Genomic DNA, 51779 nt, shown 5'->3' on the forward strand with positions numbered 1-51779 from the left:
CCCCCCAGACACCTCAGCTCTGTGCAGCTGAAGAGCCGAGCTGCCCGAGTGCTACCAGCTTTACGGTTTGCTGGGCAGCCCCCAGACCTCCAGACCCTGCGCTCCCAGCCGGGCACTTCCCCAGCGCAGCCAAAGCCCGGGAGGGGAAGCACCCGGCCGGGGGCGCAGGGTCTGGAGGTCTGGGGGCTGCCTGGCAAACCGTAAAGCTGGTAGCACTCGGGCAGCTCCGCTCTTCAGCTGCACAGAGCTGAGGTGTCTGGGGGGAGCAGCAGCAGCCGCCGACATTGTCGCGGGGGAATCCGCCTGCAGCTTGCAGCCTGCCGGAGCTGCTCTAAGGTAAGCAGGGGACTGGGGCAGGGATGCCGGCAAAACAAAGCTGGGAGTATTTTCCCGGACATGTTCAGCTTTTTGGCAATTCCCCCCGGACGGGGATTTGAGGACCAAAAAGCCAGACATGTCCGGGAAAATCCGGACGTATGGTAACCCTACAATAAACTGGAGTTCTATAGTGGCGCAACAGACTGCAATTCAGGAACCCCATTGCTGCAAATCCAGCCACTATGTTCCTGCACACTGCTGAGAGTCACAGTCCTGTGCAGCAGGAGACGATTAATGGCCTTGCACACTTACATGATCACGGTCCCCACAGTGGATTTTCCAACTCCAAAATGATTTCCCACTGACTGGTAGCATCTGGCATTGCAAGTTTCCACAGTGCAGTCGCCACTTGTTTCTCTATTGTCAGTGCAGCTCTCAATTTGGTGTCCCTGCATGGGAGAGCTGGGGTGAGTTCATTCCTGTACATTCAGGAATGTGGCCTAATTAATAGCCACTGCTCATAATCCCAAACCTGGATTATGATGTGATACCACCAGTCAGTGCTAATTTCCTGGGCCCAGAAGCAGCACACCACCATCTGCAGCTACTCTGTGAACATCATGAACAACCTTGATTTGGTTCTTGCTATGTCCCACAGCAATCTATTCTCCAAGAAATCATCATGTTACCCTTTACTTCAGTTCTTCAAACAACTCTGCAAATAGCAGAGGATCATGTGTCCTGTGCTTGCAAGGCTTATGACAATAGTGCAGAGCTGTGCAGGCTCCATGCTTCTGTCAGAGATGGCAGACAACCAGGAGGGCTGTGCAGGTTAATGATTTTTTTTTTAAAAGGTACAAAAATTATGGGATATAGATGACATTATGGAATGGAGACAGTTTCACCCTGAGAAGTTGACCCCTTGCTCCCAGTCACCCATGCATGACTCATTTCTGCTCCACCATGCATTGCCAAAACTACCCAAAAGCCAGTGCACTGGATGGTGGTGGGTTACATACTGAGATATCTACCCATGGTGCACTGCACTATGCATCAACACAAGCACTCCAGGTGAGTATGTGTTGTGCCGATGCAAGGAGCCAAGTATCCACACGCATAAGCAATATACTAACTGCAGTGGCTTTATGCTGACGTAACTTGTGTTGACCAAAGTTTGTACTGTAGACCTGGCCTTAGACATACAAAACAGTAAGCACCACTAAACCATAAGAAGCATTCTCCATTATGCAGCACTCATTGCCATAGAAGAATTAGACTTAATCAGGTCTCTACGGACACCCCCACTAAGTGGAGTGAAAATACACTTGCAATTCTGTAATGAGCTTGAAGGCATACCAAAGAAACTATATAAATCAAGATATAAAATAAAATAGGGGTACATAGGAATGAAGACCCTCCCTCTGTTTCCTAGTTCTCATTAATTGAACAGGGAGCACGTGCTTTCTATTCTCCAGTGCATTCTACCCAGTTTATTGTATAATCAAAGATTGCTAATATGCTGTCGATAGGGAGTGTGCGTGACAGAATGCTGAAGCAAAGCTAGCATTATCTTCCATACATGTAAATAAACTTGTTTGTCTTAGCAATTGGCTGAACAAGAAGTAGGACTGAATGGAATTGTAAACTCTAAAGTTTTACGTTGTTTTGTTTTAGAGTGCAGTGATGTAACAAAAAAAATCTACATTTATAAATTGCACTTTCACAATAAAGAGATTGCACTACAGTACTTCTATGAAGTGAATTGCAAAATTCTATTTCTTTTGTTTATCATTTTTACAGTGCACATATTTATAATAAAACATAATATAAAGTGAGCACTGTACACTTTATATTCTGTGTTGTAACTGAAATCAATATATTTGAAAATGAAGAAAAACATCCAAAATATTTAATAAATTTCAATTGGTATTCTATTATTTAACAGCACGATAAAAACTGCGCTTAATAGCAATAAATTTTTTAAATTGTGATTAATTTTTTTTAGTTAATTGCATGAGTTAACAGCGATTAATCAACAGCCCTAGTATAAATCTTTGCAGGGATTTTCTTTGTATTGTTTTGTCTGTTCTTTGTGGGTGTTATCAGAGGTAAGAGGAGGGGCAATGAAAAGAGATGACATGTCACACGTATTGCAATCCTTCTGGTCTCCTTTCTCCGAAGCATCAGGGATGGACATGGCGGGAGATGGGATATTGAATGGGGTGGACCAGGGTTCTGAGGTGGTACCAAGCATGGGTGGCAGGTATAATAGGCCAGGGAAGGCTCTGCCTTCCCTGGCTGAAGCAGCTGCTGCAGGACACTGGGTTGGGATTGCTCAGGCCAGCCTGGGGCTCGGGTCAGTTGGCCAGCTGGGACCAGCCCAGGACTGGGGCCAGCCCAGGGTTCCTCCGGCCGTGGGAGAGGGGCTTGAGGGAGATCAGGGCTCCTGCTGCAGTGGGCGGTGCCTCGTACAGAAGGGGTGGGACTGCAAGGCTAGCCTCCCCAAAAGGGGGGTCCACCCGCCGCCCATGGTACCAAGCATTCTGTCTCTCAGATGCTTGGCAGGCTGGTTGTGACTCACATGTTCAGGGCCTAACTGATCGCCATTTGTGGGGTTGGGAAGAAATTTTCCCCCAGGTCAGATTGACAGGGACTTGGGGGGTTGGGGGTGGGGTTTCACCTTCCTCTATAGCATGTGGGTTCAGGTTACTTGCCAGGATTATCTGGATATACCTCACAATCATTTCCCTGCCATTGTGGGGGCCTCAGCCACTAGTGCACCTTGTTCTCTCCTAATCTCTGTCTATGGGCACAATATTCTACTCTCCTGTGGGCTATATATTTAGGTCTAATTTCAGTTGTTGGGTTTAGTATGCAAGTGCTGGGTGATTTTGATGGTCTGTGATATACAGGAGGTCAGACTAGATGGTCTGGTGGTCCTTTGTGGCCTTAAACTCTATGACTCTGTAAATTTCATTCTTTTCAGCGTAGTAAAAGAGACCCAGTTGTCTTGCCTTTCTAGTTCCAGTCTGTAAGACAGATCTGAATTACATAAAACAAATAGGCTTTTGTTAGGTTTTCCCCCTGTTTTCAGTGGACTTTGGGGGTGATAGCCCTCACACTAGCTGCTGGGTCACGTTCATGCCATACAGAATCTTCCTGCTCTATTTCACTCAGTTGCACAGAAATTGGATCAAGTTGGATGAAGAAACTGCATTTCTCTTCTTTAGCCACAGAGTGTCACTCTCATGTCACCACTCAGATGTATGGTCAGCCAGGGAGTTCTTGGAGGTGTTGTTTCTAGTGAAGAAGAATTTTGAAAGGAAGAAAAACTCACAAGTGAACACTTTTGGGATCTCTGGAGTCTGATTAATTCATTGCAAGATTTTATATGCGGAGAAAAAAGCATTTGATGGAAGACTGAAGAAACAAGTCCAATGGGAAACTAGTTGGAGTCCAATCCTATTTTCACTGAAGCCAATGGCCAAACATCTGTTGACGTCTATAGAAGCAGGATAGGACCCTAAAGCTGATCATCCAATCAAGTAAAGCCTCAGAAGGACCACAGTCTGAATATGGATCCATAGAAACCCTTTAGTCTTTGTCACCCACTTTGTGATAGTATGACTATTGCCACATACCTTTTCTCCTTACCGTATAATACACGAATCCTCATCTTTCATCAGTTTACTTTTGATTTTTTAATTAAAACTTGATTTTTAATGTGACAGAACACACAATAACACAGTATCTGACAGACAGCTATGGTTCAAGAGTCAAGCCCCATGATATAAGGGCTATACACAGAAGTATACATAAAACGGGACATCTCTCACTAGGGGATTCTGACAGGCGGTGGGAGATCAGAGTATTGGAGTTGAAGGTAGATTTGTAGATTTTTGTAGATTTGCTAGGCTTTTTATTAATTTACCTGGATAAACTCAATGGAGCTCACTGATTAGTAAAATGCAACCCATTTATACCGAACATACTCTTTGCTCACATGGGGCAAAGAGTCTTTTCCCTAATCCAGTTGCATTGAACAGCAGTAAATCTAGTGAGCAGAAAATTAGTCTATTAGATATTTGTATTACCAGTAGAGATGGATTACCTTTTGGATATCTGCCATATGCAGCCTATATCAATGTTCTTTTACTGATGCTTTGTCTTATATTTAAATGGCACCTTTCATGTCACAGCACTTCACAAATATTATATACTGTAGAAGGAATCACTTTGCCTACCCCTGAAATACAGGCAAGGCTAGAAAAGAACATGACAGTCATGAAAAAGTGACATATAAAAAGGTAATACAAGAATTTGGTGCCCTCCTGTTATGTATAAATACAGCCTGATGTGTTTTTCCCGGATTACTTCTTAACATTGGAAATTCACTTCTTGCCTACCCTTCTTTTTCATGGGAGACTTTATAAACAACTGAAGAACTAGTAGGACTACGACATCACAAGTAACAAGGAAGTAAATCTGAATAATTGGGAATTATTTGGAGTCCAACTAAAGCTTTGATGGGGATTTTTGTTAAAATTTATTTAGCCCAATGTAACCCTTCTGCCAGGTGGAGCCAGCAGCAACCAGGGCCGAGTTCAATATCTAGGGATTCCTTTCCAATGATACAACACAGAACCGGCTCAAGATGCCACCCAGTAACCTGGGAAAATTACACACCATCCCTGGGCACCTCTGAGAGGCAATACTTCCCCACTCGCAAGCACAGAGTCTGAGTGTAGAAACTAAACTTTTAATAAAGGGAGGGAAGTAACTCAGCATTAATTTGGGAAAACACCGCTAACAGGGTTTATAAACATAAACCATGAGCAAAAGATCCACCCCCAAGTAAGTTGGGCAGTGTCCTCTTTCCCTCAGGTTCTTAAGTTAGCAACCCAAAAGTCTCTTTCATGTGCCCAACTAGGGTGACCAGATGTCCCGATTTTATAGGGACAGTCCCGATATTTGGGGCTTTTTCCTATATAGGCTCCTATTACCCCCCACCCCCTGTCCCGATTTTTCACACTTGCTATCTGGTCACCATATGCCCAACCCTTCTCTGCACCCCACTCACAGTTGCTGTCCTTGGTCAGTGCAGACCCAGAGTTCAGAGGTGCATCTGCAGAGCTCACCTCCCACACTGGGTGGAGGGGCTGGGTAAAGAGGCACCTTACTCGCTCCGCTGCTTGGGCACTCACTCGCTGCCCCTCTCTGCCAACTGCCCTGCTGGCCGCACGCTGCACCTCTCCACCAGCCACCCCTGCTGGCCGCACGCTGCACCTCTCCACCAGCTGCCCTGCTAGCCACTCACCACCAGCCAACTGTCTGCTGCCACCTGCCTCTCTGCTGTGATCTCTGCACATTAGTCTCTTAGTAATTTTCAACTCTTTACAGGCTGGCCAGAAACACTGCCCCATCTCAAGTGATCTTAGCTCTCAGTGATTTTTAGCTCTCAGCAGGCAGGGCAGAAACACAGTTCTACCACAACTGATTTCAGCTCTGATTGAGCATTTAAAATAACAAAGGGCTTGTCTACATCTCCCAGGTTTGTCTATCAGGCGTGGCAAAAATTTTATCTTTTTGGGGGGGTGGGGGCACTTTTTAAGTGCCTGCAAAAGACAAAAGTTTTGTCAACAACTTGATAGTGTAGACAAGCCCAAAGAGGCTCCTACCAAAGTCTATTTAGCTCTGTGTGTGTGTGTCGCGCACAGGGGAGAAAACAGGTTAAACCAGTCCAAAGAGGACTCTTGGGGAGGGTCTATACTTCCCAGCTGGGACACCTATCCCCACTCCTCTTACTTTCACAGGGCTCTGGCATTCGAGCCCTTGGATTAAGTAGGTCCTTTCAGCTGAGGGTCACCTCTCATTTGGGACAGGTTAAGCACAGTCCTGCATCCCTGTATTCCTACAATAATGAAAACAACATTGGTAACAGCATTTCACTACTCCTGCATTCAGTATACTATACTAAAGTGATTTGTAACCCAACGCCAGACAAGGTTGATCATTTTGAGCAACACTGTTGTATCTGCTAGATATCTAAGCAGAGTAGGTGTGTTCATGTAAATACAGTTTGCTCCTAAAGCTTCTCCCCCTCCCAGCTAGCTGTAAGGGGAATTCATTCAGACCCTGATTACACCAAAAATTAGTTGAAAGAAAAGATCTTTGTTAAAGATTCAGCAATGCACCTATGCCTTTGTTTAAGGGCTGAGAAAGCTCTCATACCAGTTCCCTGGGGCCTCTAAGAAGACTTCTAGCAAAAAAAGAGAAGACAAGATTTGATATTCCTGAGAGTTGTAAGAATAGGGATGGGGGAGGAGAAAGAAAAAGAAAAAAAGAAAATAAAAGGCATGTTTCAGGCCTTTATTCATGATAAAGAAACAAAGAAAAGAAGCCTATACCCAATTATTGTCCTTCTTAGGTCACAGAGCAACACAAAAGAACAATTTAGGACAAAAAGGGAAGAATACTGTATCCAAATGAAACACAGAGGAAATCAGGGAGCTAATGTCAAATTTAATTTTCCAAATTGGAAATTCCCAAGTCAGAAATATTAACACTTCTACTCTTACAAAAACGGTTTAGTGTCTGATGACCACAACTGTTCAGAACCTGTGCTGCATGGCTATTTCTAATATGAGAAGGTAATTTTTTTAAAATCCCACCAATTTTAGTGTGCCATCTGAGTAAAGAACAGTGCCTGACCTTCCTCTACAAACAGCATGTTTGGTATGAAGAGCTTTGTAGTGGTTTCACTAGCAGTAAGCTGTTGTGCACACTTAATGCAGTGAGAGAGGGAGGGTGAAAAGCACAGGGTTACCAGCCTAGAACCAAAAGAAAAAAATAACTGTTAAGACAGCAATTTCTCTGAAATTACCAGACATTTTTAAGAAGCATATAAATGGACAATTTTTCAGAGACAAAATTAAGACAATACTTCATTCAGATGCTATTTTTAAGCCATTTTTAATTTCACACCATCATTGTGGTATTTAATTTTTCAGCAAAACAACATAAGCGTGTTGTTGTTTTTTTAAAGAAAAAGGATAACCAGGAAAATATTATGAACAATTTTGTATTCCTTTAACCTAGCACTCTTTCTTTGCTGTTTTCCAATGGAATGTTTAAAACAGGGTGTCATTTGCAATAAATGAAATAAACAAAATAAATCAGTTAATTTCTATGGATTATTTGCAAGGGGCAGGGTAGCTGGAACCGTAGTCCTTTTGCAGTTTTGCTGGGGTTAAAGGTCAGATGACATCTTGGACAAATTTTTACTTTATCCTTTAATCCTCCCAGTCCCACCAACTTGAATAAAATCCTGCTCACCACCAATAGCTGCATCTATTATGACACTATGACTAGCTAAATACAAATGAAGACTAGTAGGAATGGGTATATAAAAGTAAAAGGATCTCTTTACTGTTTCCCCACTTTCCCATGAGACCACTGTTAGTGGCAGTAGCAGTCGTCCTGGTTCAGGCTGTACAATACTTTCCTTTTCCCCAGCATCAAAAGAAAAACTGCAGATTCAGATGAGCACTAGAGTTTGCAAAGGTGTCAAATTTTATGCAGTTCCATGTATGCTATTTCTAGTTAATATATTTCTCCTATCCCCACCACAGCACAAGGAGTGGGTGTGGCTGGAAAAGAAAGGCCAGGGAAGAGCCCCCAGGGTTGCAGATGGGAGGGGGAATCAGGAACCTGTCCTGCTAGTACCATCCCACAACAAGTGGAGTCAGCTTTGAGTTAGGAGTAAAGTCCCCTCCAAAGTTCCTATCCCACCAACAGCTGCCCAGGCCCAAGCTCCAGCAGAACAGTGGGAGCAGGTGTGTGTGAACGTTGGGTATGGAGCAGGGAGCTGTAGCAACTAAGAGGATTAAGGTAGTTGAGGATTGTGAGGGGGCAAGAGCCAGTCAGGGAGATGGAAAAAGAGGGGACTGGAGAGAGAATGGCTTTGGGGAGTGGGTGGGTGTGGCGTGGGTTGTACAAAGAGGGAGCTGGAGGGAAAAGAGCGGGAAATAGATTGGGAGGCAGAAAGGAACTGGGGTTTGGGGAATGCCTGTGATGAGGGAGGGGTGATTGAAAAAGCCAGTAGAGACCAGGGTGGGGTGAAAGACGCCTAAGGAGGAGGTTATGGGGGGAGAAAGGGCAGCCTGGGTCCAGGAGTGTTAGAGGGAGTGGGCAGCCTGTGGGAACATCTGCAGGATCCTGGGGCCAGAGTTGTTTCTGTCACACTTCCCTTGTGCCCTAGCCAGCACCAGCCCTTCTGTTGCTGCCTCCAACCTCCACTCACTCACTCACCCTCCCCCCATCTCGTCCAAGCTGCTAGTACTTCCTGCCTGGGGCACCGCTGGAGAAGGCATGCCAGAGACAGAGGAGGAAGAGATTTGAGTTACAGGCATTAGGAGAGGGAACCCTGCTACTAGCCCACACCTACACCAGATGGGTAAGTAATTGCTGGGAATGTGGGCAAGCAAGAGGAAGCTGCCACGTGTGTGGCATCAGCCGAGATGCTGGATGGTTGGCCAGCCCTGAAGCAGCTGATGAAGGCTGGTGCTATGACATACCCCTCCATTGGAAGCTGATACTGCAAATAGTAAAATTGCCTCATCGTCCTCATCTTCCCCGTCTGCGAACCTCTCTGAGGAAGCGGCCGTCGACAATACCCCATCGTCAGAGTCCACGGACGGTGGTGGGGTAGTGGTGGTGGCTGCACCTAGAATGGAATTCAGTGCCTCGTAGAAACGGCATGTCTGGGGCTGGGATCCGGAGCGTCCGTTTGACTCTTTGGTCTTCTGGTACCCTTGTCTCAACTACTTGATTTTCACGCGGCACTGCGTTGCATCCCGGCTGTATCCTCTCTCCGTCATGGCTTTTGAGATCTTCTCATAGATCTTCGCATTCCTTTTTTCAATCGCAGCTCCGAAAGCACGGATTCATCGCCCCACACAGCGATCAGATCCAAGACTTCCCGATCAGTCCATGCTGGGGCCCTCTTTCTATTCTGAGATTGCATGGTCACCTCTGCTGAAGAGCTCTGCATCGTTGCCAATGCTGCTGAGCTCCCCACGATGTCCAAACAGGAAATGAGATTCAAACTGGCCAGACAGGAAAAGGAATTCAAATTTTCCCGGGGCTTTTCCTGTGTGGCTGGTCAGAGCATCCGAGCTCGGACTGCTGTCCAGAGTGTGAACAGAGTGGTGCACTGTGGGATAGCTCCCGGAGCTATTAGCGTCGATTTCCATCCCCACCTACCCTAATTCAACATGGCCATGTCGAATTTAGCGCTACTCCCCTCGTCAGGGAGGAGTACAGAAATTGATTTAAAGAGACCTCTATGTCGAAATAAATGGCTTCATTGTGTGGACGGGTGCAGGGTTAATTCGAGTTAATTAAGCTGCTAAATTCGACATAACCTCCTAGTGTAGACCAGGCCTTAGTAACACCAGTGTAAATGAGCATGATTTAGGCATGTAGCAGAAGAAGTTAGTGAGAAACCAGCAGCATCTGAACTAAATTTTTCTCCCAGAAAACTTTTGATTTATTAAAATGCTCATCAGATATTCACTTTATTTACTCTATTTGTTACTGTATCTCCACCTTGAAAGGGCAACAATAAATGCTTTAAAATACCAGAGGAAAGGTCATTATTTCACTGACGTGCCAATCAGCCTCTGCCAATTGTATTTCTACTGAAGCATTATTTTATAACTTCCTGACCACAAGGTGCATTAGCCTGTGGGAATAGACTCTCAAAGATAAGTGGTGGAATCATTTACAAAGCACTAGAAAATGTAGTACAGGGAATAATCTTGTAGCAGGTTGGGGCAGTAGACAAGATGACCCAGTGGTCTCTTCCATCTCTAATTTCTATCAACTGAACAAGTTATCCCTCAGTACACTAAAAGGAGCCATTTCCCTTTCTTTCAATAGCTGCACTCTGTGACTAATAGCCATGCTAAACCAGAGCAACTGATCCTTCTACACTGCAGTGGTTCTCAAACTTTTGTACTGGTGACCCCTTTCAAATAGCAAGCATATGAGTGTGACCCCCCCCCTTATAAATTAAAAACTTAATATATTTAACACCATTATAAATGCTGGATGCAAAGCAGGGTTTGGGGTGGAGGCTGACAGCTCGCGACCCCCCATGTAATAAACTCACGACCCCCTGAGGGGTCCCAACCCCCAGTTTGAGAACCCCTGTTCTACAGCAGGGGTCCTCAAACTTCATTGAGCCATGACCCCCTTCTGACAATAAAAATTACTATACGACTCCAGGAGGGAGGACAGAAGTCCAAGCCCCACCAAGCCTTGTGGGGGGACCAAAGCCCAAGGGCTTCAACCCCAGGTGGGTGGCCTGTAACCTGAGCCCCAGCACCCAGCAGTGGGGCTCAGGCTTTGGCTTCTGCCCCAGCAAGTCTAATGCCAGCCCTGGCAACCCCATTAAAATGGTGTCACACCCACTCTGGAGGCCTGACCCACAGTTTGAGAACCGCTGTCTACAGCAATGTTCTGCACTTAGCAAGCTGGCTAAAAATGTTCACACTCTGATTAGACTTGTTATTTTCTGCTTCTCTAACAGCAAGTGGTCAGCATGGGGGAACTGCCACAGAGAGAATTTCTGGTGGAAGATTAGGGATAACTAAAGCGATGTTTGCATCTGAAGTCTATAAAGAAGATCATAAATATTGCAACAGTAAAATGAATAGTTCTTTGAAAATTTAAGTAGTCTTTCTTCTCAAATACTTGAAGTAGTAAATACCCTTTCATAAGGATATCTAACATATGCACTTCAAGCCATTTCACCAAAAATCTTGTCTTCTAAGGGGATGGCTTTTCCTTTTCATTCTTTCCCTCTGGAAGTGTCCTCCATCTGGTTCTGATGGGAGCTCCTCAGTCTTTTCTTTCCCAGTGATGTAAAAAGAGGAAGGTATAATAATGAAAATAGCCCTTCTGTTCACTTAGGTTGGGTTCTGACTGTTTAAAAAATTGCAGACCTAATACAGAAAGGGGATTCTTGGTTCTGAACTCCTGAAGTTAGCTCAGACATTTATCCTAGACCTTTTAACTTATCCTGTAGGAATCTGAGATACCACCAGCTTAATCTAGCCACAAATAACACCCACGCATAGGGTTAGTTTTCTGAAGTTTACTAAATGAACCAAGTGTGTGACTCAGATTGCCACCAACTCTGCTGACCCACATGGTTGATGCACTTATCCCACCCCCCTTTTTGGCACACACCCACATCCTGAATTAATTTTGTTTAGTGTTGGGGCTGGCTCTGACATGTCGCAAGTTGCCTCCTGCCCTGTATGTTGGAACTTTCCCACCTCTTGGAGGAAGGCTCGTTCAAGGGTTAGGGCACTGGCCTAAAGACATGGGAGACCGAGTTTCAATTTCCTGCCTGCTGCGGACTTCCTGTGAGACTTTAGGCAAGTCACTTCTGAACCTCTCTGCTCCAGTTCACCATCTGTCAAATTAGGGTAATAATGCTTCCCTACATCACAGGGCTGTTGGAGGATAACTACATTAAGAGATTGTGAAGCACTGTGAGACCTATTACTGAGACGTGCTATATGAGAAATAGGCATTATTTATTTGTATTATTTGGGGGAAGGCGTGAACTAGGACACTTTACCTAACGGTAGTCAATCTGTATTCTGGCTCACAGTGTAAAAAGACTTTCTGATATGGATTGTTCCAAAAGAACGTTCACTCTTATGATCTAGTGTAAGTTGAATTATTCCAGGCTGAGTCTCTCATTCTACTCTGCAAGCAGGAGTGCTGGTCTGACCATTTTATAACCGTAGGTACTAGGCCCCTGGCAGAACAGGGAGCAACAGAACCATGATGTTAGTCCTCCCTCTGTCATGGCTATTAAACTGATTGAAGGAGACTCTATCCCTTTGGTAATGGGTACTCAGTTTTGATGGGGCCAGGAACTAGAGCAATATCCATTCAGCCCATAATAGGCAATTACCATCCTTCCTCTAAATCTGCACTCTGTAATGGTATACAGCCCTCTGGCAGAAAGTGCCTTTTTTCCCTGTGAAAGGGCAAGGGCCATGAGGAGCCACTAAAGGGTGCAGAGGGGAAAGGAAACAGAAGAAAGAGAGAAACATCTGTAACTTAAGACAAAGATCAGAAGTTAGAGCTGTGCTAAGAGTTAGGTAAAATGTTTCCCAGCCTGGCTGCAGGCACAAAGGCCCTGCAGCTACAGCTGTAGGTTTCTCCATCCCATGCCTCCTACCACCTCTGATCCAGCCTTTCCCAAACCTCTCACTATGGAATAGTCCTGCATTCCTCTGCAGACTGAGGACAAATAGGATCTTGTGACACGAACAGGTCATTAACTCCTGGAATGTTCACTGATTACATAAGACCACCTACCAAAAGTTTAAGGAAATTTGGAAAAAAAAAATCCAAGAATGGTATTCGGGATCGAGGAAGAAAAGGAAAGACTAGGTCAATATTATTGGTTTTCTTCGAGATTCTCGCTGAGGAGAGTGCAAGTGAAGAAAACTGACAATGGAAACCAACGGAGGGCTGCGCTGCTAGTAGATATAGATGGTTTGGGGTTCATGGAGCATTGATATGCTCTCCATGACAAGGAAACTGGATGAGGCTACTGCCATTTAGGCATAAGGGGTGCACACCTCCCAAGCTGTGAACTGGCAATGATTGCTAAGCAGGCTTGAAAACACAGATAAGCAAAAGCTCCTCCCTTTCCTATCTTAAGTAGTTTTTCATGTCCTTCAACATACAGAAGTCAGACAGGCGATAGAATCATCGCAAAACGTAATCAGGAATAAAAAGCGTATTTCATGTACACAAAAAAAAGAGTATTTCGTGAGGAAGAAGAGTTGAAGAGTTACTTAAACGTCAGCAATTATGATCTAGTGTGAATAGCTGAAAGGCAATGGGGGGTGATTGACTCTCACATTAAATGTCATTATTGATGGGTACAAATTACATAGGAGAGATGAAGAGGGAAGAAAGGATAGCACTTTGTCAAGAGTATTTACAACAGCAGCAAGATACAATTCAGCCATGAAGAGAGCAGCGTGAAAAATGAAAACACCTGAAGTGGGCATCTGCTACAGCCTACCCAACTGGAAGAGAGCGAGAATGAAAAAATTATGGAGCAACTCTCAAGGTACTCGAAACCACAGGGGACTGTACTCATGGGGAATTTTAACTGCTCAGACATCCATTAACAAATACAGCCAAACATCTGTCAAAGATCTTCCTACATTGCACAGAAGGCAAGTCTAATCTCTAACAAAGGGGCAGTGATGGGAGGAAGAGAGAATCCTCTGGGAATAAGGTTAGAGTCTAAAAAAATTCCTGGAAACAAATTTCTGATTTCAACACCAGGTTTGTGCTGACAGTAACACACGACAGGGTACATGCTCACAGTGGATTCTCACTTGCCTTAGGCAGAACACCACATGGGAAGCTGCGTGGCTATTCCAGATACCTGCACACCTTGGAGGCACTAATGCACAATTCATATACGTAGTTATAATGGCTACCTGTACAACTTATGTACAAGAATACACTACAGTATAGTTTTATCAGATACTCACACAGCTGCTCTTTCTCCTGCAGTGCAGAGTTTGGAGGATGTTGTGGGGTTTGTATAAAATGTGATCCAAGAAAGTAGCTGTGACCGGGGGGAAGGAGGTGGGGACAAAAACCAAACAAACTAAAAAACAACCCAGCTTTGATCAACTTATGCATATAAAGGAAGTTATTGAAATTGTGAGAATAAATAAAGCAACACCAAAGAACACAAACTACCTGAATGGAACATGTTAGGAATTTGTTTATTTGACTCATAAAATGCATCTTTCATGATTCCTTGGCACATGTACACATTAAAGACACAAATAAGTACAATAAATTGGCACAATGTCAACCAAAGGACTCAGTCTCTCCCAGAAAAGAGAGAGAGCCCCAACTTTGTTATCCCATAGCAAAAGTCTGTGGATAAAGATAGGCTTCATGATGTGCCAGGAAGATCAGTGAACTCTGGCTCTGCTGGACCAAAGGGGAAGCAAGTTCCAAAGTTGAGGCACTCTCACTGGATTGACCGGGGCCAAAAAGTGCTAGAGTTGCTTCCTCACAATCTTCTCAAGTAATCTTCCCAAAAAGGAAGGTTAGACACATGGTTCTAATTGGCAATATCAGCATCAAAAGATGGCTTGTCCAGCAAGAGCCCAACCTAGGTTCATTGAGAACTGCTGCCATCTTGCCCTCCCTTAACGAGGTGCTGACTATCTTTGCACATGTCCCCGTCCCACCTCCCAACTACATTTTATCCATCAGAGGGGCAAGGGTCCATTTCACAAGTTGCAGGCCCTGAATTCCCCAAGCACTTTGAGAACCACAGTGAATACGGCTGGTCAGAATAAATCATGATTATCTCACCCATGCACAGACCTATTGCTATGGGAACAACCAGACTTATCTGCAGTGTAGAAGTAAGGAACCTGGCGTGCTGAAACATTCAGCTCTGCATTTGAGAGAAGATCGCCTGGATCTGCTGGGCTGTCTGCATCCCAGAAATGTTCCACTGACATTGTTAAGGAATGGGTTCAGAAGATGTGGCATTAGAGTGCAAGACAGCAAGTTTAGTGTAAATTAAGAAATCTAATAAATATTATTAAAATCTAGTTTTGTATAATAAGGCTGAAGAGTCCTATCAGACTCCAGAGATAAGGCATAAAACTAATTCCTGAGGCTACTAAAAATTGGAAGAAAAACAGATCAAAAAATTGTATGTGGCAGCTGGGTGTGACAAAACAAAAATGGACACTCAGACAAGATCTGCAGGGAAAAATAAGTACAGTAAAACAAGATGATCAAGTTTATGTTAGCCAGTGAGATTAACGGAAATAAGGGTTTTTATATCAAGTAATACCAAAGAGAAATTCCGTCCATTAATAACCGAGGCAGGAATGACATTAACAGCAAAAGAATGGCTGAGGTATTGATTTCCTTTTAAGTCTCTCTTAATTAGAAAAATAAGAAAAAGATATGTGGATAGTAATGAAGACCTTTAAAATATATTGATCAAAACCCGATACAAGACTATTTAAATCATCTTGTTGTTTGGTGAATTAGCTAGTGTATTTATTAAACCACATTTTAAAAAACAATACTTGGTCACAGAGAATAGGGAAGCACCAGAGGCTTGAAATCAGACAACCGTCTGACCAATTAGAAAGTGTATGAAAAGCAATCCTGGCCATGGTTAACTTAATTACTTTATCAGAGATTGAAGTTAAACAAATACAAGTAAAAAGAGAAAAATCTCCGAACAAAGAAGAAGATAATAGAACCAAGACAAACTAAGCCACCTCAGTTTAGAAGGAGCAAGCCATGTTAAATACTGGAAATACTCACATATGTGAGTAGCCCTGCTTAATTGAGTGGCACTACTCATGTATGAAGTTATTCATGTGTTTAAGTGATGGTGTAAACTGCTACCTGTGCTGTGTTACTGGGGAGGGGAAGCTTTATAAAGAGCTGCTGTTAGGTTAGAGTTGGTTGAACCAGTTGTAGGGGTACCGTCTGTTCCCAGGCTGGCTATACTGACTGGCAATCACTTTGTCAACTTACATTGGGGTGAGCATACCTAGTAGAATGAAGGAAAGATACCATGGCCAGCTTAAGGTCAAGTGAGGTTCTTGTGAGCATGTTCAGCAGTAGAAGCAGTTCACTTGTCATTGATATTAAATATACTGCACATGCCTAGTGTAGCAGCTCATGACTGTTTGCTGTCCCTATAAATAAAAGTAGGGAGAGACAGAGAATTCCGTTCATGTTCTTATACCAAATCCACCATCATGGTATTTGAGAACCAGACCTGGTGATAGGAAGAAATCTGCTACAATGAGCAACTTCCAGGCAGGGCATTGGTTGTGGACAGGACGCAATGAGGGGTATGGAATGGCTTCCATATGAAGAGAGATTAATAAGACCGGGACTTTTCAGCTTGGAAAAGAGACGACTGGGGGGGAGGGGGGGTATGATTGAGGTCTATAAAATCATGACTGGTATGGAGAAAGTAAATAAGGAAGTGTTATTTACTCCTTCTCATAACACAAGAACTAGGGGTCACCAAATGGAGTTAATAGGCAGCAGGTTTAAAACAAACAAAAGGAAGTATTTCTTCACACAACGCACAGTCAACCTGTGGAACTCCTTGCCAGAGGATGTTATGAAGGCCAAGACCATAATAGGGTTCAAAAAGAACTAGATAAATTCATGGAGGATAGGTCCATCAATGGCTATTAGCCAGGATGGGCTGGGATGGTGTCCCTAGCCTCTGTTTACCAAAAGCTGGGAATGGGCGACAGGGAATGGATCACTTGATTATTACCTGCTCTGTTCATTCCCTCTGGAGCACCTGGCATTGGCCACTCTTGGAAGACAGGATACTGGTCTAGATGGACAATTGGTCTGACCCAATATGGCCATTCTTATGTTCAACTGACCAGATTTTATCAATTGCAGGAAACTCCCTCATCATACAATCACAGTGATCAAGACCCAGCAGAATATTTGGGATAGTTTATTTCTGGGTGGGTGTTCTTTGCTACAAATTCCAAGTACAACCGGAATGTGTGCTGAACTTTGTTCATTTTCATTAAAGAAATCATATTTCCTTTGCTGTGTTCAATAACATGTTAGTACAAATATATTATTTGTATTTAGGTGGTTATTTACCATTATGATGTATTTTTCTTACAAATCACTGAGGGTTTGTTGAAGGCAGCATATTGTGGTAATCTGCCTGCAAAAATTCACTCAAACACGTCAGGACAAAAAGATAGTCCAAATATTGAATTAATCCAATGGGGATGTGCACAATAACTGGTGTCTCCATATATTTATGGGATGGGAACCTCTATTTGGAAGGGGGAGGTTAACTAAAAATGGAAAGTAAGCCAGACGTTTAAAACTTTCACCCATCTCTCCTTGTCTTTTCAGCCTTCAAGACGTGTCCCTTTACCTACTCACTTTCCATTAAGATCAAGATGGCACGGAATTAATGATTAAACTGATTTTATGATTCATCTCCTGTGGCCCTGTATAATCTTGCAGCACTCCTTGCTATCCCAGGTCTGGGACCCCACACGCACCTTGATCTTGGTCTGAAGCATTCCCTTATATTCCAAACCTTGTCTTCTCCTTAGGGGAAATTATTACCAAATCAGTCAGCTCAGTTGACATGAAGTGAAGAGCTAGCATACTAACCCCCTGGTCTCTTCCAGCCAGATCCACGTTCTTCATCCACTGAATCTTCTAGCGGTCCCTGCTGATAACAGAAATCTATAGAAATCCATGGAAAAGGAAAATCCACATGATCTGCAGATTTCACAATTTTCTCCCAAATGATGCAATGCTGTCCTTTTGAGTCTGTAGCTAGATAGATTGAAATAGCTGCATTAAGAAGTGGAAAGCTCCCCTGCATTCATCTCAATGAGGCTTAGCTCCGAGTTTCAATTATCACAGTTAAATATTGATATTAACACTTTCACCGCTAATCCTTATATAGGAAGCACCCACATTTTTATGCTTTGTGCAACACGTGTGCTTTCACTGGAGGTGCAAGCTGCATCCCCGACATTACAATGGTTTGAAAGACCATTTGTGTGAGAACAAGTCTTGCAGGTTTTAAATGGGTAAGAAGTCATACGTTCCATCAAATGCTCTTTTGGGGTCTTCAATTCTCCTGACATTCCTTCCAGATCAAGACATCACACAGGCTGACTGTTTGGTTTTATCCCCTGTTGGAGAGTTTGGGTTCATTTTACCTGTAATAAAAATAAATAAATAAATAAAGATTTTTATAAAAACTTTCAGCACACAACTTTCAACTCTCCCTCATTATATTGCTTGTTTTAGACCCACATTCACCCCTCTTGTGGGGGGGAAGGAGAAGGGGGAAACCATCTCACTTTCTAACTGTGAAATCAGGAGACACCCAAAAAAAAGGCAGACTCCAGAAATAAAAGGTGATAAAGCTTTATAATGACTAGAGAAATGAGCTCTATTTCCTGGTCTGTAAGCATGACAGCCTGAAATATGGACTCCTCAGCTCACAGAAGGCAAGAAAGGCCAGACCTGGTCACTGCTTGCTTGGGACCCTTCCAAAGAGTTAGAGATGAAAAAAGGCTACTCCGTCAGCTTGTCCACCTGAGCAGAATAGCCTTAGTCCCTACAATACGTTCTGCAGTGCTTTACTCACTCTAGTTTCAAATGTCCAGAGTGATGGGCCTTCCAAAACTTTTCTTGAGACACAAATCTGGGGTGTAATAATCCCACAGTTAAGTGTGATATCTAGCCTAAATAGTCATGTTCTGTGTTTCATCCCATTACTCCTAATCATCCCTTGGCCACCACCCTCAACAGTTTCCTTCTTTCCCACTCCTCCCTGATGTGTGTACCCTTTAATACATACTTGTAAAGTTATCCCATCTCCCTTAGGCAGCGGATAGCTACACTAGATGTACTTCGTTCAACATAGAAGATGCTGGTGGGGGAGGCTGCTCAAGATCCAGGGGTAACACATTTATTAAAAATGGAGTTCTCAAGCACAATAAATTGGAACATCGCCCTAGCCGAAATCCCAGTAAGTGGCGGCCAGGCTTCTGATCAGGGCATTACCCCCAGTCTTCACTGGTGAGACCTCAATAACCCACACGCTTTGTATCTAACTCTGGCTGTATCTAATTCTGGTATAGTCTTCTGGAATGTAAACAGCCAGTAAGATTTTTCAAGCCCTACCACAAAGCTTACTTCTGTCCCTTCTTCACTGTCTTCTCTTACTATTGATTGAGCCTGAGTCACATAGACTGCTAGAGGCCAGGACAGTTTCTCTCAGATAGTGATCAGCACAAGCAATGGGAATCTGGTCTTTCCATGTATTTATATGATGTCATGTGTCTCTACAGTTAAATATAATTAATAGTGACTTTAGAGCAGTGGTTCTCAAACTTTTGTACGGGTGACCCCTTTCACATAGCTAGCCACTGAATGCGACCTCCCCCCCCTTATAAATTAAAAACACTTTTCTATATATTTAACACCATTATAAATGCTGGAGGCAAAGCGGGGTTTAGGATGGAGGCTGACAGCTCCCGACCCCCACCCCCATGTAATAACCTTGCGACCCCCAGAGGGGTCCCGACCCCCAGTTTGAGATCCTTGCTTTAGAGGATGTGTGCACAGGTAAGCCCAAAGGGTTAATACATGCTTGCATGAATCTTTAAACAAAATATACACATCTAATTCAAAGTATGAAGCTTTGGATAACTGCATTCAAAGCACCTCTGTTGTATTCCAACCTTCCCCTGCTGCCTCAAACATAGCACTGCAGCATTCCTCACTTAGGCCTACATTGAGCCAAGCTTGGAGTTTTAAAATGAAGCCAGTCCCAAAATTATCTGAGTAGTAAGAAGTGCCTCACATTTTCTTGAAGCACAAATGCCACTCCACATCCATGCCTAAGAAGTTTTATTAAACCCTCAAGCAGCATGTTACTAACAAAGAAACCACATGATCTTATTAATGTAAACCTTGTTCTCCTCTTTCCCCCTAGTCCCCACTTCTCAAGTGTTACCTTGGGGCCTGAACCTTACTCTTGGAGTAGCTACATTGATTAGAGAAGGTTGCAAGATCAAGCTCTTGGACTATAAGCATCTTGGGACAGAGACTGTGATCCAAATTCTAAGGCAATGCTTAAGTTATATCCCTCCTCCACCCTTATATTCAGACTCGCTTATATTCAGACTCGCTTATATCCACTTGCACCCATTGTTGTGGTGTCAGGTCACCTACACTTTTGAACCAGCACCTCTTTAGTATTTGTATAAACCTAAATAAGAGACTCACATGCAGAAGTGACCCTAGCTATTTTGCCACCCACTCCCTGCCTGCCCAAAAAAGGCCAGCCAATCATAGCAGAGGTAAAAAAAGCCCAGCAGCACAATGCTACTTGGAAGTTTGTACCCAGGGTGACTGCCCTACTCATCTCCCCCCGCAAACTCAAAATGTAGGCCGCTCACATGATCACCAAGTTCACTGTTGACTTGAGATTTCTAAGATTTTTGCTGCATTTACTTTATAAATTGATACTAAGTACAAACTTCGAGTGAGTTTTCTTTTTACCATCTCATCATTCATATACTACCCCAAATTGTGGTAGGTGACTTACAGCAGTGGTTCTCAACCTTTCCAGACTACTGTACCCCTTTCAGGAGTCAGATTCGTCTTGCGTACCCCTAAGTTTCAATTCACTTAAAAATTACTTGCTTACAAAATCAGACATAAAAATACGAAAGTGTCACAGCCACACTATTACTGAAAAATTGCTTATGTTCTAATTTTTACCATATAATTATAAAATAAATGAATTGGAATATAAATCTTGTACTTACATTTCAGTGTATAGTCTATACAGCAGTATAAACAAGTCATTGTCTATATGAAATTTTAGTTTGCACTGACTTTTTATGTAGCCTATCGTAAAACTAGGCAAATATCTTGATAAGTTGATGTACCCCCTGAAAACTTCTGAGTACCCCCAGGGTACACGTGCCCGTGGTTGGAACCACTGGCTTACAGTACTGATAGGAAGACACAGCTCATGCCCTAGAAAGGCAACAGCCTCATTTTGACATAACATGTGGGAGTGACAGGGTGGTGGGAGAAGTATTTTACAACAGCTAGAGTCAGGGGTTAGAAATATGGGGTCTCTATCACTTTGAATTGCCTCTTTAGAGAGACAGGTGGGAAAACAGACTCAACAGTTCTCTAGTTTTGTCACTAGAGGGTACTGCAAGCCCTTAGGTCAACCCATCTGATTCCAATAAATCTACAGATTTCCTTCCTCCGTGGAAGGGGACCAGCAGAGTACCTAACATACACTAGCTGTGCAGAGAATATGCAGTCACTTGAGATGGGAGAGGGGAGAGGAGGGCTCACTCCCAACTTCCCAAATTCTAAGGGTGCCCTCCAAAATGAATCTATTGTGGTCCAGACTAGACTATTCACATCTTGTTTCAATCTGTTTTAAGTAGCTTTGGGATTTAAATCTCTCTCTTGAGGCAGAAATATTTCTAAGAATCCAACTGATGACTATTTTTTAATCTCATCTTTCTCCCCAATACCCTCCTCATTTTCTTGAGTCTCTTTCCATTTTTCAAAAATGGCAGTTTCAGGCTTATCAAATCTCCCCACTTCCCCCATGCCAAATGTCCCATTTCACATTCTTTTGGGCATAGAATGATCCCTGATTAAGATGGGTCAGGAAGAAATTACTCCCCTAAAGCAGGGATCCCCAAAGCGTAGGGTGCAACCCTTGGGGGGGCAAAGAGGAATGTTCAGGGGGTGCGGCAGTGCCTGGGACTCTGCCCTCAACTGCAGCCCCTGACCCGTGGCTCCAGCCCCGCTCCCGGCCCCAGCCCCAACCATGGGGGAGGGCGGGTGGGCAGACTGGGTAACAGGGGGTGGGGGTGACCGAAAAAGTTTGGGGACCACTGCCCTAACGTAATTTATTCCCCTGCTATATGAGGTGTTCTGGTTTTGCAACTCTCTCCACAGCATCCAGCATGGGTCACTGTCAAAGAGGGAGACTAGCCTGGAAAGTCTATAGGTTTGTTCCAGTATGTCAACATCTAAACCTTTCAGGAAGTAGTGTGTGAAGGGGATTTGCCAGTTCTGAATTCACCTGAGTCACTGAAACCTAACCTGGACAAAGCCACTAAAGGACATGTCGCAAGCACTGATCATGGCCATGTTGTGATAAGTCCCTAGGTTCTAATTCCATGATGATCTCCCCAGTGTTTGATTGGGGGGGATGGAGAAGGAATAGATTATGTAGGATTCTCCCACTCTGTATTCCCTCCCACCATGACCTTGTCATAGTAACTCTATATCCAGTCAAGTAAAGCTGAGTAGGTTAGCTGGTAGGAGACATCTAAAACCTATCTGTGCAACTGTGCGCTGCCAATAGCGTCCCTGAAGTACAACAGGGTTCTCTGCTAGCATCTAGGAGGGCTGTGAACTACTAATGCTGCTTCAGCCGGGAAGCAAAGTACCTGTGCCTGGAACCTTTTTACATGGGGAGGTGGGGAATGAGAAAGAGATTCACCCTCCCCACCTCGAGACCATTAGAGGAAGCCACATGAGAAGTGTGAGTCTCACAAAATTTCCCTTTAAAAATGCCTGCAAGATGATTTTGTTTCATTGGCCTCATTTGCTCTCCTTGTCATTTTAAGGCAGAGAGGAAAAGAAATGGTTGGAGCTGCCCTTACATTCCTGGACTGGGGGAGCCCAGGGGAACCGTGGTGGAGGAGGTTTACCTGAGGTGCCCGCACTACTCCGAATGCTGACAGGGCTGAAGCTGATCAGGTCCTCACCTGTCGTCTTCACAATCTCAAACTCTTCGCCTGAGATTCCCCCACTGGCAAAAGAATTGGCCTCAGTGTTCATGACTGGGGGCCGTTTAGCTTTCCTGCTGAAAAACTCGCTGCCAAACCTCTTACCCTGCTTGGAGTTGGCTTCCCCGTTGGCAACAGAACTGCCAGTCTCCTCATCCTTCTTGGTGTCACGAATGGACTCCCTGGATTTGGATTTACGTTTCGGATCCCGATGGAAGAAGGAGAACAATCTCTGGGGACTCCGGTTCACTCTCCCCAAGTTCTCGAGAGGTGGCAGAATTTCTGGTAGCACCTGCTCCACCGTGATCAAGTCATTCAGAAACTGATTCAGCCGCTTCTTTGACTCACTTTCCTCCTCATTCTTTTCCAGTTTCTCCTGTGCCTCCTGCCTCTGGCGCGAAGCCCAGAACATTTCACCAGGGGCAGCCCCTGTCACCAGACCATACTTGGGGTTGATCACCTTACGAGACACAGTGGAGGAGCGAAACTCCGATATCCCAGCTCCTGAATGAAAAGGGCTAGCAATGTTCAGCTCCTTGTAGAGATTGACCTCCTCGGAGATGGCGTAGAGCTCACGAAACTCTATGTCAAACATCTCCACATTCTGTCCCGTCAACAACAGGAGGATGTTTCTGTCGATGTGGGATGAGCTCCAAGTGAAACTGGCAGAGAGAAGCCACTGTTAGATTTTTGCATGGAGATAGGGAGACCTGACACCTCTCCAACCCCCAAATGACCACCTCTGAACTCTCAGCATTCAGAAACACATGGCACTGCAACGATGTGACGAGTATCTGACTTGATACTGGAGTGGCATGGTATATAATTTTTAAGTCTGTTCTTTATTGTACAGATGGAAAAATCTGGTAGAGAAAGCTGTGTGACCTTAAAGTACAGTTCCCCCATCTGGACAAGGACAATGGTAACCACACAACCTGCTGTTGCTGAATTGGCAGGAGGGCTCTCAATACTGCCCAGATAACCTCTTCTAGATAGCAAACTGGCCAAAGTGGATGCTGGGGAATCCCATTTGGCCTTTGGTTGGTGAGGAGGAGGAATTCTCTCATTCAGTGGAACGTTCTGTTGACATAGAGATACTCTATCCTCCAAAAGTCAGTTCTGTGTTCTCTCTCGCACATCAGACTTCTACAAAGAGCTCAACTGGACACAGCAGCCTATCTAGGAAATGGACTGGACAACTGTTAGGGAATAAAAAAAGAAGGAGACTGCTCCCTACCTCTCCTAGGTAAAGCATGGGGTAGACCTTATACAAAGAACAGGGGTATGTCCTGGGTGAGTGACCCACCTGTAGGACCCAGTGGCCACTTGTTCACCATCCACCATCAGGAACCGGGAGGCCAAGATGCCTTTGATCTTCCCTGATGGCATATAGAACCCAACTCCCGTCACAAAACGTACACGAATGTTCTAACAGGAAGGTGAAAAAACAAATCACAACAAATCGTGCATATAGATAATCAGATAATCCCCCATCTCCAGGCACCACCACCCCAGTCATCTCATCTCACCTCATCCCATGCTAGAGCTTATTTCACATTGGCCAACAGAATTCAGAAAGGTTGCAGGAGGGATAATCCAAGACAGAATGTACTTCTGCTGTCTGTCCCAGCTGGTCACTTATTTTCTATACAGGTATCTCTCCTCCATCAATCTGTAGGCCTGTCCAATAGGTTAAAATGTGCTTGCAACTCTGCCTGTCCCACTCACCTATTCGTCCCAGCACTCAGAAGTCTAAAATGCAGGTGGGACAAAGCTTCCAAAATCTAAGGGAAGAAAATGATCCTCAGTCCCCAATGCTGAGCTGCAGCCTCAGGAGACCCAACCCAGGTGGGGGAGTGAATCAACAGTGGCATTTTTGCACTCTCTGAATCCTGGGTCCACCCCAGTCACCCATAAGCCACTCTGCCAGCCGAGACTAGCTAGAGCACAGAGCATTGTGGCCACATAAATTCCTAACCCCGGCATATTCCTAAGTAGACTAGAAAAATGCTGACTTAAGGCTATATGCCTTTCAGTGTCAGACGTCTGTCTGCACATAACATACAAGAACAGAGATTTGAGTACACAAACAAGTGCTCTGCTGATTAGACCTATGTCATATGTTTAAAGAACCACGCGGCCCTGGCTGTACCCAGACTGGATTTCCAGCCATAGGTGAACTTACTGTGACCAAAGGAATCCAGAATTCTTGTAAAATCCTAGTTTTCTGAATATAATATGTAATTTTTAATCTGTTCATCATATCTGTTGTATTTAATCTGTTCAATAGAAATGCTGAAGTGTCAGTACAAATTCTGACTAATAATCAATCATATACTACTTGGTATGTTTAAAGTGCTGTGCAGACATTAGCTAACTAACCATCACAATACCCCTATAAGTATTATTACTCTATGTCACGGATGGGGAACCTGAAAAAGTCAAAGTGACTTGCTCAAGGCCTCATAGTGAGTCATGTGTGTGGGATGCTGAATGCAGGTCAGGGAGAGCACATCAGAAGCAGGGTGTCCTGTTTGGTGTTTATTATAACATTTTTATCCATCTGGTTTTTCACTGAAGACCTTTTTCTATTTAACCAACCTGGATTTTGCTGTATGCCAGTCAGTAGCCCATGATCTGCAAACAGAATTACCTCATTTTTTCAAATCAGTCAAAAAAGGTACAAGAAGTTATGTGACTTCTTTACCAGGAAGCAATCTGTCTATTGAGAGCAGTCTGTGTGAGCACAAAGCCAGACGTGTTACAACAGTATTTAGAAAGTGGAGGTTTCACTGGATTTGCACATTGCAATTCCTGCTTTTGGTAAACAGAAGTCAAATTTGATTTTCTTTTAATTACTGTGATCTAAAAATGACTCTTTACATGGGCACAGAGGGAGTAGAAAGATACAACAAAATAATCACAAATATCCTTTAACAGTGCAGAGACAAAGATATATCTATATGGCTTCATGTGCAGAAAACACAAATAGCATGCAATTTAGTGAATATACCACATCAACTACCTCCAAAAACTTATATTTCTAGAATGTCTCTTACTTTGAAAGATCTCAGGGTATTTAAAGATGGATAAATAAACTAGACAGAGGGAACAGGATCCCTCCACTGAAATGCACTCACCTCTAGAATGGAGTACTACCATGCTATTAAATAGCTTAAGGGTATGTCTACATTTGAGCTGGGAGGTGTGATTCCCAGTTTGTGCAGACGTACCCATGATAGCTCTGATCAAGTTAGCACTTAAAAATAGCAGTGTGTTGGCAGCAGCCTAGGTGGCCTCTCAAGTTAGCTGCCCCAAGTACAATCTCGCCCAACTCCCTGGGTAGGTACTTAGGCGACTAGCCTGAGCTGCTGGGGACACATTGCTATTTTTAGGTGCTAACCCCTAAGCTAGGAATCACACCTCCCAGTTTAAATGTAAATGTACCCTAAGAGAAAGAATACGATATCCAGTTGAAGCAGAGTGCAATTACCTAAATTAAAATATGGCCAGAACAGTTAAAGAGTTTTTAAAAAAATCAGAGTGCTATGGGGTCATTTAATGATTGCAACTAATCAACGTCTTGGTGTTACAGCTCACTTGGAAGATGGCACTTCCAGCAGCAGACCACCCCCTCTTACCAGGCCAGGACCTTAGTTCAATGTGAACACAGGGGAAAGTGCCATCTATTCAGTCATTAGCACCACAACTTCTTGCAGAATGCTGGTGTTCCTTGAAGGACTCCCATTCAAGTACTGATCTAGCTTGATCCTGCTTAACCTGTAACATCTGAGGGAAACCCAGCAAAAGGTGATATGGCTACCTGCTATTTAGCTGGGTGAAAGTAAAAACTACTATCCCTGAGAAGGAGATCAACAGAGGTCTGACTGCATTGCGAGGCTGGCAGTGAAGCCCACTCATGGGGGAATAAGGCTGAACTCAAGTATTGAAGTCTCCCCCAATGGCAGCAGGAAGTTAAGTATAAAAGGGGAGTGTAGCCGTTAAACACTTTTTGGGGGAAAAAAAAGCAGAGAACAAGTCTAGACCTCAGCTAGAAGCAGCCCTCCACTTTGTATCCATTTAGAAACCTCTGGTTGCAGAAGCCTTGTTTTTATCCACCACACTCAGGCTTCAGAAAATCATATTCTTTGTATTTGAATTCGCTTTGCAATTACTTCAACCAAAGGAAATCTGGTTTTCACCCTGAGCAATGACCAATGATTTCCTGCTAGGAATCAAAGCAGGCTGGTCATGGCCTCACAGCGGGTTATGGTATATACATGGAGGGGATCTTTCTGTGTCTCTCTCTTTAATGTGAAAAATTTCCTACTGCTTACCCACTAATCCTCAGCAGGTAGACTAGACTCAGACCCTTATTCCAGTTCTGTGACACCGGTACATGAACATACTGTAACTGACATCGTCTTGGTGCATATAGGCCTGAGCAGTGATGCACAAAAATTAGTGACCTCTACGCACAAACCCTGGAGGCAAGCTCTGTAGGCACTCCCATTAGGAGAGCCTCTGGGGTACCTCCCATGCAATGCCTTCACCCAGGAAAAACACTCACACACATATTGGGGTCACAAAATTAGCAGGGAGCTTTAGTCCCAGTCTGACTGAGATAATAGAAGTGAGTTCAGTAAAGTAACGAGACAGAATTAGATGACAGTCAGACAAACAAAATTGACAGGCCCAAATAAGAGTCAGAGAATGACTGAGACCTTTCGGTTCTAGATCAGCTGGAATCCCTGCTCCAGAGGCACATGATTCTCCATGACAAAGTTCTCTCCAATCAGGGATGCTTAGGTCAGTCAGGCACAAACCCTCCTCAGGCCCCTTCCTACTCAGAGCTCCCCCTCGAAGGTCATTCCTCTGTCTTCTCCTGCTCCACTCAGCCCCCAGAAAACATTTTCTTACTCTCCTGCTTTCCAATACGGCTCCAGTCCACAGCTCCCCTCTGCCAATCAGAGCACATTGCAGCTAGAAGGGACTCAGTTGTCCATCCAAACAATCTCTGATCCACCCCAGAACTGCAGCAGCTCAGCCCCCTTCTGGATACACAAAGGCCTTCTAAGCTCTGGCCTGATCTATACTGAAAAGTTAAATCGACCAGGCTACATCATTCAGAGCCGTGAAAAATTTTACACCCTTAACACCATAGTTAGGTTGGCCTAATCTCCAGTGTAAACATGGCTAAGTGGAAGAAAGAATTCTTCAGTCAACCTAGCTACTGCTTCTTGAAAAAATGAACTATATTGACAAAAAAATCCCCTTTTGTCGACGTAGGAAGTGTCTACACTTGGGCATTACAGCGGAACATCTGTAGCGTAGACATGGCCTCCATTGTACCACAATATCTTACCTGGATCTGGAAGCTATTGAGATTCATACACTTGCACATCTCCAGGAAGAACTTCACACCCTCCTCATCTAGGATTATATAGACTGGGATCCGGCGCTTGTATGCTGCGTCCACAATATCCTGGAAGATGTCCCGGTCTGTAAACAGATCCATTACCACGGCAATGATCTGGAAGTAAGGATCAGGCAGAAAGAGAGGCAAGTAAAATACAGTATTAGAGATAGGGTTGAGATGGGGACATGCAAACACACTAATATAAAACAAAAGAGTATGGGTGCCAGGCCAGCTGGGTAGAGAGTATACTCAAGGCAGACTAAAGCGTGAGAGAAACACATGCCTGAACACAATTTAGTAACCTCATTACTTCATGGCATGGCTCCCAATGCCTGCACATGTACATGGAAAGAGTTTGTTAGTTCTTGTTGGGACCTCTCTTGTCATTTCCAGGGAATGCTGCATATTAATCAGAGGCTTGAAGAACAACACAGCCAACTGCCCAGTTTTCATCTCCACTGTGAGACCTCTCCACCATGTGTGTCTCACAGTGATTTATCTATATGTGAAGAGACCCTGGAAAACCAAGGTTCACCTGCTCAGCACAAGGGACCCAAGAAATTGTAGGCAGAGGAGACAGAATACTAAGGGTGTGGGGAGAAGGGGGATTTTGTTTTTCAGTTCCACAGATTCCCCTGAGAACTCTCCTACCTGGGCTGGGTTCACAAGGAACGCATATCTATATCTGACCTATGGGGTTCAAACATACCTGCTCATATTTATAACAACAGAGATGGTTTGGCATTCAGTTCTGCATTTGTTGGTGCTACAAGTATCCTCCCCACCCCCTTTCACTTTAAATGCCCAACAGGATACATTTTTCCAACACAGACTTTATAAAAAACAATGGAAAAAGCTACATTAACATGCTGTTAAACTCACAAAAGTCTGAACAGTCAGTGGTTACAGGTAATTACAAAGCAAGAAGATTGTTGGCACCCTTTACAATATAGGAAGGTGATCTCAAAGGGCTTTTCTTTGTGGTCCACACCCTACTCTGTTCTCCCTTTTTAAAACACTAGAAATATCAAGTCCCAACTTGCCTCTTCTTCCTGAAAGACTTTACCCAGCCTTTGGAAGGCTGTGAATGAATCACCACAGGAAGCTGCTGCTTTCCTAGTCTCATTCATTTACAGTGGGCATGTAAACTTGGGCAGTCAGAGGCCCCCTGCCTACACTAGGCTGGGAACAGAGTTGTCTGTATAAAGTTTAAATTCCATGGGCGCCATTCACAATGGCCAGCCGCATTATGTTAAACAGAGGTAGCATGAAACTATTTTAAACTCTTTTAAAAACCAATCAGGCAGTATGGGTCCCAGCTCAGTGCAGAGAAGAGCCCCTTTCCTTCAGCTGAAGGTTGGAAGGGGCCCAACTCAGGTTTCAAGGGGTAGTAACTACAGCAGGGTAAATAATCCTCACTGGAGAGGCAAACTGAATCTGGGAAAGAGATTGTCCTTGTATGCGCCAAACCATGCCACAGCATAAGAACGGCCATAATGGGCAGACCAAAGGTTCATCCAGCCCAGTACCCTGTCTACCAACAATGGCCAATGCCAGGTGCCCCAGAGGGAGTGAACCTAACAGGTAAAGATCAAGTGATCTCTCTCCTGCCATCCATCTCCACCCTCTGACAAACAGAGGCTAGGGACACCATTCCTTACCCATCCTGGCTAATAGCCAATAACGGACTTAAAGTCCATGAATTTATCTAGTTCTCTTTTAAACCCTGTTATAGTCCTAGCCTTCACTACCTCCTCAGGTAAGGAGTTCCACAGGTTGACTGTGCGCTGTGTGAAGAAGAACTTCCTTTTATTTGTTTTAAACCTGCTGCCCATTAATTTCATTGGTGGCCCCTAGTTTTTATAATATGGGAAAAAGTAAATAATTTTTCCTTATTCACTTTCTCCACACCACTCATGATTTTATATACCTCTACCATATCCCCCATTAGTATCCTCTTTTCCAAGCAGAAAAGTCCTAGCCTCTTTAATCTCTCCGCATATGGGACCCACTCCAACCCCCTAATCATTTTAGTTGCCCTTTTCTGAACTTTTTCTAATGCCAGTATATCTTTTTTGAGATGAGGAGACCACATCTGTACGCAGTATTCAAGATGTGGGCGTACCATCGATTTATATAAGGGCAATAAGGTATTCTCCATCTTATTCTCTATCCCTTTTTTAATGATTCCTAACATCCTGTTTGCTTTTTTGACTGCCACCGCACACTGCGTGGACATCTTCAGAGAACTATCTATGATGACTCCAAGATCTCCTTCCTGATTAGTTGTAGCTAAATTAACCCCCATCATATTGTATGTGTAGTTGGGGTTATTTTTTCCAATGTGCATTACTTTACATTTATCCACATTAAATTTAATTTGCCATTTTGTTGCCCAATCACTTAGTTTTGTGAGATCTTTTTGAAGTTCTTCACAATCTGCTTTGGTCTTAACTATCTTGCGCAGTTTAGTATCGTCTGCAAACTTTGCCACCTCAATGTTTACCCCTTTCTCCAGATCATTTATGAATAAGTTGAATAGGATTGGTCCTAGGACTGACCCTTGGGGAACACCACTAGTTACCCCTCTCCATTCTGAAAATTTACCATTTATTCCTACCCTTTGTTCCCTGTCCTTTAACCAGTTCTCAATCCATGAAAGGATCTTCCCTCTTATCCCATGACAACTTAATTTACGTAAAAGCCTTTGGTGAGGGACCTTATCAAAGGCTTTCTGGAAATCTAAGTACACTGTGTCCACTAGATCCCTCTTGTCCACATGTTTGTTGACCCCTTCAAAGAACCATAGTTAATAGTTCCACAATTTCACATTTGAGTTCTTTCAGAACTCTTGGGTGAATGCCATCTGGTCCCGGTGACTTGTTACTGTTAAGTTTATCAATTAATTCCAAAACCTCCTCTAGTGACACTTCAATCTGTGACAATTCCTCAGATTCGTCACCTACAAAGGACAGCTCAGGTTTGGGAATCTCCCCAACATCCTCAGCCATGAAGACTGAAGCAAAGAATTGGCAGACTCTTTTTCCTCACCATACAGACAGGGACTTACCACTGCCAAAGACCATTGCTCCACCAGACCCGTTCTGTTAGCAGAGGATTACACAGCATTTTCTTAAAAGAGAGACAGCTTCCAGTATACTTAGCTACATATATTTGCCACAGGTGATCAGTGATTAGAGAGTGAATAAGCTATACACACAACCACCTCTGTGACATGGGGCCAAACATGGCCAGCTAGTGGCAGAACACTGCCCTGTCATCAGATAGGATCTGGGCTGGAGTTCCTGGTGCAAAGGTGAAGCCAAAGTTCACCTGTTGGGGGGGAGGGAAGGAGGAGGGTTAGTGCTATGTGCCATCATGCAGAGGACCTAGATCTCATTCCTAGTCTCTCAATGCTTGGCCATTGTCAGTCCTGCTAATAATAGGGAAACATTTTACAGATTTCTCACAGTTGTGGACACTGATTTAGCTCCAGTATTAACAACACTGTGAGCCCTAGGTTAGATAGCCTGCCAATTGCTGCTTCAGTTTTAACCAAACTTGTCAATTACACCTGTTCTGAGTAAGACTACATGCTGTGGTTAATAGTACACCTCTACCCCGATATAATGCGGTCTGATATAACGTGAATTCGGATATAACGCGGTAAAGCAGTGCTCTGGGGGATGGGGCTGCTTTACCGCGTTATATCCGAATTCGTGTTACCGCAAGCAGTTCATCTGCGCCCCCCGTTACTTGCTGCGGCCCTCCCCGGGGCCCCCCCGCCCCAGCTCACCTCCGCTCTGCCTTCTCCCGCAAGCGCGCCACAGCTCCGCTTTTCCCCAGTCTCTACATAAAAGAATAAATAAATGCTCAGCTCCGCTTCTCCTCCCTCCCAGGCTTGCTGATTGGCGCGGCAAGCCTGGGAGGGAGGGGGGAGAAGTGGAGCTGCGGCGCGCTCGTGGGAGGAGATGGAGCGGAGGTGAGCTGGGGCGGGGGGGCCCAGGGAGGGCTGCAGCAAGTAATGGGTGGGCGCAGAGGAACCGCTCCCTGCTCCAACCCATCTCCGCTTCCTCCCCTGAGTGCGCCACCACCGCTCCGCTCCCCCCCCCATATGCGGAATGAATTTTGTTATGTGCACTAATATGAAGGTGATGTGTGACATCACCTTCATATTGATGCACATAACAAAATTAATGTGGTGGGGCTGAGGAGTTTGGAGTGTGCGAGGGGGCTCAGGGCTGGGGCAGAAGGTTGGGGTGCAGGGGTGTGAGGGCTCCGGCTGGGGGTGCGGGTTCCGGGGTGGGGCCAGGGATAAGGGGTTTGGGGTGCCCAATCACCCCAGGACTGAAGCCCGAGTCCCCGAGCCTTGCCACTCCCCACAGGTGGGTCGAGAACTCACCTTGCTTCTGCAGCATTGTGCCCCACCTGTCACCAGAAGTGCTGCAGGGCAGCGCATGCAGGAGCAACAGGGGAGGGAGGAAGGGAGGGGAAGAGACTGATATTCCCCCCCACCCTCCATCAACGCCCAGGAGGCTGTCATGGCCAGGGCCGGCTCCAGGCACCAGCTTCTCAAGCAGGTGCTTACGGTGGCCGCTCCGGACAGGGGCGGCATGTCCAGGTATTCGGCGGCAATTCGGCGGACGGTCCCTCACTCCGCCTGGGAGCGAAGGACCTCCTGCCGAACTGCCGCCGCAGATCGCGATCGCGGCTTTTTTTTGTTTGTTTGTTTGTTTTGTTTTGGCTGCTTGGGGCAGCCAAAACCCTGGAGAGCCGGCCCTGGTCATGGCCGCACTTGAGAAACATTGGACTAGACTCTAATGATTACTTCTATGCAGAAAAGCAGGGCCCACGTTCCAGCTTGGTTCTCTGACTTCCCAGCAGAAATGGAGTGTTGCAGGTACAAGCCTGTAGCCAGAGGGCAAGTACTCTATGCTGCCACACACACTTCTTGTTTTGGCAGCTCATTCCCCTGGGGCCTGGGAGTGCTGCTGAGTCCAAACACCATTTGTTAATAGTACGACTGTCGATTAATCGCAGTTAACTCATGCGATTAACTCAAAAAAAATTAATCGTGATTAAAAAAATGAATCACAATTAATCACAGTTTTAATTGCGCTCTTAAACAACAGAATACCAATTGAAATGTATTAAATATTTTTGGATGTTTTTCTACATTTTCAAATATATTGATTTCAATTACAACACAGAATATAAAGTGTACAGTGCTCACTTTATATAATTTTTTATTAAATATGTGCACTGTAAAAATGATAAACAAAAGAAATAGTATTTTGCAATTCACCTCCTGGAAGTACTGTAGTGCAATCTCTTTCTTGTGAAAGTGCAATTTATAAAGGTAGATTTCTTCTGTTTTTTTACATAACTGCACTCAAAAACAAAACAATGTAAAACTTTAGAGCCTACAATTCCACTCAATCCTACTTCTTGTTCAGCCAATTGCTAAGACAAACAAGTTTGTTTACATTTACAGGAGATAATGCTACCTGTTTCTTATTTACGTCACCTGAAAGTGAGAACAAGCGTTTGCATGGCACTTTTGTAACCAGCATTGCAAGGTATTTACGTGCCAGATATGCTAAACAGTCATATGCCTCTTCATGCTTTGCCACCATTCCAGAGGACAGGCTTCTATGTTGATGATGCTCGTTATAACAAATAATGCATTTATTAAATTAGTGACTGAACTCCTTGGGGGAGAATTGTACGTCTCTGGCTCTCTGTTTTACCTGCATTCTGCCATATATTTCATGTTATAGCTGGTGTTGAAGGTGTTTTGCAGGTTTCCTTTGAGGACAAGGACTGAGGGGTCAGATATGGAGTGATAATTTTGTGAAAAGTGTTCACCCATGGGTAATTGGTATTTTAATCTTTTATCATTTTTCTGTGCAAAAAGTTCATTTGAGAGCATAGTGATTATCTGGTTTCATCCACATAGTTGTTTTGGGGGCATTTAGTGCACTGCATGAGGTACACCACGTTATAATAGACACATGTAGGACCCACGGATCTTGAAAGGTGTGATGTGGGGGGTACTGGTCATTGTAGTGGTGGAGATATAACAGATGCAAAACCTGCAGATGTTCTGGCAAGGTCTGGTGGTGCTTTGGGTCCTGGTCTGTGGTGAGCTTGCTTCTGAGAAGCTTGGTAAGTTGTTAGAAGGCCAGAAAAGGGGGGGGGGGGGGGGGGGGGGAAAAATTTTTTTCTGGAGGTGGTTCCCATTGAGTATGGATTGTAATTGTTTAATGATACCCGATATGGGTTCCAGTGTGGGGTGGAGGGTGACAAATAGGGGTGATAGAGGGTTTTTTCCCCCTGTATTGAAGTAGGTTCTCTCAGAGTATCTAAGCAAGCTGTTCCACCATGTATTTAGCTGTGACACTCTGAGTACCTTTCCCAGACCTGAAGAGGAGCTCTGTGTAGCTCGAAAGTGTGTCTCTCTCACCAACAGAAAGTGGTCCAATAAAAAAATATTACTTCACCTGCTGTCTCTAATATTCAGGACCAACATGGCTACAACAATGCTCTCTAGGTCAGCTCACATGAGTATAACAGGCAGGTTTATCTAAATAGGGTCAGTAAATGTTCAATGGGTGTTTAACATGCAATCACCTTCCAACTGGGAGTGGCACAGGGTTTTCAGTTTCTCCAAGTCAGCAAAACCAAAAAACCTCCCAGCAACTTTTGGCCTTCAGGCACAGATGCTGAAACAGCCCAATTCCTCACCACCCTGTCCTTTGTCTAGACATTTACCCCAGTGCAAAGTGGATGCAAAATAGATGTAAAATGCTACCAATTCAGAATAAAAACATTTCACAGCCACTTTGCATTGGTGTGTGACTACATAAGGTGCAGGTGAACAATTAATTAGGCCTTCATTATTCAAAGTGAGTGAAAAGGGTCAGGGGAGAAGGGGAATATGTAGTTTGAAGAGGGAATCTTTTCAGAAAACTGCTTCCTATCCTATCTCACCTAGCAGATTCATAGTGAAAATCTTTGCAAGAGGTGTGTGTATATGGGGAGACACAAATAGCTTCCATTACCCACAGAAAACAGCAGGAAGGGGAGGGATCAAGTAGCCTTCCCATTTGCCACATTTGAAAGTGCCAACACCAATGGAAACCTGTGCAAGAAGAGAAGCCATTTTAAGTGGAATCTCTTTCTTGGAAGTCTCAGCTCAGCTGACATGAGAAATACTCTTGATACATCCGTGTTCCATGCAAACTTTTGGAATCTTCCTATTGGTTTGTCTTCGTGGCAGAGAAGAACGTCATTAACAACAGTTCTCTGCCCCCAAAAGATAAATACAACTATGTATTGGCTCAAATCCAACTGTTTAGCAATCAAGACTGGATTAAGAGAGCATTCAACCACTAAACTATAGATTTAGAAATCCATCAACAAACAAATCTATCTAAATTTACAGAGTTTAAATAGTTTTACCTATATATGAGAGAAAGACAATTGAAACAGACTCAAAATATATGATCGTCTGAGCCACTGATTCAAACTGACAGTACAAAATGGGGTTTTATATCAACTGCCCATTAACAATGGGGTATCCAGTCCTGGATATAGATTCTTGATGGAGTCACTTCGGCAAAACTTATATTTTGATTAGCAGTAAAGTATCATGAGACGCTGGATAGGACATTAGTAGGTTATAAATCCTGGGGGCCCATAGTTAACTGTCTCCTATTTGCCTTGCATGGTGTCAAGTATCAAGGGGTAGCCGTGTTAGTCTGTATCCACAAAAACAACAAGGAGTCTGGTGGCACCTTAAAGACTAACAGATATATTTGGGCATAAGCTTGTGTTGGTAAAAATCCACTTCTTCAGATGCATTAGTCTTTAAGGTGCCACCGGACTCCTTGTTGTTTTTGTCTCCTATTTGACACAGCAAGGAAAGAAAATCGATTTGTTGTTGGGGTGGGGATGGTGGGGTGTTTTCCCCTCTCCTTTTTCCATCCATGATAACCCTCAAGTTCAAGCTCCTTCTCAGAATCCTTTACAGTGAGGCTCTGTCTGCCTATGGGACAGCGCCTGTTCCTGCAGTATTCACGCTCTTCACAGGAGGTGCGAGAAAATTGTCTCAGTGGATGGCGAAGTTAAGTGCTGCTGCCCTCTGAGAAGAGGAACTCAATGGAAACAAGCCACTGAGCAGATCCGCTTCCGCAGGAGACGGAGCACCAGGAGGCGGTGGGAGCGCGTGATGCCGCAGCCCGCAGGGGGGAAGGACCCACTCCCAGTGCTTTGGGGTGATGAAGTGAGCGGGGGGAGGGGACACACCTACCCTCTGTGCCTGCTGGATCAGCTCCCGAATGACCTGTTTGAGGTGCGGCGCGTTCTCCTCCTTCCTGGGGTGGGTGAAGAGACTCACCCGGCTGATGCCCCGGTAAAAGTTCTTGTCCGTCCAGCCCAAGTCCAGCGGCGGCACCTCCGTGTCCGAGCACTCCGGCCAGTAGGCCAGCGAGACGCCTTCGCCGCCGGCCCCACCGCCCTCCAGGTGCGCATCGTAGCGGCGCCAGTCGTCCGGCAGGGCTCGCAGCTCGCGGCTGGAGAGGAAGTCCCGCAGCTGCCCCTTCTGCAGCTGCTCCCGGTAGCCCGGCTCGCCTTTGGCGACCAGCTCCTGCAGCGCCCGGCGCTGCCCCTCGCTGTAGTAGAACCTGGCCTGGGCCTCGGTCACCTTCTCGTTCACGTGCGTGTCGTCCAGGCAGATCAGCTGGGAGTCCGCCATACTCGCCGCTCACCTGCTGCCACCCGGGCCAGGAGACGGGGCGGGGCCGCCTCACCTGGCCGCGGCCGGCGCCCGCCCAGCTGGTGGAGCGGTGGCTGGGGGCGGGCTTGTCCCGGCGCCTCTGTCCCCGCGCCGCGCAGTTACCTAGCTCTGTTGCAACCCAGCTCTGTTGCAACCCCTGCCCTTCGGGGCAGCGCGGGGCCTGCTCCCGGGATGGGCTGGCCTGGCCAGGCCAGCCCCTGCCAAAACCTGGGGCACCACCCAGCCTGCACGCAGGGGTGTCCGTGGAGGGATCAGTGCCCGTGGAGCTGGGGGACAGGGCAATGCTTTGTGATTGGCCTGCAAAGACCCCTTGAAGCCACACGTCTTTAGATAAGGGCATGGACTCACTGGCCACCCCTCAGCAGGGCCGGCTCCAGGCACCAGCTAGTCAAGCAGGTGCTTGGGGTGGCCACTGCGGAGAGGGGCGGCACGTCCAGCTATTCAGCGGCAATTCGGTGTACGGTCCCTCACTCTGGCTCAGAGTGAAGGACCTTCCGCCGCAGATCGCAATCACGGCTTTTTTTTTTTTTGGCTGCTTGGGGCGGCCAATACCCTGGAGCCGGCTCTGCCCCTCAGCTCCCGTCACTGTCTGTCCAGTGGTGCCTCAGCCATTGGGGCTCTTCAGCCACTCTGTGCTCCATGGCTATGTACCATTCACTCTGCCTCAGCCACTGCTGGGAAGGGGAGGGCTGCTGGGCTCCAGGCCTGGAAGTGATTCTCCTGTACAACTGGGTTAGAAGCATTCCCAGTTTTCTGATATAGAGCTCTGATGGGTAGCAAGAGGTCAGACCTTATACCTGGCAGTGGGCCTAAGAACATAAGAATGGTGATACTAAGTCACACCAAAGGTCCATCTAGCCTAGTATCCTGTCTTCCGACAGTGGCCAATGCCGGATGCTTCAAAGAGAATGAATAGGGCAATCATCAAGAAATCCATTCCCTGTGGTCCAGTCCCAGCATCTCTCAGTCAGATTCCTAGGGCCACCTAGCACATGGAGTTGCACCCCTGACCATCTTGGCTAATAGCCACTGATGGACCTATCCTCCATAAACTGGTCTAATTTTTTTAATTCATTTATACTTTTGGCTTTCACAGCATCCCATGGCAATGAGTTCCACAGGTTGACTCTGCATTGTGTGAAGTAGTACTTCCTTTTTTAAAAAAACCCTGTTGATTATTAATTTCATTGTGTGACCCCCTGGTTCTTGTGTTATGTGAAGGAGTAAAGTATTCACTTTCTCCGCACCATTCATGATTTTATAGACCTAATATAAGAATGGCCATACTGGGTCAGACCAAAGGTCCCTCTAGCTTTGCATCCTGTCTTCCAACAGTGGCCAATGCCAGGTGCCCCAGAGGGAACGAACAGAACAGGTAATCATCAGGTGATCCATTCCCTGTCGCCCCTTCCCAGCTCTATCATATCTCCCCGGAGTGGTCTCTTTTCCAAGCTGAATAGTCCCAGTCTTTTTAATCTCTCCTCATATGAAAGCTGTTCCAGACCCCTAATAATTTTTGTTGCCCTTCTCTGTACCTTTTCCAATTCTAATATATCTTTTTTGAGATGAGGTGACTAGAACTGCACACAATATTCAAGGTGTGGGCATGTCATGGATTTCTATGCATGATATTTTCTGAATTATTATTTATTCTTTTCCTAATGGTTGCTAACATTCTGTTAGCTTTTTTGACTGCAGCTTCACACTGAGCAAATGTTTTCAGAGAATATCCACAATGACTCCCAAGATCTCTTTCTTAAGTGGTAACAACTATGTAGACCCCATTGTTTTGTGCGTATAGTTGGATTGTGTTTTCCAACATGCCGTACTTTGCATTTATCAATATTGAATTTCGTCTGTCAGTTTGTTGCCCAGTCATTCAGTTTTATGAGATCCCTTTGTAACTCTTTGCGGTCTGCTTTGGACTTATTTAGACTGAGTAATTTTGTATCATCTGTAAACTTTACTACCTCACTGTTTACCCCTTTTTCCAGATCACTGATGAATACGTTGAATCACAGTGGTCCCCGTACAGATGCCTGGGAGACCCCGCTATACCTCTCTTCACTGTGAAAACTGACCTTTTATTCCTACCCTTTGTTTTCTGCCTTATAACCAGTTATTGATCCACGAGAGACCCTTCCCTCTTATCCCATGGCTGCTTACTTTGCTTAAGAGCCTTTGGTGTTGGACCTTGTACTTGGACTTTCTGAAAGTCTTTGACACTATATCCACTGGATCAACATAGTTATTGACCACCTCAAAGAATTCTAATAACTTGATGAGGCATTATTTCCCTTTACAAAAGCTGTGTTGACTCTTCCACAGCATATTGTGTTCATCTATCTGTCTAATAACTCTGTTCCTTATTATAGTTTCAACCAATTAGCCTGCTACTGAAGTTAGTCCTGGACTGAAAATTGCCCATCCTGGGCCATAGACCAGTTTAATTTTGGGAGAGAAATTCCACCCTTGAGAAAGTCAATAAATATTTATCTGGCAGGTTTTATTAATTTTTTCTTCAAAAATATAATGGCTGTTTGAAAGCTGCTCAGAGAAGTTGAATATTAAAGGTCTGATAGATTGGGGCAGAGTGCAGCTGAGGCAATCAAAGCTCCTAATAAATGCAATTCATCTATAGCTCTGTCATGTATTAAATGCTTATTACTACTACTTAAGTGGGATGTGTATTTTTAGCTAAACTGTGCATTCGCTTCTGTTAGCTTTATTTAAATTAATACCTAGCTCTTATAATAGCACTTTTCATCAGTAGATCTCAAAATGCTTTATAAAGGAAGTGGGTCTTATTGCCCCCAGTTTGGAGATGGGGAAATGGAGGCACAGCAAGGGACAGTGACATGCTCAAGGTCACTCAGTGGGCTGGTGGCAGGAAACCTGGGTTTTATTCCCAGCTCAGTGCTCTGCCCCTAGGCCATACTGCCTCCCATTAAATCAAGTTTGAAAACCATCATCTGCATTGTGCATTTTACTAGTAGTATCAGAAGAGATAGTAAGGACTGGACTGACAGTGATAATATTAAATTTGTTCAGATTTTTTTCCTTATTTGATATGTGGCAGCATCTAGGGGCCCTAATCAGGATCAGGGCCCTATTGTGCTGTACACTGTACACATATACGCTAAAGAGTCTCTTTCTCCAACGACCTGACAGCCCAGTTGGGAAACAAACAGATGGAGATGGACAAACAAATAAGGGTGAGGACAAGATAACAGTGAAACAATCATGGGCTCCTTATGCAGACAGTTAACACAGATGATTAGTCCCATTAAAGTCCATGGGATGGCTTGTATGCCAGAAGTTCAGCATCTGCATGACTGGGGCAAGGGAGGCTGAACTCCCTCTCCTGTCCCCCCAGAAATGGTCCATTATGATGGAGGTGAGACAACTTGAAAATCCCAGGTTGGGGAGGGGCTGCTTGCTCTGCCCCGCCTGTGCTGTGTCTTCGCTGTAGATAAATAGAGGAGTTTATTATTCCAGGCTGGAAATTGGTACCTTTTGCTAGTATGAAATCACTTAACATTTTGAATTAGCACTGTAGAGAAGCACTCTTCTGCTGCTCACATTCCTTTTTTTAGAGTTAATTTCACTGCAGGTTTTTATTTTCTTTTTCTCTACCAGTCTGCCACCAAATCTACCATTTTTCATGTGGCTAAATAAAAATTTCTATTCATTTGTTACTGCACAAGCTAATCCTCTATATTTAGTTAAGGTTCCCACATGAAAGCAACAGTAGAATCACAATTTAATCTTATAATAGTTTATAAATCCTGCTTTACTTGGTTTTTAAAGCCACTTTTTCTACTACCCAGTTCTTAAATATTAGAAGTGCTAAAGATTTCCACTTCACTGTGATAAAAACTTTAGCCATCAGCTATCACACTAAAAGATTATATTGTGTGGGGGATAATTTAAGGTAAAATAGGCTTTGCGGTCATGGAAAAAAAGGGGAGGGGAGATCTTCCAACATTCCATCTCCCACCCCCAACAAACTTGGGCCAACTAAATTATGAGCACTGACTTTTTGGCTTTTCAGTCCAGTGGCTAGTAGGTTGAATGTCCACATCATGAAAACAACCTTTACTGTTGTAAAGTGAAGCAGCCAGCAAAAAAGGCTAAGGATTGAATGAAAGGGGGACAGAGCCCAACTCCCCTCTCCTGTCACATATACCTATATTGCACTGACCGTGTGATTGCAGTTGGAGCTGACCTACCTGGGCTAGCTCAGGTCCTGGAAGAGTGAAGCCATGGCAGCGTGAGCAAGCCCCACAAGTAATTATCCAGGGTTCCAGGCAGGTTTATACATCCCGCACTGAAACTCATCTTGACACAGCTTCTCTGTTCCACTAACCAAGCTAAATTTAGTATAGCTAGCTCACGTGTGTCTGCTTGGGCTGCTATTGGACCCTGTGACTGCAGGATAGACATAGAGGGTGGCCTCTCCAGGACTGGAGAGGAAAGTTTGTGGGGGGCTTGGAGCAGCTGAGGGAAAGAGCAGGATGCCTTATTGTGTTCTGCTCCTTGCATGGGAATACCCCACTTTGGGAACAACTGAGGAAATGGGCTTGGGGTATGTGTGTGTGTGTCTTATAATGGGGTCCTTTTCTGTTTCCGGCACAAAAGACTCCCCTACCCATTTTTTCTTTGCATGGCAGCAGCAGCTGAGGGAGGGAGTGGAAAGCTCTGTCCCCCCCGCCTCCCGGGCTATGAAGGCAAAAGAGCATGTGGACAGAGGTGGCTGTGACTTAGCTGAAGCAATTCTCTAACTCAGTCAGATTTTTCTCCCTGGGGCTGTGCAGTGTGGCAGGCAGAAAGCTTTTGACAGCACTTCTTCCTCCAGTTCAAAATCTTCCAGGCTGCTGCAGAAGCCATATTGCCACACAACTAACCTTCTGCTTCCTAGAGCTCTCCAGGATGCTGGAGGGAGAGTGGTGAAGGTGGGTGCTTCTTCACTGCCAAACCACCTTGTTTAAGACTCTCTTCCCTAGCTCTACCGGTTTGCCCTGAACTTGGATACAACTATAATGCAACCTGCTGATCCCATGACTGTAGTGAATCTCATGCTGGCTTGGCAAATTGAAATCCTTATTCTCAGGACAAGTATAGTGTTATCAGTTGCATATGTAAGCTTCTCTTGATCTAGCCTTTGGACCCCAGCCCTGCCCTGGAGAGCACATTGAAAAGGAAGAGCAATTTCTATTGCCCATTCAACCCCTGGGATCTCTAAGACTACCAACAAGGGGAGTGTTTAATAACTATAGTGATGTAGGCACCTGCTCACTTACTGGGAATTGACCTGAATCTCTCCATTCCCAAAACTCAGCCTAGAGAGCTGCTGACATATGGTAATAACTTGAAGAGCTGGGCTCCCTAGAGATGAAAATTTCCATACCGCATCCCTAATCCCTTGAGTCATCCAGTTTTCTTCTAAAAATTCACTTAATCTCTATCCAAAGTTTCAGTTTGGGCACTGATTATCATTGCTTATGGCAGGAGAGAAACTAGATATTTAAAAAAGAGAAGGCAGCAAATGAGGATTATATAGATAGAGCCAGGCACTCAAAGTCTTATAACAAGAACTTGAGACATAAATTGCTACAAGGAAAAACTACTGGGAAATTTATCTAAGAATATATCATGAGATAGGCTATTTAGGGACTGAAATTACACAGGAGGGACTGGCAAGGGAGATATATGCTATGGGCAAACAGAGTTACAATTAATGCTAAATATAAGGTGTCATATCTTTATTGAATACATAACCTGCATTACACTGCAGAAAAGTGAAGCAATTAAGCCTGAGTAACAAGACTATGTGGGAGGTGTTTGAAGGAGATTTAAAGCAATACAATGGGAACTGGGGGAGGATTTCACTTAGAGGCAATGTGTCTTGTAAGGTTAGCTTATTGACCTGGGTGGAAAATAACATTTTGGAACCAGACCAGGAATATAAACTAGAACTAAACCCTGGCTTGGCTGGGAGGAGCTTCCTAAATATAGGGCAATAGTAAATAGGCCCTGCCTACCATGTAGCTAAGTAGCAAACCACCCACCAGAGTTCTCCCAAGAAAAATTCGGAGGCAGTTCTTGTAGCTCTGCTTGGATTTGCAGTCTTTTTAGCCCAATTAAAAATGAGGCTTCTCTCTCTCTCTCCCTCCTCCCGAGCAGTAGGGATAGAGAGGAGAACCTGAGCTGAGATAACAGGAAGGTAAGTGCATCATTTGGAACTGAGGCTGAAATGCTGTTGCCCATTCTGTGGTTAAACAGGAACACAATTAGAGAGCAAATAGTTGCGAGAGTCCCCAGCAGAGAACAAGGCTGAAGCAGGGCCTCCTGCTCATTTGTTTGGCTGCTCCCATGTATGCAGTAGAAGAATGGATCTGTCCTGAGGCATTGGACAAGGATTTAGGAGTTGTGTCAATTCCCAGCTCTGCCACAGACATCCTGGGTGACCTTTGGCAAGTCACTTAGGCCCAAATTTTTAAAAAGATATTTAGGCATTGCTGTGCTCAATGTTGCAACTAACTAATTTAGGCATCTAAAGCTTATCTTTAAAGGGATTTAGGCATTTAGAAGCCTAAATCCCATTAACAGCTGATGGGATTTAGGCCCTTAAGTGCCTAAATCACTTTAAAGTGATATTTAGGCTCCTAGATCCATTAGGGCATTGCTGCACTGAAAATCTGGGCCTAATCTCTTTGTACCTCAGTTCCCCACCTGTAAAATCAGAATACGTTCCTGCTTTACTTGCTGCTGAGAGGATAATTGTAAAAACATTTGGAAGATGCTCAGACACTACAGAGATTTAAATGTAACAAAGTGTGCTAGGTTCTTGACCAACAAATTAAGGATAATCCCTCCCTGAAGTGCTTACAGTCTAAATGGAGATAGGAGAAAGCCAAAACCAATGGGTGGGTTGGGGAAGAGAGGACTGTTATCATGTAATTACTTGTATACATGCTATTTGATGGGATATGTATATAGTTGTTGACTGTTGAAAAACTCAATCTTTAGGAGATATTTGATTGTAGGGAGGATAGAATCTGGGGCAATAGGAGTTGTGGAGGCATTCCATTCATAGGGAGTGGGAAGAGAAAAGGAGATGGGAGTGGGAAGAGGGGATGAATGGGGCACCATTAGTGGAGTAGAAGGGGCTGCGCTGATTCACTCAGAGTAGGTTGAAGGTATAAACCAGGGTGGAGTTATGTAGGATCCCAAAGGGAAGGACCAGAAGTCCAATGTTTATGTGATGGATAAGGGGAGGTAGTCTAGTGGAGGTATTCTAAGGAGAAGTGAAGGGGTCAGACTTAAGTGAGGGAGATAATTTTAGCAACCATGTTTAATGGATGGACTGAAGGAGGAGCAATGGGGATGTCGGAGTGGACAAGGCTGCAGAAATCAAGTCAGGAGATTATCAGGGCACATGTGGAAGTTGGTTTTCAGGATAGCGAGGAAATGTCAGAGCCTCAAAATGTCAGAGGAAGAAATAGTAAGAATATGACATGGCCTGGATATGTGGGGAGAAGGGGTCAAAAGTGCACTTTAGGTTACAACCCTAGACAACAGACCGGAGGGTGGTGATATCAAGAATACCAGATGTAGGGATGTTTTCTAAGGAAAGAAAAAAGACCCATTCAAAAGGCGATATTCGAGAGAGAGGCTGAAATACAGGCTTGGCCTGAGACCAAGTGGGTGGAGAGGTAGATTTGTGAGTCATCAGCATTAAACCTGTTTATCTGTCATCTAGATGAGGCCAAGGGGGTGTATTTCAGCTTTGTGAGGCATACCAGGTTTATTGGACCAGTGTCAAGAGACTTTGCCCATGAGATACCTGTTTAGTTTGAAAGGGAAAGTGCCAAAGAGGAATTCTGAAAGACAAGAAATCAGCTGGTCAATTTATATGAGGGCAATCACCATATCAAAGGCACTGCTCACTCCAGCTGAGAAGACTATGGACCCCTGCTAAGACTGGAATAGAAACCTTAGGGAGTTGGTGCAGGTCATGCCTGAGTAACAAACAAACAGAAAAGGCAGCAACAGTTTTAAAGTTTTTCTGTAAGCCTGTTTCAGAGACTCCACAACCACGGGATAGGGCCTTAAGGGTTACAGCTAATACTGTTTATTAATTTAGATGGTTGCACCTTTCATGAGCGTCAAGCTGCATCACAGGAATACAATGCTATATCAGGATCACTCAACTATCACTTAAGGCAGCCATATGTGCATGGAAATACAGCAGCTGTTTAACAGTACATAGCAATGGTAGATAGGTTGCAGGATAACCTCCCGCCATAGAAACTGCAAGGGAATTTTTAAGTAAATAAAATGTCATTAGAATTTGGACAAGACACCATGGCTAGCACAGTGGGATCTCAGTGGCCAGAACATCTTACCTTATGCCAATGTTATGGTTCCATACACAAAAAAGCAAAACTCTAACCCAACCCAACCCTGCTTAGCATCCAAGATCTCATGAGACAATAAAACCCCACCGGTTATGGCTTATGACAGTTTAAGCCCAGGTCAGCACTGGTGGAAAGATCTGGTTATGAGCTCTTTGAAAACCAAAATCCCTTTGGAGTTCTGGGCTGATGGACTTGAGAGACTTTGGGAGTATCCTATCTCTTAGGACCGACTGACCCATGTTCAACTGCTGTTCACATGGAACCCTTCACTTCGGCCTTCAAAGTTCTCGTTTGAATATATTTGGGAGTATCCTGTTCATCCTGTGATTGTTTGTGCAGAAATTCTCTTTGCATGTCAACTAATACAGATTTTATGGTTGTCTTTCTTTAAAGAAAGTGATATGTCTTAAAAAGTGACCAAGCTTTTCAGCTGGTGGAGTTCAAATATGCATCAAATTAAGAGATTGAACCAAATTGTGCCAAACTCAGTGGTATCTAAGCATCTTAGCTGTGACCATTAACACTGACAAACTGGTCCAACAAGAAGAATTTTTCCCAGGGAGAGTTCTTTCTTCATGGTTACATCCTTCAGACAGCTTATTCCTCATGATTTTCATTTTTGAGGCTGGTGACAGATCCCAAACTGACAGCCAGTGGAGACTGCCCCTCCACATAGAACAGGTACAGTTGCCATTTAACACATACTTGGGATATGTAGCAGGAACTTACCCAGTCTGACTTCAGGCCCATCCATTGCCTCAGTTTCCCCTCTGACCTGGGGAACCACCAGCTGCTCCTAGCATTGCTGGGTTGCTGAGGTGACTTAGCCCTCCACCAAAGGCTTGGAGTCCACTTCTCCTGGAGTTAATCAAAGTCTTAATCATAAAAAACAACTGTCCCACCCCAGACTCTTAGCAGATATAGCCATTCCTCTCAGAGTTTGTCTTGTCCCACAACAGTCTGTAGCCCTTCTGAGTTCAGCATCCAACCATGCTGGGCTCCAATCAGCACTATCTTCCCCCTGTTGACAGGGATGGCTGCATCACCTCACAAGGTAATAGTATGAGGGAAACCACCACCTTCTGTGTGTTCCCAACCCTGGGATTCTCAACAATTGGGCTATCTGCCCTATAACCCAATTTGCCTTATCTTCCCTTCTCAAGACCTCTTCTTATATATACAGCTTAATCACCTCACTTACTCCTTCCCACCCTTCCTAAAGTCTTTCTCTAGAACATCCACCACCTTTCCTTTTATCTCCCAGCAGGCCTGGTTTAGTCACATGCTCCTCATTGTCATGTGACTCCCCCTCATTTCCTTCTCCTCGGGAGGTAGCTACACCTGCTGAGGCTGAACACCCAACACTCTTAAAGGGCCAGCTTACCCTATGACAGGCCCCACCACTCCTCCGTAATACCCTAGAAATGACCCTGAATGGTCAGAGAAAAAAGTGAGGCGAGAATTCAGCCTTCATGGCTCGATGGCCACTCTGTTGAAGCTGCCAACAAGAAGGCCAGTTAGTGCAGAGTGTTATGGTGGTTTTTATGATGTAGGCTCCTATCTCTTTGGCAATTGCACTCAGTCTGCACAACTCATTTAGTGCAGGCAACTGAACAAGCTATCAGCGGGGTCTGGGAAGGATCAGAACTAGTGACCTAACACTTTGCAGTTCAGTAGCACCTTACATCCAAGGAACTAACAGCACGTCATGAATGTTAATCGCACAGCAGCCCTGCTAAGGGATGCATAGGGATCCTTTCACCCAGCAATGCAATGCGAGTGCCTCTAGAATGGAAGGCACCAGCTTTTTAAATACTATATCAACTGTATATCAACACTAAACAACAAATTAGGACAGAAAATGGATGGGCTCCAGCAACGGGCTCTCAGAGCACAGAACACAGTTTCTGGACTGATACAGTGACACAATGGATATATGTAGTTGTAGCCCTGTTGGTTCCAGGATATTAGAGAAACAAGGTGGGTGAGGTAATAGCTTGTATTGGACCAACTTCTGTTGGTGAGAGCTGAAAGCTTGTCTCTCTCACCAACAAAAGCTGGTCCAATAAAAGATAGTGACAATGTCACAAGGCTACTCCGGGTGAATGTGCAGTGCTGGGGTTTGATTCAACTGACTGGAATATGGCTCATTTGTGTGGGTTTGTTTATTTGCCCAGCTCCAGGTAACGTTCGTAGACATTACCCTAGTGAATAAGTTGGACACAGCTGATTCCCTGCCTCTCTCACCCATGTTTGGTGATACCTGATCTGCCCTTCCCTATTCACCTCCACTTACTTCCGCTTCAAAGGTAAGTAAATGGTACACTTGAGATGACCTTTATAATTTTAATCTTTTTTTATCGCTTTAGGTTCACGCAAAGTTATACAATAGCTGTGCCAGATAAAGAACAGCTCCCTGCCCCCAAAGGATTACCCCAATATGAATGAGCAAACACTTTACAAAATAATTCAGAACAAACACAGAATAGTATGCTTAGAATGCTTCACAGACTAGTCAGGGGATGCCTGGGGGGGCATGCTGAGTGAAGTGCTGCCCCAGATTGGCCTGCTGGGGTCAAGGAGGGAGAAGGGCTCTGAGGAGAGAAGATAAGAGGAGTGACACTGAGGTGAAGAGACTGTGTTGGAGGGGGAGGGTTGGAGCAAATAGCTAAGCACAGAGAAGTGAAAGTCCAGTCAAAACTATAGAAAGTTCTATGAATGTCCAGAGGCTCCGGCTTTGGCTGCTGCTGTCCCTACCAGCTGGAGTCTCAAGTTTTGTTTCTTTTCTTCTTTTCCCCCCTCATTCTCCTCTTTGTCCTTTTCCATTGTAGTTTTTATGTTTTTGTTCTTTTAACTCATAATCCTTATCCTATATTATTCTTTTCCATTCCATTACCCTATTATTCGTCTCTCTTTTTCACTCTCTTTCCCTTCTCTTCAGCTAGGAGTATTTGAAAGTCAGAAGACGGAAAGGTTAAAAATTCACTGTTCACCTTCTCTCCTTTCCCAGTACAAACAACCCCTCTCCCTGCCCACCATGCTCCACAAACACTTGTAACACACACACACCTGCAGAAACACAGCCACCCCCGTACCACACGTCAAACACTAAAATCAAAACAAATACAACATCCCCCACAACAATATTAAATATTCACCTTGACTCTCTGATATTAAATAATGACAGTTAGCCCTAATGTAGTGCATTTCTTCTTCAACCCTCCGTGCAAATGTTTATTAATTTGTCCTCACAATATCCTTGCAAGGTAGGAAATTAAGTATTATTATCCCCAGTCTACAGATGAGGAACTCATACACAGAAGTTACGTCATTCCTGACAAATACACACCCACAAACCTAAACAAGAACTCTATCTCTAGTACACCTCCCCCAGCCTACATGAACATATACCAGCCTGTGTTGAAAACAATGGCTTCGCCAGCTCAGTTTAAAATAAGGGGACGTCTACAGTTTACTCCCATTAAAAGCAGCACGCTATCAGCACGCTGCCTGAGAACACAATCCGTGTCAACAGTAGAGTCAAGGAACAAAAGCACACAGGTAAAACCAGAGTCCTGTTCCAATATTTATGGGGTAACATTTGCTAACTTTTCCCACCCACTTGATGAGTGAAAATACAGGGCATTTCTACTTCCTGTCCCACATAACCTGGGCATCTCCTGCCTAGCAGCTTCAATAGGCAGGTTATTGAGAGGGAAATCAAACCAGACATGTGCATGGAGAGAGTAACTTGCTGGCTGATTAAGAAAGCTGGGATGGGCAGGGGATGTGATAGAAGATGTGGATGCTGAGCGGAGAGAGGAGGTAATAAATGTGAGTGCTGGCATCTGAAAGAAGGGGGCAGAGCTATATATGCTAAGGCTGTGGTGTAAGAAGGCACAGAGATAGCTACTTTGCAGAGGAAGGAGGTGTTACTAAAAGATCCTAATATTTTCAACAATATCTATAATTTTTGATTTTGCATTTGCAGTATTATCATGGTTGATCTGCCTTGCACTATAGTTTAATCCAAACACTTGGTTTAGTCAAAAAGTTGGGAAAATCCTGCCTTTCACACACACAAGTGAAAGAGCAACTAACCTATTGGAATGTTTTATTGAATTACCTTGAAGTGAGACACGGGAGGTGAGGTAATATCTTTATTGGACCAACTTCTGTTGGTGAGAGAGACAAGTGTTCCGAGCAACAACACTGACTTGGCTACAGCTACCCTGCAGTTACTATTAAGTGTCCTTTCTGACCAGTCCTAGGCATTGATCTGTCTCCAGGGAAAGATAGTACACCTCCTTGACCTTAGGCAACTGCATTGACAAAGCCATTAAGGAACAAGGAAGAAACATTGCTGTGGGAGCCAATGGAAGTAAAATGAAGACATGGATAATTAACTTGGTCTAGGATGTCAGGCCTGGATCCTTAGGTAGTTAGGCACTTGTGCCTAAGTACTTTGGGTCAGATAATCCCTTATGCAGAAAACACCCACATAGGAGACTGACAGCTCCTTTCTTCCCCCACACACAGTTTCCACCCCAGAACGTGTAAATCAGCCCCCTAAATCTGAAAAATCTTCTGAGATCTGTGCAAATTTTTCAGGAGATCCCCAGAGGCTTTGTGCAGTCACAAAGCTTCCTGGCCTTCCTAAGTCACCAAGGCAACAAAGTTCTCAAATGAGTCATCCTCCCATGGGCTCTCCCTGGCTGCTGTCCCTGAACCACTTCTTCTCTCAGGGTGCGTAGCATAATGCTAACTAGGTCAGCATTGTATTACTGTCTGGAGTTCTTGGGGGTTTCTGGGAGTGGGGGCAATGCTGCAGGGTACCAGGTCTCCAAGTACAGTATGCTTTGTTTACTTCATACAAAGTATAGATTGATGTCAGGGCCACGTTAGACAATTCTGCCAAACCTGCAGCCTTAGGGTCCCCAGGTCATCCCATCACAGACATTAATTATTATTAATCATTTCTATTTTGGTGGTGCCCAAAGGTTCCAGTCAAGATCGGGGCCCCGTTGTGCTAGGTGGTGTACAAATGCAAATGAAAGGACAATCTCTACCCCACAATCTAACAGACAAGAACAGATAAAGCAGGGATGGGCAAACTACGGCTTGCAGGCCAGATCCGACCTGCCAGCCATTTTAAGCTGGTCCTCGAACTCCCGCTAGAGAGCAGGGTCTGGGGCTTGCCCCGCTCTGGTACTCCAGCTGGGGCGCAGGGTCAGGGCCACTCCACGTGGCTCCTAGAAGCTGCGGAATGGTCCCCCTCCAGCACTCCAGTGGGAGCTGCAGGGGCGGTGCCTGCAGACGGGGCAATAGGGAGAGCTGCCTGGCCACGCCTCCACATAGGAGCCAGAGAAGGGACATGCTGCTGCTTCCGGGAGCTTGAGGTAAGTGCCGTCCAGAGCCTGCACCCCTGAGCCCCTCCCCATGCCCCTACCCTGATCCCCCGCCCACCCTCCGAATCCCTCATTTCCGGCCCGACACACCCTCCTGCACCCCAAACCCTTCAGCCAGCACCCCCAGCCAGAGCCTTCATCCTTTCCTGTACCCCATCCCCCTGCCCCAGCCCTTATCCCCCTCCTACACCCTGATCTCCTCATTTCTGGCCCCACCCCAGAGCCACACCCGCAACAAGAGCCCTCCCCCCGTCCCACACCCCAGCCCCAATTTTCTGAGCATTCATGGCTTGCGGTACAATTTCTATTCCTGGATGTGGCCCTCAGTCCAAAAAGTTTGCCCATCCCTGAGATAAAGAGTTGGGCCCAGAGATGTAATAGAATCATCAATGAACATAGACTCATAGACTTTAAGGTCAGAAGGACCATTATGATCATCTAGTCTGACCTCCTGCACAACGCAGGCCACAGAATCTCACCCACCCACTCCTGTAACAAACCCCTAACCTATGTCTGAGTTATTGAAATCCTCAAATCGTGGCTTAAAGACCTAAAGGTACAGAGAATCCTCCAGCAAATGACATGGAGATGATTGGCACAGATTTGTTAGTTTCGTCTGTGACTAGTTAGGGAGAAAGGGCAGGAGGCAAGGGGAGGTAGAGTAAGGGAGCAGGGAAAGAAAGAAAGAAAGAAAGAAAGAAAGAAAGAAAGAGGGATAGTCACACCCAGCCAGGGTCAATTGGAAGGGCTTTGTAGATTTCGCAGCAAGGGTATCTTGGATTTGAAGGAGGACAGAGTAGTGGGTTTATACATTTTGAGGGGGGGGGGGGGTTAAACGTGGCAATGGTTAGGCAGCTGGTGCACTGGTACCGCTGCCTGTCATGCTGACCAATACTGTCTCATCGTTTCCTTGTGCTCCCCCATCTGCCTGTCTATACC

The 51779-nt window shown here is 44.9% G+C and overlaps 1 protein-coding gene across 1 annotated transcript; it reads right to left on the reverse strand.

Moving 5' to 3' along the window:
- Positions 1–22623: 22623 nt before the first annotated feature.
- On the reverse strand, positions 22624–36967 carry FAM83F (family with sequence similarity 83 member F). Its single transcript, XM_034789448.1, has 4 exons — positions 36524–36967; positions 28156–28323; positions 24097–24218; positions 22624–23452 (listed from the first exon to the last, which is right to left on the reverse strand). The coding sequence occupies exons 1-4, from the start codon at positions 36965–36967 to the stop codon at positions 22624–22626; spliced, it is 1563 nt and encodes a 520-aa protein (XP_034645339.1).
- Between the last annotated feature and the right edge of the window lie 14812 nt (positions 36968–51779).

The sequence above is a fragment of the Trachemys scripta genome, chromosome 1 (assembly GCF_013100865.1).
Source record: "Trachemys scripta elegans isolate TJP31775 chromosome 1, CAS_Tse_1.0, whole genome shotgun sequence".
Classification (NCBI taxonomy): Eukaryota; Metazoa; Chordata; order Testudines; family Emydidae; genus Trachemys; species Trachemys scripta.

What these genes read in the sequence shown, in the direction of transcription:
- FAM83F (XM_034789448.1), bottom strand. Translation starts at nt 36,967, where the DNA reads ATGGCGGACTCCCAGCTGATCTGCCTGGACGACACGCACGTGAACGAG. An exon ending in TGATCCAGCAGGCACAGAGG is followed by an intron (nt 28,324 to 36,523) that starts GTAGGTGTGTCC and finishes CCTTACTTCCAG; the next exon opens with ATCATTGCCGTGGTAATGGA. An exon ending in GTGGCCACTGGGTCCTACAG is followed by an intron (nt 23,453 to 24,096) that starts GTGGGTCACTCA and finishes TCTCTCTGCCAG; the next exon opens with TTTCACTTGGAGCTCATCCC.